The sequence below is a fragment of the Podarcis melisellensis genome, assembly GCF_964234715.1.
Source record: "Podarcis melisellensis genome assembly, chromosome: 14".
Classification (NCBI taxonomy): domain Eukaryota; kingdom Metazoa; phylum Chordata; class Lepidosauria; order Squamata; family Lacertidae; genus Podarcis; species Podarcis melisellensis.
In genome coordinates this window covers 17,383,856-17,454,806 of record NC_138546.1, presented here as the reverse complement: position 1 = coordinate 17,454,806, position 70,951 = coordinate 17,383,856, and the positions used below count along the sequence as shown (strand labels likewise).

The 70,951-nt window shown below is 45.4% G+C and overlaps 3 protein-coding genes across 4 annotated transcripts; all 3 read left to right on the top strand.

Annotated features, from left to right (window-relative positions):
- Nucleotides 1-18,055: 18,055 nt before the first annotated feature.
- Nucleotides 18,056-27,340, top strand: PRR35 (proline rich 35). Its single transcript, XM_081887973.1, has 2 exons — nucleotides 18,056-20,126; nucleotides 22,066-27,340. The coding sequence occupies exons 1-2, from the start codon at nucleotides 18,490-18,492 to the stop codon at nucleotides 22,997-22,999; spliced, it is 2,571 nt and encodes an 856-aa protein (XP_081744099.1). The 5' UTR covers nucleotides 18,056-18,489; the 3' UTR covers nucleotides 23,000-27,340.
- A 6,661-nt stretch (nucleotides 27,341-34,001) lies between these two features.
- Nucleotides 34,002-37,674, top strand: NHLRC4 (NHL repeat containing 4). Its single transcript, XM_081888917.1, has 2 exons — nucleotides 34,002-34,461; nucleotides 35,619-37,674. The coding sequence occupies exon 2, from the start codon at nucleotides 35,628-35,630 to the stop codon at nucleotides 36,726-36,728; it is 1,101 nt and encodes a 366-aa protein (XP_081745043.1). The 5' UTR covers nucleotides 34,002-34,461; nucleotides 35,619-35,627; the 3' UTR covers nucleotides 36,729-37,674.
- A 963-nt stretch (nucleotides 37,675-38,637) lies between these two features.
- On the top strand, nucleotides 38,638-70,125 carry PIGQ (phosphatidylinositol glycan anchor biosynthesis class Q). 2 transcript variants are annotated; one of them, XM_081888013.1, is made up of 11 exons: nucleotides 38,638-38,712; nucleotides 44,953-45,653; nucleotides 50,435-50,566; nucleotides 52,652-52,772; nucleotides 57,510-57,636; nucleotides 58,504-58,657; nucleotides 61,316-61,427; nucleotides 64,105-64,185; nucleotides 64,870-64,984; nucleotides 65,734-65,795; nucleotides 66,491-70,125. In XM_081888013.1, the coding sequence occupies exons 2-11, from the start codon at nucleotides 44,980-44,982 to the stop codon at nucleotides 66,641-66,643; spliced, it is 1,731 nt and encodes a 576-aa protein (XP_081744139.1). In that variant the 5' UTR covers nucleotides 38,638-38,712; nucleotides 44,953-44,979; the 3' UTR covers nucleotides 66,644-70,125. The 2 variants fall into 2 exon arrangements, with proteins under 2 accessions (XP_081744139.1, XP_081744138.1); XM_081888012.1 differs by lacking the exon at nucleotides 38,638-38,712 and adding an exon at nucleotides 39,252-39,376.
- The last annotated feature ends 826 nt before the right edge of the window (nucleotides 70,126-70,951 follow it).

Below are 70,951 nucleotides of genomic sequence, written 5' to 3'. Positions count from 1 at the left end.
TGAGTTTTCATGGGGAAAGTAGCAGCAGGGGGAGGAGCACCTAGACACTTGCCCGGAAAGCCCAGACCTGTGCTTCGAAGTGCAGATGAAAGGTAATTGCAGATGAGCCCTTCCTGAACCAAAAGGCAGGTGCCTTTGGCAATTCTGATGTCTTTGTATTTTAAGAACATGGGAAGTGTCAGCTGGATGAGGCCAGTGGTCCATCTAGTCCCACATCCTGTTCTCACAGTGGCCAACCTGATGCCTGTGGAAATTGGTTGCAAAAATCCATCTATTTGGAGGAATGTATACACAAATGCATATGAATTTCAATGCAAACTTTAAAAAAAAAATACAGTAGTTTTCAAGGTGATGGGGAAATTGGTCAAACTAAAGAATGGGAAGATAAGAAAATGAGAGACCCCAAAACTGGCAGATTTGTCCATCGTTACCATTCAAAACTGACCAGGGCCTACATGTGGCTACAAGGTTATACACAGGAATCTGCCATGTACCAAGTCAGACCATTAGTCCATCTAGCTTAATATTGTGCACACTGACTGGCAGCAGCTGTCCAGGGTTGCGGATGGTAGTTTCTCCCAGTCCCACCTGGAGATGCCAGGGATTGAACCTGTGACCTTCTGCATGCAGAGCAGATGCTCTGCCACTGACAATCTCCCCTCATTATGCAGCTAGATGGTTTTACATTCTGGATTTGGGGGACTTGGACTCTTTAGATGGTAATGTGTACTACTTCACCTACTTAAAAATGTGGCGAGAAGCTTCTGCTATATTTGGGGGATATCCTGTTCATTCTGGTTTCTGGGGCCCTGACATCTGCCCAGAAGTCATACCCTGATGGGACCACACTGACTGCCCCAAAGATAGTCTCTCTGTCATTACCAATCTTTCTCTGAAAGACATGGCTTCAGAAGAGTGTTGGGATATACTAAGCAGTGCATAGGAGCAGGTGGCTTTCCCCATAGGAGCAAATAACTTGTTCCACCTACCCCATGTCCTCTGCACTAGGCATATCTTGTGGAGGTAAGCTCCACAAGTTGATTTTTGCTTTGTGAAGAAGTATTTCCTAGACAGGCTGCTCGTTGTTATCAAGTGGACAGGGATAGGTTGAAGGGTTGTATCCAGTTCTAGTCCTTCTCAGAGCTGACTCATTATGGCCAAGATTAACTCAGGTTCATCCATTTCAATGGGTCTATTCTGAGCAGGACTTAACCTTGAAAAATCTCCTGTTTCACAAGACCTTAAATGGGGGAGAGGGGAACCCTTGAAATTCTGAGATCTGTGATTAAAAATAATAATAGTAAATCACATGTTTCGGCAACAAGATCTCTTGGCACAGGTTCCCACCATGCATAACTTGAGTCTCGGAGGGTTGAGGAATGTAAATACTGATTGTTTCAGAGAGATAAGCACCTTGACCTTGGAGGAAAAGGCTGCCCTGGGGAAGGACAGGAAAAATACTTCTTGAAATGACAGGGAGAATAGCATGGTTTCCCATCAGAAATCAACGAGAAGTAGATGTACCTAATCAAGGAGAAAGGGATGGGGGAAAAAGTGTTTAGTGCTGGCTTGGTACTACAACATCCTGGACACTCACTGCTCTCCTATTGGCAGCATGGAAGAAGGGCCATCGTAGCTCAGTGGTAGAGCACCTGCTTTGCATCCTAAAGGTCCCAGGTTCAATCCCTGGTGTCTCCAGGTAGAGCTGGAGAAAGCAGAGTCGATCTGAAATCCTGGAGAGCTGCTGGTAGTCAGTGTAGACAATACTGAGCTAGTCTTTCCCCCCCAAATAGCAAGCTGCCTTATACCACATCAGACCCTTGGTCCATCTAGCTCAGAACTGTATGACTGGCAGCAGCTGGGGTTTGAACCTGGGACCTTCTGCTTGCAAGACAGATTCTTTGCCACTGAGCTACAGCCATTTACCAGTCCCGGCAGACAATCCAGGGGCAGATGAACAAATACAAGTTGAAGGTCATTTCTAGGAGACAGCTTCCCAGGTGGGGTGATGTGTCCATGGGTCAGATCTACCTGTTTCCCATGAGCTGCCCTTCACAACACCCACTTTTGCTTTTTGTTTTTTACGACCTCTTTGGTCAAGCCCATTTCTGGGCAGGCAGTGAACAATACTTCCGCTTGCGGCGCTTCTAGTCCTGATGGCGTTTCCTGGCTGCTGCCTCGCTTTGTTTCTTCCTTGGGCATCTTTTCACGCAAGCTGTTCCCAGGGAGGTAAGTCTCGGGAAGAGCTCCTTCCCGGACTGCACAGAAGCCACTCACTTTGCCAAGCTGTTGCCATCCGGACAGCCACCTGTGCAGGCTTAAGCCGTGCCATCTGGGAGGATGAAGGTCAGTGGGAAATGCCTTCCCTTCCTTACAATGCAGAGTGAAAGGCCCTTGACAGCTCCTAAGCCCTTGTGGATGGCTTTGGAAAAAACCCCAAAGCAAATTCATAGACTTTTAGAAATCATCCAAGACGGGAGGTCATAGAATCACAGAATTACAGAGTTTTAGAGCTGGAAGGGGACCTCAAAGAGTCATCTAGCCCAACCCCCTGCAATACAGGAATCTCAGCTGAAAGCATCCATGACAAGATGGCCACCCAACCAGCCTTTTTGCTCAGGGTAGGATCACCAGATCCAGTGTAGGATTCCCCAGCGTAGGGTCTCATAATGCCAGGGTGCAAATCTATCGTGTGAATACCACATTCAGTTTTGATCGCCTCACCTCAAAAAGGTTATTGTAGAGTCAGAAAAGGGCTGATCAATGAGGTGGACCAACGTCCCTGTACAGTGGTACCTCAGGTTACAGACGCTTCAGGTTACAGACTCCGCTAACCCAGAAATAGTACCTCGTGTTAAGAACTTTGCTTCAGGATGAGAACAGAAATTGCGCAGCGGTGTGGCGGCAGCGGGAGGCCCCATTAAGCTAAAGTGGTGCTTCAGGTTAAGGACAGTTTCAGGTTAAGAATGGACCTCCAGAACAAATTAAGTTCTTAACCCGAAGTACCACTGTAATGAAAACTTTGCAGCGCTTGGGATTATTTAATTTAGAGAGAGGGAAAGCAGGAGGTGACATGACAGAAGTTCATAAATTGATGCATGGCATGGAGAAATGGATAGAGAAAATTTTTTCTCTGCCTCTCATGGCTCTAGACTTATTCAAACAGAGCATAAACTGTGGAACTCACTTCCCAGTTTCTGTTTTGATGCCGGAATGTCCCACTTTTCCTTAGGACATCCCTATTTTCATCAGAGGAATGTTGGAGGGTATGGAGTTATGCAACCCCCCTAAGCCAAAGAGATAAGTAACTATACAACCTTTTAGAATATATCTAAAGGCAGCACTGAAGGTATAGGGATTTTTTAAAAAAAAGTTTAATGTTTTATTATGTTTTAATGTATGTTGGAAGCCACCCAGAGTGGCTAGGGCAACCCAGTCAGATGGCCAGGGTATAAATGCAGCAGCAGCAGCAGCAGCAGCAGCAGCAGCAGCAGCAACAACAACAACAACAACAACAACAACAACAACAACAACAACAACAACAACACAGCTGAATAGGCTGTCCCTATTTCATTGGAGAAATGTTGGAGGGTATGATCATCGGGGCAAGTGGGGAACCACCAGAAGTGCCTCCATCATAGAATCTCAGCAATTGAGCATAGAGAATCACAAGGTCCTTTGGGCCAAAGTTGCTTAGGGCTTTGTGAATTATCACAAGACCCTTGAACCTGGCCTGGCAGCCAAAGGACATAGGGCAGAGCTATTGATGGGTGAGGCCTGGAGGGGACTTCCAAGAGTCGGGCTGGGAGGGCCACATTTGGCCCTAGGGTTTGAAGTCCTCCACCCACTGCTTTTAGGTATTGTTGGATGCAACAATTTAGATGTTGTCACGGCTGATCTGCAGCCTAAGCTAAGGAGCCCCGTCAACTTCAAACCAGCCTAGCTGGCAGTACTTGCCTACTCTTCCCCTCCCCTTCTGCCAGCTGGGTTTGTGTGCACTGATCCTGCTCGTTCTGTGCCTGTTGAGGTGCTTGGCTGGGTTTGACCTGCTTTCGATGAGCCAGGGTTTGTCTTTGCTGAGACCTCACCCCCTCGCTTCCTGCTGTGTCCTCCTCCTCCTCTTCCCCACTCTAAATCTTGCCAGGGCCACTGCAAATCACAAACAAGCCTGGAGGGCAAATGGGTGGAAATGGGTGCTGGCTGGGGAGGAAGAAGAGGGCAGAGCAGTTGGCTGTGCTCTTTTCCGCAACCTGGGTTTGGATGCCATTCTGCCCACAGCTGTATCAGTGTGACGGAAGGATTGCTCTCCTACCTGGCTCACCTGCTCAGGTGAGTGCGATGGAAAGGGAAAGAGCCGCCAGCCCACCCTGCTCCACCTGCAACTTCTGAAAGTGGGAGCTTACAGCCCAGAGGAGCTGCCAGCAAGTTGGATTTCAGACTAATCCTTAACTGTAAGGCATGACAATTTGCTTTCTTCCCCTCCTTCTGTCCTTCCCTCACCCTCCAGGAGTTGGCAGGTGAAAATGCTGGGTGGGGGGCTATTTGCAAGTACAGTGGTACCTCAGGTTAAGAACTTAATTCATTCTGGAGGTCTGTTCTTAACCTGAAACTGTTCTTAACCTGAAGCACCACTTTAGCTAATGGGGCCTCTTGCTGCTGCTGTGCCGCCGGAGCACAATTTCTGTTCTCATCCTGAAGCAAAGTTCTTAATCAGAATTACTATTTCTGGGTTAGCGGAGTCTGTAACCTGAGGTGTCTGTAATCTGAAGCATCTGTAACCTGAGGTACCACTGTATGTCAGCAGGGCCTTTGTTGCAGAGGCAACAAAACAAAGACCGACCATCCCTTCGTGGTAGAGCATCTGCTTTGCATGCAGAAGGTTCCCAGGTTCGATTCCCTGGTAGAGCAGGGGAAGACCTTGGGTCTGAAACCCTGGAGACCTGCTGCTAGTTTGTGTAGACAATACTGAGCTATATGGGCACCTTCCTGTGCTTATGGCTTCCTTTTGCTTTTTATTTTCGGGTTCAGCTCCTGTGCCCGCAAGAGAGGCTGTGAGATTCATCAGGCAAAGCTCGCCACCATTGGTCACTTGAGCTCCATCCCAGGAAAAAAAGCTGAACCCACTTAAGACCTGCACACCAGAAGACTTTTAAAAGGCACAGGGTTCCCCTAAGCATAGTTTGAGAGCTTGAAGTCACTTGGGCACGGTGGCAACATACAAATGAGAGTCTGGAAGGGGTGTGTGGCTGGGAGAGGGCTTCAATAGACAACAAAGCTCTGGGACCTTCCGTAGCAGAGGAAATGAAGATCAGGAGTGGCTTTTTAAACTCTGATCCACCGTAGTCTCATTCAGGCTGCATTCAGGTGGTAATTTCTTCCGTTTCTCTGACATTATTAATTTCCTGTTTCTATTTGAGCTTTCACACGATGCAGAAGCCACTTCTGGGAAGGTAGTGGAATATAGCTTAGTGCTCCTTTCATGTTAATTGGTTCTATCTGCAACCCCATTAACCCAGAGATTAGGGGAACCAATTGCAAAATTTGGGGCAGTATATTGGCATAAAGTTCTTTCCTGCTATTTTCATGGGGGAATCATGAGAGAACAGCAGCACATGTTGCAGAAAAGGTGGGGGAGAAGCAACATTGTCCAATGACGTTCATTGTTCACAACACACCCATTGGTAGCAATGAAATTTAGCACAACATACAGCTGTATCAAATAATGGGAGCCGACTCTTGTGTGTTCAGTGGTGAGTGCTGAGTTTTGCTGGTTCATGCTCCTCTTATGCTGGTTTATTATATGTTTTGCTCTTTGCTTTTGGATTGGCGACGAGTGCCCAGCACCGCCCAGGAATTTCTAGGAGAAAAAAAAAATGGCGTTTCTCTTAAATGGATAGTGTAATTAGTGAGCCACACCAAGAAATCAGGCAAAGCCATACCAAACTTGGATTTTGGTCTGCCATCTTGATTCAAAATGGTGCCTGGAACATAAATGAAGATGGCTGCCCCCACCTTGGGAATCCTTGTGCAGAGTTTGGTGATGATAGATTGAGAGGCAGGTGAACCTATGACAAAGAATGGGAAAATCCTCCCAAAGTCACGTTTCAGTCCAGCATCTTGCATCAAAATGATGCCTGACATACAAACATTGTTGAAGACCACTGACCCCACCTCAGGAACCCTCATGTTGAGCTTGATGATGATACATTGAGTGGTGTCCTAACTCATACTTAAAAGATCACACCAAAGGTGTGTTTTGGTCTGCCATCTTGATTCAAAATGGCAGCTAGTGTCCAAAAGTTGACAATGACCACTGCCCCAATTTGGGAGCCCTTGTGTCAAATTTTGTGATGGCATCTTGAGAGGCGGTGAAACCTTTAGAGAACAGATGGGCAGGCTGGCAGGCAGGCAGGCTACTTTCCAGAATACAGTGGTTCCTCAGGTTAAGAACTTAATTCGTTCTGTAGGTCTGTTCTTAACCTGAAACTGTTCTTAACCTGAGGTACCACTTTAGCTAATGGGGCCTCCCACTGCCGCTGCGTGATTTCTGTTCTCATCCTGAAGCAAAGTTCTTAACCCGAGGTACTATTTCTGGGTTAGCAAAGTCTACAACCTGAAGCATCTGTAACCTGAAGCATCTGTAACCTGAAGCATCTGTCACCTGAGGTACCACTGTATATAGTTGATTCCTTGGTTCTTATGCTGGTCTCTATGACAGTTTTAATGCATGTGCTGCTATTTATTTATAGATTTTATGATTTTGTAAGCCACCCAGAGGGCTTTTTGTTGAATTGGTATAGAAAAGTTGTTAACAACAAACTGCAGCGGGAATTAAAAAACAGTTGTTTCTGTTTGGGCATTTGGGGACGATCCAGGCTGTATCAACAGGAGCGCCACAAGGATTTCCCCAATTACAATGCCTTGTTCCATACAACTGAATGGAGTGAAGTAACGCACTAGGACAACTGGACCTGGGGTTAGGGTTCGCAGTAGTGGGTGAATGAGGGTGATCCTATTGATTTCACATAGTGCCCTCAGAGTGATGCTGCTTCAGTGTCATTGTGAGAAATCAAAATGGTGGCCAGAGCTAGGCTCCTGGTGCTGCTCAGAGCTGACAATAAGTAAATAAAGGGCCGGTTTAAGCAGTGGGGATCTGGCAGCTTTCCTGGGATCCCAGATGTTGACACCACCCTTTGATTTTATGAATTATCCTGAAGCCCTTGGAAGGGGAAGGTCTGTAGCTGAGGTGCAGCCCACCTGCTTTACATGCAGAAGGTCCCTGGTTCTATCCTTATCATCTCCAGGCTGGGCCGGGAAAAAGCCCCTTCTTGAAACCCTGCAGAGCTGCTGCCAGTCAGTGTAGGTGATACTGAGCTGCGTGCACCAATGGTTAGACTCAGTATAAGGCAGCTTCCTATGGGCTGTATGCAACAGGAGTCCTGCTCAGAGGAGGCCCGTTGAAATGAATGGGCACGGCCAATGTTGCTCCAGTCATTTCAATGGGTCTACTTTGAGTAGGACTTGGTTGGCTACAACCCAATGTTCCTAAGCCACCTGTGGGGTGGACTGGGTTGGTCCTGCTCCAGGTTTGGTGCATCTGAAGGAGCTGTCCTCCCTGACCCAATAGCTGCCAGCCGCTTCCTGGAGATTTTAACTCCTGGCCGTTTAGAGATGCTGGCACACGGGAAGGTCAGCTGTGGTCCTTCTGCTTGAATACACCCCCTAATGAGCTGTCCAATTGTTTTAGCTGATCATTTGCTCCAAGGCGAGCTTTCAACAGAAAGTTCCTTTCCGAGATGCTCCCCCTGCCCCTTCCCGGGTGATTTCCACGAGATGGAGAAAAGAGCAACCTTTTCATTCATCTGGAAGCGGGCGTGTTTATATAATCTCATTTTTCATTTTATTTTATACTGAGTGTGCACCCCCAGAGTCGCTGCAATCAATGGGCCTCGTGCCATTGATTGCAGCCAGAAGCCGGTGGCAGACTTTGACCCAACCGCTTACTCAGGACCATGTGCTGATGTTGCCATGGGGATACAGTTGTAAATGTATATTCCCTGGCGCGGGCGATCCTCATCCATGTCGGACGGGTGGCGCCTGAATGTAGGGATGGAAGGATCTCTCAATTTTGGTCCTCTCAGTTTCTCATTGGTCCAATCTTGAACTCTCTCCAGGCCATACACACCCTCTTTTGGCCACAACCCACCTCCCTAGGCCACACACCTCACAGACCCTCTTTGCCCTTGAACTCCAGGAATGCCTCTCCCTTGTCTGGATGAAGGAGAGTAAGAAGAGTGTGTAGAAATACCCTACTGCACAGAGGAATTATTATTATTATTATTATTATTATTATTATTATTATTATTATTATTATTTCACTAATTATTATTATTTATACCCCAACCATCTGGCTGGGTCCTCCCAGCCACTCTGGGCGGCTTCCAACAAAACACTAAAATACAATAACCTATTAAACATTAAAAGCTTCCCTAAACAGGGCTTCCTTCAGATGTCTTCTAAAAGTCTGGTAGTTGTTGTTCTCTTTGACATCTGGTGAGAGGGCGCTCCATAGGGCAGGCGCCACTACCAAGAAGGCCCTCTGCCTGGTTCCCTGTAACTTGGCTTCTCGCAGCGAGGGAACTGCCAGAAGGCCCTCGGTGCTGCACCAAGGTAACATTTACATTCATTGTTCTATCCAGGTTTTTTGCCTCTGACCCTACTGGCATGTGGCCCTTAAAGGTTGCTGAGAAAGGAATGCAGCCCTCGGGCTGAAAAGCATTCCCACACCTGTTTCAAGGCAAGCGACAATCTCGCAGGCTCAAACGAAAGGAGATCTGTGATCAGATCTCCTGCCTTTCTAAATTAAGTCATTTATAAATACGTTTAAATAATTAAATATTGATAACTAAGGTTCGTTGCTGCAGAATTAAAACTGGAGGCCCACAATGAACTTTGTTCTTATTTATTCATTTGCCTCTGCCGTTGATAGGATTTGGGATGGGTAGATTTACATAAGTTTAATATTTTGATCACACATGACATACTTAAATATGTATCTTATCTCAGTGTGTCTTATTTCACAATGTATTTTTTTATCCCAAAACACACTTTTCCAACATTTTTGGTTGCATTCTTTGGTGCTCAGAACTGTTATCACGAAATTTGGAGAGAAGTGCAAAGTCTGAAAGGCATCTACATTCTGATTCACACATTCATAGAATCATAGAAATGTAGAGTTGGAAGGAACCGAAGAGTCATCTAGCAGCCAAAGGTGGGAGACCATGGAAAGTAGGAGGAGTGCCTATTTTCAGGCCAGCACATTGGCCCTTTAAGAATTTAGATGCTCCACAAGGGGGCGGAGCCTGGGAGAGCTTTAAAAGGCTCAGTCTGCTGTCAGAGCAAGTGGCTTACTTGGAGCTCTCCATGGTTCTGCAAGTCCTGACCAGTCTCACTCGGTGGTCTCCTTCACCAGATCAGAACGCGACACTGCAACTCACGTTGCCCTGATTATTTGCCATGCTGCTGGGAGATATTTTGAGTGAACAACCGTCTCCCAACCTCATTGCTTGATGGGTAGGAATGGGTAAATCTGTTCAATTTGATTTCTTTCCGTTTCTCATTTTCCAGTCTTAAATTCAGTTCTCGATATTTTTCGATATTGTGATTTTTTTTTAAGTCCTCATGAAAATTCATCAGCAAATATACACATTTTAACGCAAATTTTGATGGGTGGCTGCCTGTCACTTTGCATTTTGTTTTTGTAACGTGCAAAACCAGGTAGCCTCGCTTTTAAGTGCAAACTGAATTAAATTTCTCCCCACAAATCTCTGTTTGTGGGTTCATCACCTCTTTCATTTTCATGTTAAAAGCGAAAGGTTCGAGCTGAGGATGGGAACAGCAGGCTGGGTTTTTCCCCAGCTGAAACACCGCAGACATAAACACCGATCAATACCAGCCATTTATCCCAATGACTTGTGGGGTTATTGGCTCCCAGACCTTCCTTAGCTATTAGCAAAAGCTTTGCCCTTGCTGTTTTTTGTAGCCTGGGGTAGAAACAGATCAAGCTTTTAAGTGTTTATTGTGGAAAGCAGTGAAGAGTTAATGGTCTTAACAAAGTGCTGGTTATTAACAAAGCATGGAGATGAGCGGGGAACTGGAGGCATAGCTTGTCCTGTGGTGGGGGCGGTTCAATTAGGGTTTCTTACCTGCCTTTCACCACGAGGTCCCAGGATGGTCGTAAAACCATCACACACACAAACACAGAGTCGGCTAAAACTATTTAATTAACTCTGTATACCGCTCTGTAGCGCTGTGGGTTAAACCACAGAGCCTAGGACTTGCCGATCAGAAGGTAGCAGTTTGAATCCCCGTGGTGGAGTGAGCTCCCGTTGCTCAGTCTCTGCTCCTGCCAACCTAGCAGTTTGAAAGCACCTCAGAGTGCAAGTAGATAAATAGGTACCTCTCCGGCGGGAAGGCAAACGGTGTTTCCGACCACTGCTCTGGTTTGCCAGAAGCAGCTTTGTCATGCTGGCCACATGACCCAGAAGCTGTACGCCTGCTCCCTTGGCCAGTAAAGTGAGATGGGCGCCGCAACCCCAGAGTCAGTCACGACTGGACCTAATGGTCAGGGGTCCCTTTACCTTTACCGCTCTTCATTTGAAGATCACAGGGTGGTTCACAGCATAAAAAATACAGGATAAAAACACAAAATGCATAATCAAACCAAAACAATACCCTACCTCCCGCATCTGTAACCCGAGGTACCACTGTATTGGGGTGTGCTTTTGTGAGGAATAGAATTAGCGTGCCAACTTCTCACTGAGCTTTTTGTACAGCTGTTAGCTAAAGAAGTTTCCTTACTGTGTGTTGATGGCTTAAATCAACACTGGTGTTTGGTAGAGAGTGTTTGGCCTTTGGGAAAGAAGGCCTGTGGAAAGATAAAGTTTGCATCTTTGCAAATGGCTGACGAGAAGGGCCTGGAAGGAGGGAGGGAAGCTTTGGGGTAGCTTTGAGGGGGGACTGACTCGTACTGCCTGCTGAATCCGGCATGCCCCAACCCCATGCTCCTCTTGTATATAAGCAGCTATTACAAAAGCACTCACAAGCTTCTAGTCCTCTTTAAATTTAAAAAAATCTGGAAGGCTTCTAGGGAAACAAATAGCATTAATGATTGGTTTCAGTGGTTGAGGAATAAACCCTTAAATCTTTGGCCCATCTCTGCAGCGCTTCCCATCAATGAGCTGAAGATCCTGCTGGAATTGTAGGTGTTATGAGTTCAGCATCTTTGCTGCCACCACCCCTATCTCCACAGCTGTCTGATCTCATTATTGCACTTTCCCTCTCAGTCCCTGGGGGTGGCCATTTCTGTTTCACAAGAACTAGAACATCCCAAGTGAAGTTGGTCACCTGGAGAAGGATAATGGTAAAAAATACCTGGAACTGACAGCTTCCCTTGTGGGTAGTCTATGAGTCCATTGCACCTCATCCCTTTTCCTGATGCAGAGATAGGGCAATGTGAGCCTGGGTAGTGCTGCGATGCTCAAACATGGCAAACCAGAACACAGACGTGAGAATCTGCTAAACAATCCCGATCTCATGTCATGTTTTCCATCCGAATTTACGAGCTAGAAATAAAGGACACACTTGTAAACCCACCAACCATATTCTCTAGGTCACTGTGCCTCACTTTCAGGTCCCAAACAGATGCAACTATTCATTCTTCAATTTATTATTTTTTAAAATTTAAAAGAGAGTAGCTTTGGGAAATCCTGATCCATTTAGAACTAGGAACGTTTGATGTGCTGCTGGTCTGCAAGGTTAGCTGTCAGAAATGTACTTTGGAATCATCTCTTTGCTCGGTTTGGGGGGGATGAAGGGCATTGGTGATACTTTATTTTTGCTTCTGCGGTTTGTTTTGTTTTCAATTAATAATAACTACATTATTATTATTACTATTATTATTATTATTATTTTATCCTCACAACAACCATGTGAGGTAGGCTAGGCTGAGAGGCAGTGTCTGGCCCAAGGTCACCCAGTGAGTTTCATGGCTAAGTGGGGATTAGAACTCTGGTCTCTTAAGTTCTTGTGATACTGTTTTATTTCCTTTTCTTTTACATTTTTATGATTCATTGTGGTTTTAATGCTGCTGGGTGCTGCCCAGGTATCCTTGAGTGGAAGGTGGATTCCAAATGTCTCTGTTAAACAGGCATCTTCCCAGCAGTTGATTTGGGGTTTCATAAAATGTTACTCAGCTTATTAATCAGATAAGAAACAAGATGGGGAGAAATCCTTGTGGAGTTTTCTGTCCTGGGTGCTGAACTGCTGAAGCTCAGACTTAAAATATGAAATACATATGTGAATTGGTTTTGGGGGGAAGCGCCATTTGCTGCTCTGACCAAGGCAATGTCTGCCCCATTTCCTACAGCTCAGGCTTGATGCCTGCCTTCTGGATTGGCAAAAGTGACTGATCATCTTGGGATGGTGTCGTAACAGCCTCTGCCAGCTTCCAAGTGGGTTGGATTTCAACTCCTATCAGCTGGCCTGGTGAAGAGTGCTTTATAACCAAACATTGTGCAAAAGCTGTGGGGCAGATTCTGAACCTTATAAAGGAAGATAATTTTCACCCCTTGAGAAGCAGCTGCCTCAGCTGAAGCACTAGTGACACCTGGTGGTCAAGTGAGGCTGGACACTACCCAGATTCCTGCAGAACAGGTTTCCCCCAGAGACATACACCCCCTTCAGCTATTTCTGCCAAATAGCTACAGAACCTTCCCTTTTGCATGGGCTGCTGGCGTACCTTGCTGGCTGCCAGGAATATCAACACTCTTGGAACACATTTTCTGCTGTCTAACAACCTTTGCTGGATTAGCAGATTTCAGAGGGGTCGCCATGTCACTGTTGCAGAGAGAACAATAAAAGGGAGGCTGAGGTGAGCACAGGAACATACGGCAGGTGCTGGCCTCTGCTGAGCTAGACCTAGCTCAGTATTGTCCACACTGAATGGCAGCAGCTCTCTGGGGTTTCAGGGAGAGTTCCCTCCCAGGAGAGGCCTGGGATTGAGTCCAGGACCTTCTGCAAGCAAAGCAGGTGTTCTATCACTGAGCCACACCCCTTCCTCCACAGTGCTCCAACTGCACTCCAGTTTCTGAATCTCAACCTCTCCCCCCCCCCCACTGTTTTTGTCAGAGTATACACAAATCCTGATTTCTAAATGTACATTTGAATGAAGTTGTATTTCAAGTTGTATTTCAAGTTCTATTTGAATTTATCATGACTGCTGTCGCCCTCCCCTCCCTCTTTTGCCGCCCCATGTAGAATTTTAGATTGCAGCCCCTTTGGGGCAGGGAATTGTCTTCTTGTGCTGTGGGGAACCTCCAGCCCACAAGCCTTGTTGGGTCTGCCAGACCTCTCTGTTTGGCCCACAAGGAAAAGCTACACCCACCTCCCTCTACAATTGGCATCATGTATGACATCAGGTCTGGGGTAGGTGAAGGCATGGCTTTGTCAAAAGGGGGTTTGCAGGCGCCACTGATCAGGTGGTCAGTGGTGCCTGCAAAGCGCTTTGCAGGCTTCAACAATCCGCTAACAGAGTAGGACTTGCAGGGATGGATTGTCAAACTTTGAAGTACGTGAAGTACCTACAGTGGTACCTCGGGTTAAGAACTTAAATCATTCTGGAGATCCGTTCTAAACCTGAAACTGTTCTTAACCTGAGGTACCACTTTAGCTAATAGGGCCTCCAGCTGCCCCCGCGCAATTTCTGTTCTCATCCTGAAGCAAAGTTCTTAACCTGAGGTACTATTTCTGGGTTAGCGGAGTCTGTAACCTGAAGCGTCTGTAACCTGAAGCGTCTGTAACTCGAGGTACCACTGTAATACATATTATCATCTAAAGCAGACATGGGGAACTGCAGGCCCAGGGTCAAATGCAGCCCTCCAAGCCTCTGCATGTGGCCCTGGGACCTCTCCCCAGGCCCATCTCCCTGGGCCCATAACCTTCACTCGCCCTGTTTCAGACTCCAGCTGTTTTTGCCTGGCTGGGATGTGTCCCTTAAGCTCTGATGGTGCCTCTTGCTTGTCTGGGTGGAGGATAGTGAGGGGTGTGTGACACTATGTGCATAAACCAGCCTACTGTACAGGTAACATTTGCATTGATTTCCCCTCCCACTTTTGCCTCTGGCATGTGGCCCTTGGAAGGGAAGGAGGGAATGAGACCCTTGGGCTGATAAGAGATTCCTCACCCTGTACCCCATGAGACCATTTGAAGTAATAGACATTGCGCTCTCTCTCTCTCTCTCTCTCTCACACACACACACACAGAGAGAGAGAGAGAGAGAGAGAGAGAGAGAGAGAGAGAGAGAGAGAGAGAGAAAGAGAGAGAGGCTATTAAATCCAGAGTTTCAAATTACTTAACTGCACCAGTGTTCTCAGGTGGAGATGGGTGAAACTCACCGTTTCAGTTTCTCTCAGTTTCTCATTTTTCTAATAAAAGTTCGGTTCTTTATATTTCCACATCAGTTTTCAGATTTTTTTTAAAAAAAAATATGAAAATTCATCAGCTTCTTGGCACTAATTAAACAAAAAAAAATTAATGTGGTTTTGCCTAATGTACACTTCCCTCCCCCCAAGTGATTTACCCTAATATCAGGCACATTTGTATGTTATTTTTCCTGCTTGGCAGGGGGTTGGACTCGATGGCCCTTGTGGTCTCTTCCAACTCTATGATTCTATGATTCTATGATTTTTTTACTAACATCTACATTTGAATACACACACTATGTGTATTTTTGTATGCATTACTTGGTTGGAGAACTGCCTTGCAAAATTCAGAGATGTTTGAATTTCCAAGGGTGGCTGCATTCTATTTCATGTACTGAAATAAGTTTGCCTTTAAATGCAAACAGAACCAAATGTCTCCTCCATCCTTATACTCAGACCAGCTGGGCTTGACTTCCAGAAAATACAATCCCTCTTTTGCTGCTTCGTTGCTTATTTCCTTCCTCCTCCCCTTTTGGTTTCTCTGTTCTCGGGTGTTCTTGTTCCTTTGCTTCCACCCTCTATCCCCCCCCAACCCCTCTCTCCCCTTTGCTTGGCCTTCCTCGCTCCCTGCCCTGCATCTGGCTCCTTTTCTCAAGGCTTCTTGCGGCAAAGGGATCCAGCAATTCCCTTGCACAGGTGCAAAATCTCTTGACGTGGCGCTGCCCCCTGGGCAAATCCCCATAATGCTGTGTCTCCTCAGCCCAGCGAAAATAATGTGTTGTGGCAGGTAGAGGAATTCAACAGACCAAGAATATCTGCTAGTGCGGGAAAGGCTCTGCCAAGCAGGCTTCCAAACACCTGTCTCTCAGAGCCCCAGAGCCTTGTTCCCAAAGCTACAGGTAGCAGTAGAAAGACCCCTGCGGACAGCAAACCTGCCCAAATGCCCCTGGACCCTCCCTTGCTCATCTTCATCCAGTGCTCTCCGGTGTATGTGATCAAACTGACACTCTCCGATGTGCAAAGCCTCCAAAATTTTGCCAGTGAAAAATCAAGACACCGGGGGTCAGGATTGGGGCCAGGGGGTCATTCCCCAGAACCTCCCTGTTGCAGCTTGCTAAAATGGTTCTACTTTGTACTATGCATAAATTTACTCTGCAAAACCTTGTCCAGTGCTGAGAGGCCACAGATAGCCTTGAAAAGGGACTGTGAACTGTTACTGAGAGTTCAAAATCAGCCTAGGCAGCACACTACCCCATGAATGTGTAGAAACTAGCCTACTGTATAAAGGTAACATTTATATTGATTTGTATTTGATTTGTGGTCTTTGGGCTGAAAAATCACTCCCATGCCTGTTTTAGGGCAAGCTGTAATCTCTGGCAACCAAACTAGAGGAGATCTATGATCAGATCTCCCCACTTTCTGGTTTTTGGGTTTTGTTTTTTTTTGTAAAAAGCAATTGGGGTGGGTGGATTCAGATTAGGACCACAGCACTGACAGAAGAGGGCATTTAACAATTTCCTCCAGTGCCACTTTCCCAACATAAGTTCCCTTCCCAAACAGCTACTTGCCCATTAGGAAAAATTGTGTTGGTGCCTGCAAGTTTTTCCAAAACAGATTTTTAAAAATCTGAAGCTTTTTAGTCAGAGGTAAAGACAGAAGGGCAAATTTTAGCTCCCCACAAACCCAGAATGGCAGCTCACATTTCTCTAATATACACACCCAAACACACAAATAACTTTATCTGCTATGCGCTAATAACATTGTCCTACTTTTAGAGAGGAGCAGATCTGCCAATTTTGGTCTCTTTCAAGTTCTCCCTCCCTATCCTTCTCTTTCATACATTGTCTAATAAAAACACAATGCTGTCCACATTTTCACATCAGTTTGCATGTTGTTGTTGTTTTTACGGCATGAAAATTCATCAGCATCTGACTCAGATCTCTCATAACATGCATGAGTTTGTATGCAATTCTTCCCAAATATGCACATTCTTGCAAAGTATCCCCCCTCCCATTTTTGCTGGTTATTTTCAATAAGTGCATTTTAATGCATATTTTACCCACGGAAATTTTTGTACCCGCTGTGTGGCTGGAGAACTGCATTGCAAAGTTTAGTAAAGTGTGAATGTCGAAAGGTGGCTGTGCTTTGGTTTTAATATTAATTCAGAAATTATCAATCGGACTTTCGGAGGAGAACTAAATCTAATTTATTCCCCTACCTTACAGGGCTGTTATAAGGCTAACAGGCAGTGAATATGAAGCACTTCAAACATTTCCGTTTAGCACAGAAAGGAGAGGACAGTGGGAGTGTGCCAAAATGGAGCAAGCAGCCCCAGTCAATGCAAACTATGATTCATTAGACGTCTCTCCAGGCGCAGTTCCTCTGTGATAAGGATGGCTCTGCTGGTTGAGACCAAAGGGTGATCTAGTCCAATATTCTGTTCTCTCTATAGTGGTTGTGCTTCAGCACAAATTCCTGCCGCCCCCCCCCCCTTCTTGCCAGGGAGAGTGCACTGGGGGATTTTTCAGTCTAGCACAGAAGGGGAACAGCAGAAGTGTGCCAAAACTGAATAACCAGTCCTGGTCTGCCTGTGAATATTTCTGAGGCTGCCTCAGGCACACGAAGAGCAAATGTTTCTGAGCATCTGACCTGCAAACTGTGTTTGCAGAGGAGAGAGGAGTCCAGTTTCCCAGCTACGATTTCAGGCTGTGCATGAATCAATCTCTGAGGAACTAGGAAATAGGACTGAGTTGGATATGACCATATATATATTCAAAAAGATCGTTTTTAATGAAATAAGTAAGAAAAGTGAGGCGATGCCATCTCCTTACACACAGATGCTGCATCATGCACCTTTTAATGTGACACATTACTAGGGTGTGTGAGATGACGGGAACACAGGAAGGTGTCTTATACAGAGTCAGACCATTGGTCCACCTAGGTCAGTTTTGTCTACACTGACTGGCAGTGGCTCTCTGGGGTTTCATACTGGGAACATTCCCAGCCCTATTGGGAGATGCTGGGGATTGAACCTGGACCTTCTGTGTGCAGTACAAATGTGCCAGTGTGGTGTAGTGGTTAAGAGCGGTAGTCTCTAATCTGGGGAACCGGGTTCGCGTCTCCGCTCCTCCACATGCAGCTGCTGGGTGACCTTGGGCCAGTCACACTTCTGTGAAGTCTCTCAGCCCCACTCACCTCACAGAGTGTTTGTTGTGGGGGAGGAAGGGAAAGGAGAATGTTAGCCGCTTTGAGACTCCTGAAGGGGAGTGAAAGGCGGGATATCAAATCCAAACTCTTCTTCTTCTTCTTCTTCTTCTTCTGCTGAGCTAAAGCCCCTATTTTCCAGTGAATTTATTTTTAATATCCTCTGCATATCCAAATTAACTTAATTTGCTCATTTATTAATCTACTTCAAATATATACTCTTATAAAACTGCAGGTTATTATAACAATCCTGCCAATGATCTTATCCGTTTACAATTTATCTGTAAATTTTCAATAAACCATTTCCATTATTTTATAAAAAGTTTGTTATCTTGATTTCTTATTCTTCCGGTAAATTTCACCATTTCCGTAAGTTTTTGTATCCATTCTTCCTTTGCTGGGACTTCTGCTTCTTTCCATGTTTGGGCGAGTAACATTCTTGCTGCTGTAGTTGCGTACATGAATTTAGGTAGTTCTGTCCCTATAATTACCAAAAGAAAAACTTCTCGGATTTTTTAACAAAGGTTATTTTAAACATCCTTTTCATTTCATTATATATCATTTCCCAGTAAGCTTTAACCTTACTACAAGACCACCACGTATAATAAAAAGAACCTTCTTTCTCTTTACATTTCCAACACTTATTTGATTTAGATTTATACATTTTTGCCCACTGTCTATTAATGCATCTTTGTGCTCTCTCTCTTTCCAGATTGTGCTGTGGTTACAGCAAGGTGAGCCGTCGGGTGTGGATGCCTCGAGCCCCACACCCCATAACTTGAGATCTGGGTTGTTGGGGGCAGCCATGTCGAAGGAAGAAGCGGGCTGTAAGCTGGCCTCGGTCTACAAGCACAAAGAACGCAAGCCCAAGAAGCCCCACTACATCCCCAGGCCATGGGGGAAGCCCTATAACTACAAGTGCTTCCAGTGCCCTTTCACCTGCATGGAGAAATCCCACCTTTACAACCACATGAAGTACAGCCTGTGCAAAAACTCCCTCTCGCTGCTCATTGAGTCGGACTGGCCCTATAAGAAAGGCAACCTCCTCCACCCGGATCTCCGGCTCCTGCATGCCACAGAGGCTTCGCGGACTCGCGGGAGGCCTGATGAGCCTGAAATGCGCACCTCAGGGGCCAGTGGAACCACAAACCACAAGCAGGCAGCGGACAGAGAGAGCGGCAGAGACAAACTTGCAGGGACTGAAGACTTGGCCTCAGAAAGGATGAGTGATGAAACCAACCAGTTCCAAGAGGAGGTGGAGGAGGAAGAGGAGGAGCTGTCTGAGCTGCTGCAGGACATGGACTCCGGGGAGAAGAAGGAGAAGGCGAAAGAGGCCAGCCCTGCTGGTGAGGACTCAGCAGAGCCTGACATGAACACCTTGCTCTTCCAGTTTAAAAATAAGAGGGATAAGCCTTGCAAAGACCCCACACCGGACTTCATCATCACGGATGTCTTCTCCTTGAAGAAGCACGTAGTGAAGGGGAAAGAGCCGCCTTCCCCTCTGGAGTTAGAAGCCAAACCAAAGCACTGCAAAGTGCCCAAAAAGTGTCCCGGGTCTGGTGGGGTCCTGATGGAACAATGGAAGCTAGTAGCCAACGCGCAAAGGAGAGGTGCCAGCGAGGTTCCAACGCTGTCTCCCGATGGCAACATCATCCCCTGTTATCCTCCTCCGGCATACGGTGAATACCATGAACCCCAGAGCCTCAACCTCTCTTTGCTGGGGATCAACTATCCATTGAACCCCAACCTCTTCTCTTATCTCAGCCCTTCTGTGACCAGCAGCACCACGCCACACTCCCACCTGACCCAGCTGCCTTTTCTGGCCTCCACTGCCCAGCTGATGCACCCCCATTCTGCTCATTTCCAGCCCCTGCAGAACCCTGAGAGGTCGGCCTTCCTGCCCCGCTTCTACTACCCGCTCCTCTTCGAGCATTCTTTTGGTTCAGCGGAAAACAAGATGGCTGCCGCCAAGCCTGAGGCCCAGCAACAGCCCGCAGCTGCCGTGCCCGCTCCTCCCCAGGCCAAAACCCCCACAGAGCCCCCCAAAGCTGGCCTGCTGAAGGTGCCAGTGCTGAAGACCGGCTATCCTTGGGTGAAAGGGTTCCGGGAAGAGACGCCTCCTCCAGAAACAAGCCACAAAGCGTTGCTGCTCCAAACGGAAGAGGAGAAATGGCTGCTCCGCGAGAAGGAGAGCGGTTCTTTTCTGGGTGTCAACAGCCTGTGCAGAAAGCCAGTCCCTGATGCCTACCGGAGCATCGTGGGTTTAAAAGATGGAGCCGCCCTTCTCCCCAATAGTGTCAGGAAGGCAGAACTACCCATGGCCACTTGCTTGGATAGTGGAGGGACCAACCACAGCAACTTGAAGAGGAAATTTGCAGGGAACGGCCTTGATTTTGTAGGCTCTGATGTACTGACTCCTGCAAAAGTCACATACCAGGCCAGGTATGATGCGCTACACAGCCTCCATCCCTAATACATGCTTCATAAGATATCCTGTGTGGCAGGAATGGGGAATCTCAGACTCAGGGGCCAAATGCATCCCACCAAGCCTCTCTGTCTGGCTCTTGGGATTCTCCCGTCACACCCCCTCTCTCCAGGCCACACCCCTCAGCAGCCCTACTTCATACCATCCTTGAGCCTTTTTGCCTGGCTGGGATATTTCCTTGAACTCTGATTGCACGGATGGAGGAGAGGCCGGGGTGTATATATGTAAAAGAAGCCCAATGTACAAAGATAACATTCACTTCCATTGCTCCACCCACTTTTGCCTCTGGCCGCAAATGGGCATGTGGCCTCTGGAAAGTTGCTTGGAAGTGAATACGGCCCCTGAGCTGAATTAGGTTCCCACTCCTGCTCTATAGCTTTGCAAGCAATTTTTCTTTTATTTTTTTTAAATGAATTCTCCTCAATATGTATACATACAAATATAAAGTGGGGAATGGGATTAGGGTTACATCCGGGGTTATCAAGCTAGGGACCTCTATTTTAACAGGCTGCTGCAGAGTCCAGGCCTGATGCTGAATGATGGGCACACAGACCAGAGACTTGTTAAAGCAAAGCTTAGAGTTGTTTGGAACACATGATGCAGTCAGGCCGCTTTGGCCATTCAGGCTGTTACTGCCTACTCTGTTTTGCAGCGGGCAACCATGTATCTTTCCGCCCACCAGGCACATTCTGTTCCTTGAGCATTCATCTCGATTTATTTGCACAGGGTCTGATGGGAGGTTAGATGGCATCAACTATTTACTGAGCTTTCATCTCAATTCATTTCTGAGGATGTTAGATGAAGTTGAGCCATTTTTATCTCCCTGCTGTCCGGTACATTTTTCTGTCATTTTCCTTATCACAAAAAGTCTGTGGGCATGTCTTCAAGCTGCTGTGGTATTTGGCTAGGAATCAATCACATACTGGCAAATTAAGGTGATGCTGATTGGGAGTTGCTTGGGAGCTCTTGCAGAACAAACCCACTGCCCCAAAGATTACAATAAGGAAAGTGGCTGGGAAGCTGCACTGGTAGGTGTGGGGTGACACTTGCTTTGATGAAACGTAATCTAATCTCCCTGCACACTAATCAGAAAGATTGCTCATTAAATAGCCAACATCATGTAATGTTATATGATGTTCCTCTTGCTGCCCTTATCAGAAAAGTTCATTGCAATGGTGGTGGTAGGGTTGTTGAAGAATACATGGAAATGAAAGGCTGCAATGCCCTGTGGTTAAGCCACTATACAAAACAACATCTGCTACTAGGGAGCTGTCATTGAATATATTACCAAAGTGGCACCAAGGAAGTTATCCTTGCTAAACCCTAATGTTTCTCCTATATGTTGGAGAGGGTGAAGTTTGGTCAGTACATACCTCCACATGTGGTAGGATTGCCCCAGGTGCAAGAGTTTGGGAAGGTGATATGCCAGGATACCAATGTGATTCCCGGTCAATGGATACATTGACCAATGCTGGTCAACACTGGACCAACATCCATCTCCAACACTGTGTTTCTGAATATAAATTTAAACATTAATCATAAAGAGCTGTTGAGTCCATTTACTCTCAGTTGCAGAAGCAATTGTAGCTCAGAATTAGAAGACACTTCAGAATGTAAATATTGTACAAAAAAGTGGCAATGGTACAAAAAAATGTGCTCTTTCAGAGAAAAACACAAAACAAAGGGTAATGCCAAATCAATTTAAATTTTGCAATCTGAATTTGTTGATGTGACTGATTCCCACCCAAGAATAGTTACAATCTGGAAGTGCCCCTTGCAAACTCATTCAACCAAACCAGAGAGGTCTTATTTTACCTTAGATGTTGTTCTGTTTTTTTGCACTACTTCATTAACAGTTCTCTTCCACCCTGTCTGTTTTTGTCCCTCTACCTTTAGCAGTTTGAGAGCTGCCCCTATGCAACCCTCAAAGTCTCTGGACCATTGGCACGTAGAACTCCATGCCTGCCCACCTGAAGACCAGGAAAAGATTGGCGGCTCTGACATGTTATCCCCCATAATTACACCTTCGGACCACCTACTTCTCAAGCCAAGCAAAGCAGAAGCTGTAACTGTTGACCCGAGAGACCCAGAGGCAACAACAGTGCTCATTGGTGACTTGTCCAAAACTTTAGAGGAGTATCAGGATGTGGAGAAGAAGCTCTCAGACCTGGCCAAAGAGGACAGCCCAGCACAGAAGCAGCTAAGAGACCAGCTAATCAAAATCCGGCAGGAACTGTTCCATATACATCAAGCGCTGGAGAAGGCAGCCAAGCCCAGTGAGGGCCCTTTGGATCTCTCGGTGAAAAGGTCCTCAAAAGGTTTGGAGAAAGGATACCAGGACAAGAAGGAACCCAAGGATGCCCTTGGTGTTGGGAAGGTCTATGACAAAGATCCAGGTTCCATCAATAGATGCTTGGTGGTGGGTGAAGCTAGCGAAGAGGATGAGGCATCTGATCATCTTGTTGAGACAGAGAACAAAACCATTGACCTGTTGATCAAAATGAGTCGTTCAGAGGCTCTCCGGAGAAGCTCCTCTTCAGACACCCACCTGGGAGCTGTCATCAAAGCCGAGGTGCTCCCACTTACTGTCCCACTAGAACTCAGGCATGTGATGGAGCCCTATTACAGCCGTACCACCAAGTGTGAGGCAGACTCCAGTGTCCTGCTGTGCACAGATGGGAGACCCAACCCCAACCCAGGCCCACCACTTCCTGTGACCGAAGACATCCCGACAATGGGGTGTCGAGCCATCCCACGCTCCCTGTCATGTGGTCTGCCAAACGAGACAGACAGGGTGTGCATCCACAGTCCTATAAACACAGACCCGTGATCCTCTCTGTCTGCACTTGCCCAGAGCGCTTCGACATGTCCCCTGCCCACAAAACTCCTTTCCACACTCTTCCCGCCAACTCCAACAAACAGTTGAAAAAGGCTTTGAGGTCTGGAAGGTGCCCTACCCATCACAATGGCCTCTTGAACTTCCTGCCATGGAATCCAGGTGGATCATATAGTGTCCCCTTTTCAGATATTTATGAAATGGAGCTGTATTTGGAAAGTCCCATCCACACCTGTAAGTCCTCCTCTCATTGTGCCCCCAATCTTCAGACCTGGAGATGGTTGGGGAGCAAATGAGATCAACGCCTTTTGCAAGGACATGTGTAAGAAGGGGATCTGCCCCATTTCCTCCCTTATCAGCTAAGCAAGATACATTTTCTGATAAGGCTCGCTTCCAGATTACCTGTTTATTAAGCAGTCATATGGGTTGGGTTCCACAGAGTTTGTAGGGAGCTTACTTAGGAGACCCCTATCCCCCTCACAGAGCTACAACTCCCATAGTTCCTTGGGAAGAGGGACTGACTGTTAAACCACTCTGGGAAATATAACCCTGTGAAGGGAATAGGGATCTCTTAGCAATTCTCAGCACCCTTAACAATTTAAAGTTTCCAGGATCTTTGGGACAAGCTGTGACTGTTTAATGTGGTATGGCACTGTTTTGTGTGTACTTACTTACTGGTTTAGTACTGGAAAATGTTGGGGAAGCTTGTCACCAGCATTGTTAGCAAAACTAAAAAACACAATTCTTTTCTTCATGTGAATTTTAAAAGCTTCCCTTTCCTGACAATATTCAGATAAGTGGTTATCTTTCTACTTCACAGCTTCAATTGTTAAACTGGTTTAAGCATCATTCCCTGTCCTGTCCCTATAATTTTATGAAAGGAGTTACACGGGATTGGGAAATTGGAGTTCCTCCAATGTTGTTGGACACCAGCTCTCATCAACCCCAGCCAGCATGGCCGATGGGTCGGGATGATGGGAACGGTAGCCCAAAAATATCTGGAGGGTTATAGATTCAGCATTCCTGAATTTTAGCTCCAATAGAATTCACAGCAAGCAACACTTTCCATGGATTCTTTGCTGGAAACCAAGCCACTGAAACTGGTATAGAACTGACACAAGCTTGTAGTTTAGACAGGGCGCAAGGAAGCAAAGGGTCCCATAGCAATTCCCCAGCCCTCCCATCTGCTTAAAGAAGTGACAGTGTTCAAAATTACCGCTTGTCTTTATGCAGTCCTATGTCAGGGATGGTGGATGGGGACTTGTAGCCTTCCATTCTTATTAGAATCATAAGAGTTGGAATGGACTTCCAAGGGTCCAACCCCCTGCAATGCATCCGTGACAGATGGCCATCCAACCTCTGCTTAAAAACCTCCAATGAAGGAGAATGCACAACCTCCCGAAGGAGTCCAGGACTCTGATTGTTGGGGGTCCAGCAACATCTGGAAGGTCACAGGTTTTCTATCTCTGCACAGTGCCCTGGGAGATGGCAGCATTTTGAGATTTCGGGAGGGAAGGGAGTTTTCTTGGCCTAGCCCATGGTTCTGAGGAGGCAGTGAACACCATGTGAAGACAGTGAAGGAGGCATCAGCATGGTGTCTTATTCCATAAGGGATATTACACACATTGCAGTTATTCTACACATAGAAGAATATGAATTACAAAATTGTCCAGTATTGTCTTCAGATACTTATCTGAAGAAGTGTGCATGCACACAAAAGCTTATACCCAGAACAAACTTAGTTGGACTCTAAGGTGCTACTGGACAATTTTTTTATTTATTTCGACTGCGTCAGACCAACACGGCTACCTACCTGAATACAGAAGAATATGAGTTTACCATAATGTGTTAGTTTGCCGGAAGTGTTGTTTACATCGCTAGAATGCCAGAAGCTGTTTGCTAGTTTTGCTTTCGTTTCGTTTCTTTAAAACAAAACAAACAAACAAAAACACCATACTTACACAACGCAGGCTAACGATGTGGTTCAATTGTCAGCAGAGACTATTATGGAACAGAACTGTATTCAAGGCTGTATCCACAGTGGGTATTTCCAGATGACCTGTTTATTGAATATTCATCCTGATTTGTTTACAGGGAGGTTAGATGACATTGCAACAAAAGCAAGTATCATTTCATACTTTCTGGTCACTTTCCTTAACACGCATAAGCCTGATTCTTTGAGGAAGCAGGTTTGTTGTGCATGAGCTCCCAATCAGCTATAATGGCACATCCTGACTATGCTGGCATGTGATTGAATCCCACCCTAAAATAGCAACAATCTGGATGCACTCTGCTGGCAACGGCATCCAAGGTAGGCAACTGGGTTGGGTTTTTTGTTCTTTTGTTTCTAGAGAGCTGGAAGCAGCATGAGGGAGATGGCGTTATGCACATCATATCAGGGATACACAAATACACAAAAAGTGGCCTTACATCAAGCTGGACCATTATCCCATCTGACCAAGCACTATCTGGTTTGATTGACAGCAGCTCTCCAAGATCTCAGTCCATTGTCTCTTCAAGACATGTCAAATTAATGAAATTTAATGGATTTTTGTTTCGCTGCCTTCACCATTCAAAGATTCACCAAGCCAGCTTAACATTCATCAGAACCATAAATACACTATGGTAAAGGCAGGCGCTAAAAATAAAAATGCTTTTGCTGTACCATAGAAGCAGGAAGGTCGGGGAAAACTCACAGATAAAACTCAAAAGCCTCATCATCAAATTAACCATGGGAAAAGGTTACTTACTACCTGTGGCTTCCAGGGACTGAACCTGCTGACTTCCATATGCCAAGCAGATGCTTTGCTACAGGGCTGTGGCCTCCACTTCTGGGTATAAAAAAGGAGGTTTGCAAGTTTTGGAGAGTGATAAAAACTTGTGCCCCATGGGCAACCTTCTCAAACAACTTTCAGCTCCTAGCTCCATGGTGGCTACACAGAACCTCTGGACTCTGGAGTCGGTGGTAGTATACCACTGGATGCCCACTGTGAGGGAGCAATAACTACTAAGTCCTGCTTTTAGGTTTTCCAGAGGCATTTGGTTGTCCACTGTAAGACATGGATGCTGGACAATAGGAACCATTCTTCCAATACAGCAGGGCTCTTCGTGTGTGTGTGTGTGTGTGTGTGTGTGTCTCCAACCATTTGTTAGGAATGCCTTTCCAAAGGCAGGACCTGCCATATTCTCTTACCTAAGGCACAGGAATAAGGGATCACAACTGTAGGAAAGGATGTCAAGCTAAGAGCCCAAAAGTAATTTAATGTGTGCTAAATGTTATCACATGGGCCAGGGTTGGGGAACCTGTGGCCAGCTTCCAGCATCCCAGGTGTAATCCAGGAATGAGAAGCTACATTCAGCCTGTGGGCTAGATCCTTAGGTCTACAGACACAGAGGCTAAATTTGACAGGCAGGTAGGACTGCCCATCTGCCAATCACCTGGTATCAAAATGACACCAGGTAACCTATTTTTGATGGTGTGCTTTGCAAAAAAAGCACTCCCTAATCAGATGATAGCTGGTGCTTCAGAAATGCTTGCAAGGGGCTTTGCAGGCCCTTTGCAGGTTCACCTTTACCTGCTTCACACCTGACATAATATGTGACATCAGGTGCAGGGCAGCTGAACATGGCTTGGCCAAAACAGCCTTGCGGGCTACATGGGGAGGCTTGATGATGCTCATAGGCTGGAGGTCCCTCACCCCATTGCCCTCCCAACAAACTCTGGAAGCTGACAGTGGATGACATAGGCCCCATCTGCACTTTACATTTAAAGCAGGACCACTTCCCTCTAATAATCCTGGGAACTGTAGTCTGTTAAAGGTGTTGAGAGCGATTCCCTATCCCCTCAAAGAGCTACAATTCCCACTGTTTACTGGGAAGAGGGATTGATTGTTAAACCACTCTGAGAATTGGAGCTCTTTGAAGGGAACAAGGAATCGCCTAACAACTCTCAGCACACTGCGCAGACTACAGTTCTCAGGATTCTTTGAAGCCATGGCTGTTTTAAGTGGTATAATTACTGTTTTTAAATGTGTGGCGCAGATGAGGCCAGGCTGTCTATCAGCAAAGTGCTCTACTAGCGATGTTAATGTAGGAGGACATTTCCGCGATTTGAAAAGCTAAGCTGTCAACATCCAAACGCTGGGGTGAGAGGAGGCACGTCTAGAGTTTGCCACAACATTGTCTTGTTTGCCCACACTTCCTATCACAGCATCCACCACCACCACAATCACCCATGAAATGCAACAGTCACTCAAACACCAATGCTGGGGCAACACCCCACTGCACTTTGTGCATCAGTCAATGGCAAAACACTGGTGAATAAATGATACATGCTATATTTATTTATTTATAGTGTATGGTGCTGTGGGGAGGGATGTCACTGGGGTGGGGGGGTGGGGGGGGATAAAGAGTATTATGTGTTATTTATTGTCCACAGGTCTAAAGAATGTAAAAAATAAATAAATTAAATTTTAAAAAATGAGTGGAAGTGAATAGCCTGATCTCTTTGCTAGGGTTATTATTGCTATTGTTGCAGAGGCAGCCTCTGCAATGAAGCAACATGGATCATTCCCTCTGCTTCTGGTGTTGTCTTGCTTGGGTTGCCTAAACAGCATCACCCAAGAGAGAGGTATTAGCAGGCCATATATATAATTTATTTAGAGCATTTGTACCCAGCTTGTACCTGAACAGCTTACAACCAGTCAATTAAAACAAGAAGGGCAGTCACTGCCTGCAGGTTTACCACCTGAACAGCATGACACAAATGGGGGGTGGGGGAGCAAACCTGGGTACCAATTCTTAAAAGTTCAATAGTAGTCCTTGTTAAGAGAAGTTCAAGTATGATTGATGGAGCTGGTCTCTGTTACTTAAGGGGGAACCCTGAAAACAGTTGAATGAAGACCAGATGTGACTAGTGGGCACAAAATTGCTAAGTGACTGTTCAGAATGGACAACTGGGGAATGGAATGGAATCTCCCGAAAGAGAATTGGCTGGGTGGAATCCTGAGTGAGAGCACCCTCCAATAGCTCCTACTTGGACTCCCAACACATCAAAATGTTTGGACGTTCCTTCACTATGGTAGCCATTTAGCTGTTAAAGCTTTGGTAGTAGACTTGTCTAATATTTGGCTAAGCCTCATTATTAGAAACACATTCTCACCCTAAGCCCTGCAGAACACTGGCTAAGATTAATTTCACTGTCTTTCCTAAACCGAAACAAGATAAAAAAATTCCTTCCAGTAGCACTTAGAGACCAACTAAGTTTGTTATTGGTATGAGCTTCCGTGAGCTCATACCAGTAACAAACTTAGTTGGTCTCTAAGGTGCTACTGGAAGGAATTTTTTTATTTTGTTTCGACTACGGCAGACCAACACGGCTACCTACCTTTAACTACAGTGGTACCTCGGGTTAAGAACTTAATTTGTTCTGGAGGTCCGTTCTTAACCTGAAACTGTTCTTAACCTGAGGTACCACTTTAGCTAATGGGGCCTCCCGCTACCATTGTGCGGCCACCACGCAATTTCTGTTCTCATCCTGAAACAAAGTTCTTAACCCGAGGTACTATTTCTGGGTTAGTGGAGTCTGTAACCTGAAGTGTCTGTAACCTGAAGTGTCTGTAACCCGAGGTACCACTGTATTTCCTAAACCGGTGATGGCAATCGCCTCTTTTCTCTGAATCATTGGCCTTTTGTTGGTTTACTGCAAAGAGCCTGGATTCACTCCAAGTCCAAACAGCAGCAGCACCTGACTGATCCACTGATCATTGTCTTAAAATCACATGGTGCTTAAAGCTGATAATCGGGCCAGAAGTTCTACCTTGTCCTAACTGCATGTGACCAGTAAGGCTACACATGCTGCATTTGTCGGATCTCATTCTTTTGTTGCTCTTAAAGGGCATAAGTACACATTACATGTGGGATGGAGAACCTCAGGTTTGGGGCCAGCTGGGACCCTCCAGGTCTCTCTATCTGGTCCTCGGGACTCACTGTTCCTGCTTTGAGTACCTTTGCCCAGAAGGTGTCCTTGAACCCTGTTGATGCCTCTTCCTACTGAACAAAAGTAGCAGAGTGGGGGGGCATGGTTCAGCTTTCCCTCCTTGGCCACAATCTTGGCGAAAAAAGTATCCTCCTGCCACAGAAATTAAAATTAGATCTGATGGCAGTTCTCCCCCACAACACTAATTGAAGCACAGGGCAGTGGAGGAAGGAGAAGATTTTTACCAAGATGGTGGTTGGGAAGGCTTAAGCCTCCCCCCTCCCCACCTTGGCCAGAACACTGTGGCATTGATTATAACAAAGTCAGATCCCTGGTGCACCTCAGTACTGTTGACAATGATGGGCAGCAGCTCTCCAAGGTTTCAGAGAAGGAACAATACCAGCCCTACCTGGAGGTGCCTGGGGTTGAACCTGTGAAGTTTTGCATGCAAAGCAGATGTTCTGCTCTATTGTCTCCAGACAATTCGTGGCAGGGCGAATGCCTCCCTTGGCTTTATAAAATAATAATCACTCTATAAGGTGGCCATCAACACATGGTGGAATTGATCACACAATGGCGTTTGCAGAATACACACACAAAAAGAGTCTGGAGGAGAGGCCCACAGGCTCCAACACAAGACAACTTTACCAAGGTCACCAGGTAAATCAGTAAGAAGATGTGGAACAGCAAAGCACCTCCACGCCTGGACTCCTTGCTCTTAACTAGTAGCAATAGTAATACTGATATGAATACTAAAAAAAAGGGTTTCTGAGAACAGCAACAACATAGCTGCTGGGCAAATGAAACAATGGAGAAGGAAGAACCTTTCCTGCTTAGGAACTGGAGGAGAGAGCATGAAGCGAGGCAATCAGAGTTCAAGTTCAAAAAGCAAAGTGTTTACCTTTCTGTTTAGATAATTGGATAGGAGTTGAGCGACTTGCAAGACTTATCGTGGCTCAGATCACGCCCTGAGGACACCCAGCTTGCTCCAGTGCCAGCCACATTACATGGTTATTTGGTCAACCTAAGGAAATCTGATAGTCAGCCATTACTTCTCCTTTATGGTACAGCCCAGCTGATAGGCATCTGAGTTGGTCTCAGGTGAACGAAGAAGGAAGCTTGCCTTGTCCCAGTCTCCCATACTAACAAGAGCACCTGTCTCATGTTTGCATTTGAGTCTCTGGGGTGGACAAATGGGTCAAACGAGAAGGGCAAAGGCAGAAGAAAACCTTGGGCTCCCCCAGACCATTGTTTATTGAGCCTTCATCCTGAACTGCTTGCTCAAAGTTTATGTGGAGGTTATACAATGTCTGTTCTTTATTCAGCATTTGTTCTTATCCATTGGGGGGAGTAGGATTATAAGACAAGGAGTGCGCATCCTGAATTTGTGTAGAGGTTATACATCTTTCCATCAATTTACTTGTTGTTCCACACTTTCTTCAGCACTTTCCTAACCACAAAAAACCTTTAAAAAGTGGTTTTGTTGCAAGAGAGTGCTTTAATCCACTTTAATTGCACAAACCTAAATTTACAGTATGTGACCGAATCCCTCTCACAAAAAACTGATTATCTGGAGGCACCCCAGAGCAGGTACAGGAGGGAGAAAAGACCAAGGCTGGATTAACCTCTCTCCCCCTGGGGTATAGAACTCATTTTTTTACACTTCTCTCCTTCACTTCTTCCAAGGAGCTTAAGGCGCCATACATGGTTCTCACCCCCACCACCCATTTTATCTTCACAACAACCTCATAAGGTAGGTTTAGTCTGTGAGCGAGGTACCGGCCAAAGTCACCTAGGAAGCTTGATGGCTGCATAGGGATATGAACCACCCTGGCTGTTGGGATGAAGGATGTTCTCTAGGCTGTATACAAAGTGCTGTATACCTTTAAAGCACGTTTGAAGCACGTTCTTTGCCTCAAAGAGATGGTGGGCCATTTGCTGGACAGGGGTCCCCAGCCCTGAGTAAACATTACTGAAGACTCATGGCCACAGGGGTGGGACAAAGGTGGATAATATTGTACTATATTACGTGCAGTGCAAAACATCCATATTAGCTCTGCTCCCAGCTGGTTGTGGAAAAGTCATGCCTCAGCAGTGCTAACAGACTCTAGTGTGGAAACAATCCTGTTCCTAAAATGTCAGGATTTTTATTTTTATTTTTAAACCACCACAAAGCCCTATGATGCTCAAATGAGGGAGAACTGAAAAATCAAATTAAAAATGATTTGAGAAAATCTCTCATAAATTTATTCCACTTAAAAAAAAAATCCATTTCTTTCTCCATGGATTACCTTGCGATGACTATTCCAAATACCATTCCTAAGATAGTGATAGGCTTCCTCCTTATCTCCAAATTAAATGCATTAATGCATAACTTAATTTATGTCTACCCTCTTCGTATATCCCCATTTTGCTTTGTGCTGGATTTCTCATTTTAAAATATGCATTGCAATGAAGGTGTGCAAGTTCCCCTCCCAACACCCCCATCCAGCACTCAATACACTCAATAGTTTTTACATTATGTTCTCTCATTTATTAGTTGGACTGATGGATCCTTCTAGTGGTCATCATTGAAACTGCAACAAAACCTTTGGATTTAGAAATTAGGAGGTGCTTCCAGGCCTGTGTTTATAATGGAATGATGTTTCTCAAGCACATCTTCTCTTCTCCTTTCCTTTCTGCATCCACATGACCTCAGTGACATAAAAGTGTCTGCCTTTATTCTCCCCACCCCATTTAATCCAGATTTACCCTCTCCAGGAAAATAAATTTGATTTTCTTAATTAAAAACAACAACACTGTCACCACCCGCCACCTTTCTGTGATACCTGAATGACCCATTTACACTATGAAGCCCTCTTCTGGTAACACCCTATGGTAAGAATGAAAATCTTAAGCATTATGAGGTTTCTTCAGAGTCCTCCTTCTCATTGCGTTTATTTTTAAAACACATTTCTTTAAACAGTTTAAAACATGAACGGTGCATACATAAAATCAATTTAAATCCAATACCTACTGGGATAATTCACATTGCACATTTAAATGCAAATGAGTATTGCTTCAAAATGTGGCAAGCATTTGGGTGCCCTCTTGCTCACTTGCCTGAGAGGGACCCTGAATTTCAGCCCCGTCCTGCCCTGCCCTGAAGGCACCACAGGAGCTTTTCCATACACCTCCTTCATTCTCCATGCCTCAGCTTCTCTACCTGTTCACAGTCCTCAGCCTATACGCCAAGACCATAGCTGTCAACTTTTCCCTTTTCTTGCGAAGAATCCTATTCAGAATAAGGGAATTTTCCTTTTAAAAAGGAAAACATTGACAGTTATGCCCAAGACACTACTTCTGCTCATGGGGACCATGTACAGATCAGCTTTATTAGAGAAAGCCAATGTACAGTAATGTAGCAGGTACAGCAGAAGTGTGCAAACTGTGGCCCTCCAGATGTTTTTGGCCAGAGGTCAGGGCCAATGGGAGTTGTAGCCCAGCGACATCTGGGAGGCCAAAAGTTAGCCACTCCTGCTTTACATAATTTCTAGTGCTTCCTTGTATGTTGTCTCAGCAATTATTTCAACAGCCTTATTGGTAGTGTATAATGAGGGTTCCCATCTTGGATGGCTTTAAAAGCAGATTAGGAAAATTCATGGAGAATAAGGCTATCAGTGGCTACTAGCCCCAATGGCTGTGTCTCCTTAGGCTCTCAAAGGCAATATAGACTAGGGTCCAGATGGCCTGGGTTCAAAGCTCCGACACAGCAACAATAAAGCTCACTGGTTGATTGGATGGCAATCATTGCGTGGCGAGTTCCTGCCCCCCACCAAGGATAAATAAAGAGACCAGACACCAGTATTTAAGGTTAAATGGGCGAATTAGGCCACAACTTTATTGAATTCAGGAATGAGAGGCATTGGCTTAGGCATTGGTCCTATCGACTATCCGGCTCCAGCCCATTTGCTGGAGACACGGGAAGGGTTAAAACCATAGTGGGGGAGTCTCCTGCTGAAACACATCAACTAGGAGCTCCCCCAGGTCACCGCTCGGGGGCGTGCCTTAGGCCCACACCTCTATAGGCTTCGGACAGGGCCACGCCCCCCAGAGTCCTTTACGGACCACCCTTCGTTCTCTGGGGGGAGGTGATGGCGTTCCTCCCCCCCACACACACACACATCCTCTTAACCCCTTCTTACCAATGCCTAACCGCCAATGCCAAGGAGTTGTGACGAGTTGCTACGAGGTAGGCAAAAAACCAAATGGCTGCAAATTGCCAATTGGGATAAATTCCTACCATGCCCCTTGCGGCGACAGACCGAAGTCCATAGCAAAGTCAGAAACCTACCTAAAGGGAGGGAGGGCGGGAAAACGTGGGGGCTAGCCAGCAAAGAGGGCGAGCCCCGGCCCTAAATAGGGCAGGCCACGCCCCCCAGCCACCTGATTGGCTGGCTGGGTGGACGACGCAACCGGGATTCCCCTGCTCCCGCGGGGGCTGAAACCAGCCCCCGCTCACGTGGGGTGGGCGTGAAGCCCGCAACCCCACCTCCTGGGCCAGGTCCGGATGTGGCTTTATTTCTCTCTCAGCCTAAGCAACCTCAGAAGGCTGTTGTGAGTGTGAAGCTGGCACAAAAATATAATTAATAAATGGATTCACACACACCCTGCCTTACAGGCGGTAGATAAGAAATGGAGGTGACAGGGGACCATTTTGTGCTTCCCACTGGAGGCAAGGAGAGCCTAAGCACGAACAAACCCATGGCCGAGGTGACGCTAGAGGCTTGGGGGTGGCTTTCAAACATGCCTTGACAGGCCTTCAGCCTCAGAAAGGTGAATGGGCGCCAGAGGCCTAGTTGGTATGTTTGTTTATCTCAGCGTTTAAAGCAACAACAAAAGGTCAGAGTCCGTTGCCGTGGGAGATGCTTTTTTTTTTTAAGCCTCCCACAGACTTCCCACTGTCCAGCTGAGACAGGCCTATTTACTTGTCAACTTCAATTATTTAATTCATTTCACCACTGTTGAAGAAATAGGCCCAACAACTCGGGGGATGCTGAACTGAGAGGAAAGGAGATGCATTTGCAACTCTTGCTTTTGCAAAATACACTTTGGGTCACGGTGGGTGGCTTCCGGGTTCCTGGACCTCTTGCAAGATCTTACCAGAAGTCAGAAGCCACAGCCCCACAACCGTGATAAGTACGGCTTTGGTTGCAGGGCAGAGGCAGCACCTTCCTGTTTTGCCTTAGGTGGCAAAACAGGATGGGCTGCCCCTGGGCTCTTGTCTATTTTAACTTGAGCGCCTTTATGTTTACCCTGGCAAAACAATCCTATTGACACAAGCATTGGGCAGCAAATTCCTGTCACTAACAACAGAGCCCTGGGAAACTTATCTCAGTGGTATATTTGAAGGGAAACAGGATAATACTCTAGGTCTCTCTATAGAGCAGTTTGCAAACCAGGGGGGGAAAGAGAACAACCTGGGCAACTTTGATCACAGGTAAGTAGTCCTAAACTTTCTTCCCTACTTCAGCTAAGACTATTTACTATTTGAACCTGTAGTCTGGCAGTTTGGGCTAATGGTCTAGGCACCTGAGTGACAGATAATACCCTGCACTGCTTAGCAAGTCCATCACCCCAGGATTGCTCAAAACTGTTTTCCCCAGAGTAGAAGTAAGGTAAAGGTAAAGGGACCCCTGACCATTAGGTCCAGTCATGGACGACTCTGAGGTTGTGGCACTCATCTCGTTTTATTGGCCGAGGGAGCCGGTGTACAGCTTCTGGGTCTTGTGGCCAGCATGACTAAGCTGCTTCTGGCGAACCAGAGCAGCACACGGAAACACCATTTATCTTCCCGCCAGAGCAGTACCTATTTATCTACTTGCACTTCGTGCTTTCAAACTGCTAGGTTGGCAGGAACAGGGACCAAACAACTAGAGCTCACCCCGTCGTGGGGATTCGAACCGCTGACCTTCTGATCGGCAAGCCCTAGGCTCTGTGGTTTAATCTACAGCGCCACCCAAAAGCTTGATCTTAGCTCAAAAGGTGGTATTGGATAGAGTTGGATCCATTGGAAGATGGGTGGTGATTTGCAGTAGATCCAAAAGGGTTTCTTATGTCACCTCCAGTCTATCATTATTCTGTGGGAGGGATTTAATCACATACTGGAAATTTAGGGTTGTGTACACAATATGCTTTTAAAATTCATTCAAAGCCCATTCTTTCCCTCAAATAATTTGGGCACTGTAGTTTGCCCCTTGCAGAGTTGCAATTCCCAGCAAACCCTTAACCAACTATGGTGTCCAAAATTATTTGAGAGAAATAATGAGCTTCAAAGGTGATTTAAGCATGTAGTGTATACAAAAATAAAAAGAATCCTGGACTTTTTGCAGTTTGGGGGAGTGGCAGGGTTAAAAGTATGGAAAGGGTAGGGGCATGGGGGAGAAATATGATTCAGTTCACATTTAAAGGTGAGGCTGCTTAAACAATACACAGATTGAAACAGCACCATCCTTTGAGTTTTGCACTTCTTCAAATTTTTTCAATGCTGTTCTCCAGCCCAAGCACTGTGTGCATATAAATACATATATTCATAATAGCAACATACAAAACTGCATTATATTTTTGAAAACTGCTTGTGGTTTGTCTTTTTGAAAGGGGGAAAGGATGGATTATACCTTGGAAGACACACAACGGAAGGAGAAACTTCTGAGGACTGTTTATGCCCTCCAAGTTAAGTCAGATGCCACATTTCAGAAAGCCAGCCCTCTCCTGAACAGCCACCCTGGTACAGGCATGGTGACAGAACACCAAGTGCACCAGCTGGCCGAGAAAGCCAAGGTCATCTGCCATGACCTGGACAATATCAAAAACTCCCTTTACTACCGGCAAGATGAACTGGTGCAGCAGATCCCAAACCCCAACAGCAACCATTATGGAGGTGTGTGTGGAATTCACTGCTCGCTCGATGGCCTTATCTACATGACTAGTGAAAATGCACCAAGGGTCCACTTCCTCAACCGCTCAGGCCAAACTTTTCAGTCTATACCATGTGTGGAATGGAAGAAGAATGAGACTTTTTTGCCAGAGGACGTGACTGTGACCAGGGCAGGGATGGTGGCAATTACAGACATGCTCAATGGGACTGTCCGCATCTTCAACAACCACTCCAAGTTCTCCAAGGGAGAATGGCTAAGAATTGGGAAGTTTTGTTCCCCCAGGGGAATTGGAGTGGATACATCTGGAAAGATTCTGGTGGCAGACTACACGGAAGGAAAAGTTCATAGCTTTGCCCTTGACCGTGCTTTCAAGGTACAAAGCACCCACTCTGTCTCCAACCTGCATGGGCCACGCTACGTGTGCTTGGCCCCAGAAGGAGGGTTTGTGGTGAGTGAAGAATGTGGTGATGTCAAGCTCTTCAGTAGCAACCACAAACTGGTCTCTTCCATCAGCAGCAAATATGGCCACTGCTTTGGCAATCCCTCCGGGGTCTGCACTGATAGAGAAGGCAACATCATTGTGGCTGATGAACAGCACCAGAAAGTCCACTTGTTTCCCAGGAGTGGGTCTCCCATCTGCCTGGTATCTAAAGGTCTGCAGAGACCAATGGGAATAGCTTGTTCCACCCAGGGGTTGCTGTTAGTTGCCGATAGTGGAGATAACTATGTCAAAGTCTTCAAGTACCGTGTGAGACCCCATTACAACTCTGACAATCTTTGTATACCCAGTGACAGTCCAAATATAACACCTAGAGGGAGAGCAGAGTAGGATTATTCCATCATTCACCTCCAGGCATCTTCTGCATTGACCTCTGCCACACTACCTCATCTGACAGTACAGTCAGTTATCCAAGTTTTTCTAGCATTCAAAAGGACTTGCTGCAGCAAACTACACCTTTGTCACATGGCGGACCCGAGCGAAACAACGTAGATCCTAATATCTGATCCATATCTTGGATGTTATGACTGGCAGAGGGGGCCCTTTTGGTAGTTCCAGTACACTCAGAAGTTCAAGGTGGCCTGGAGAGGGCATTCTCTGTGGCAGCCCCTACATTGTGAAATTTCCTCACCACAGAGATGTGACTGGCACTTTCAGTATGCCAAAGGCATACTGGCCTTCTTCCTGGCCTTTGATGTGTGATATATATAGTTTTAGGGCCCATGCTATTCTCTTGACTGCAATTTGTTTTAAAATGATTTTAAATCACCCACCTGCAATTCCCAACAAGTGGTATTCAGAGGCATACTGCCACTGACAACAGAGGTAAAACATAGCCATTGTGGCTAGCCCTAGCTGGCATGGGAGTTGCAGTCCAAAGCAGCTGGAGGGCACTTGGTGGGTGAAGGCTGTACTACCACATCTGAAGCTAGCTTAGGGGCTACAGGGCAGGCTGTGAAGCCCATATAGTTCTGTCCTCCAACACCAGCCATTGCCCCTGTCACACCCTGCCCAATGGTAGGGCTGGCCCAGTATAGCCCTTGAGGAAGAAACCTGGTTCTTCTAAAGAGCCAGAGCCTTTTAGGAGCCACAGACATGCCATTATTATTAAAGAGAAAGTTTTCTCTAATGTATGTTTTCATGAAAAGTAAGAATACCTGAATTATATTTGTCACTGGTAATGTTAAAAACTAGAGTAAATTATAATAAAATTATCTGAACACAGACCATAGCAAGATATTCAGAAGGTCAAAGTAATAAAAGAGGTCAAAGACTCCCCACTGTTTCTTGTCTTATTTATTTTGTTTTTATTCATAATGTTTAGAAATGGATGCCACATATTGCACCATATTAATTGGGAGGCAATTTGGGGTTTACTTTCAGAGCAAAAATATATGCTGTCTACATTTCATATTTTAAATTGTGACTAACTTCATTTGCGAGGAATGTAAAGGAACACGTTGATAAATGCAATTACGATGAAGCAATAGGGAAATAAGGGCAGAAAATGTTTAAATGATCCATGCATGTGTTGCTTTGTCAGCATTTTGCTTATTACCTCTTCCTCTATTTCAATAGAGAATGCCTGCAAATAGAGGGCTCTAAAGTTGCACACATGACCACCCTATTATTCCTAATGCACTAACCTAAAATCCAGACTTTTCTCCTTAATTTAGTATATTCAGTCGCTGACTGCCAGTTGCTGGGAGAACCCAGCAGAAGAGCTACATGGCCCTTGAGTCCTGCTTGTGAGCTTTCCACAGGCATATGGTTGGCCACTGGACAGGAAAGGCTCAGCCTTTGGACTAATGACCTGGTAGGAATTTGTTTTCAAAAACAGGTAACAAAAACAATACAATGAATGTGATAAACACCCACATCCCTCACTCACATGGGTGAAGTTGCTTATTATGGATGATTGCAAATAAGACATACAGGAAGGCACAGAACAAATTTCTAATGCTATCAGCTTCCAACAGAAGTGTGAAGGCACAAGCTACAGTTCTCAGAATTAATAGAAGAGACGAAGCTTATCAAAAAGAAGGGAGATGCAGACATTGAAGTGGAGGGAAAGAATGGGTTCCACCCAGGGGTGTGGTATACAACGGCTGAATTTTGCATGCCTTCCCCAGTTTTGTAGAGGAAATTACTGTTAGTTACTCTTGGGAGCCTGGCGTGCTCTGGTCCATGGGATCACAAAGAGTCAGACGACTAAACAACAACGACTAAACAACAACAACTCTTGGGAGTGCCAAAGAGTATTCTGTTGTTTAGAAACCTGTTCTACCTTCTGGGATACTTTAGGCTTGATCAGGTCAGTATGACATCACAGGCCAAATACATGTCAGATATAAAATACCTTGTTTTTGCTCTGCTAGCTTGGGGTGTACTGCCTTAGTACAGAATCTGCTTGCATTTTGGCATCACCTGATATCTTTAAGTGGATTTCTTTTATTGTTCTGCTTTTATTGTAAGCAGCTCTGAAAGCGTGTGGCTTATAAATTCTTCAGATTAATTAGTAAATATAAATACAGTAAATCAAAGGTACATTAGCTCTCTCATATTTCTTTTTAAAAACTGTCAGTCTTGGAGAGAGAGCCTTAGAAAAGATTTCCCTCCTCAACAGCTGGGGATACTGAAAATGTTCGTAGAAAAAAAAAAAAGAGTTGGCAAAAAAGAACCAGGCCGCTAAATGGGACGAAAGAAATTGTTTTAAAATGAGTTGGTAGAATTTCTTACCGGAAACCTCAGAAATCTGCTGCCCTTTTTAAAACAATGAACTCAATCAAACAGAACTCCACTTCAGGAGACCGGGGGATCCGTCCGGAACGCAATTAGGCAAGGACTTTACGGAGCGCTCTTAGGAACGGACTGCGTCTCCTAGCAACCGGCCTGTAGCACCCGGAAGTGGCTTGAATGTCAAGAGGAGCGGGCTCTTTCTTTTCTTTTATGACTGCTAGAAGGAGTAGCGGGAGGAAGTAAGTGTCTTCGGCGAGCGGCGGGGAGTTCTGACGGCTTGGGAGAGAAAAGGATGCAAAAAGGGGGAGGGGGGACCGCGGCGTGGCATGGTGGGATGGAATTGGGACCAGGGTCCCAGCTGCTGAACTGACCCAGTGACTGGGTTGCTCTGCGGCCATTAGCGGGTGCTAGTACGTTATCTCCATGCCTCCCCCGAAATTTCACTTGCTCATTCCTGCAGAATAAGCCGCTGTTAAAGGCATAAGAGCCGGGCAGATAGGTTCCCCTCTTCTGGCTAGTTGGTCACCGTAATTGGGCTACTAAGGCTTGTGTGGGTTGTGCGAGGCTAGCTGAGTTATACTGTGCATATTGCTGCGTTTCCCAAACCCGAGGTGACTGAGAATTGTGGCTTTTGTATAGTGGAGTAGTAGTGGAAGGGGGGCGGGAATCCTACAGGCTGGAGAAAGGCACATAGGCTTATTTATTAATTAATTACACGTTTATTGTGCGCTTCTTCCACAAGGTTCAGAGTGGTATCATTCCCTTTCTTCCCCTTATCCTCATGACAGTCTTGTGAGGCAGGCCAGGCGGAGAGAGTGAGTGAGTGGCTCAAGGTCACCCAGTGAGCTTTGTGGCTGAGAGAGTATTGGAACCTGAGTTTCTCTGTTTAATAATACTCATAGTTCCCTGAATTCCATTCATACTGGCTCTAGCATCTGGTTTGAGGCATAAAATGCTTAGCCTTGCTGAGGCTATGTAATTCTGGTATTGATTGGTGTCTGAGTAGGATACTGCCTGAAAACCCTGTGCACCTTAGGTTATCTCTTGGGAGAAAAGGCAAGATTGCACCATGCAAACTCTGTATGCTGGAAAAGTCCTATTTAATAGCAAATCAAGGTGCATATGCTATCCTCTATACTGGGACTACTTAAGCCTTTTTTATTTCAAAAATTATATTTGGGGGGTTTTAGTGTAGGGAAAAGGTGAGTAAGGGGAGACATGATAGAGATGTATAAAATTCTGCATGGTGTAGAGAAAATTGATGGAATGAATATTTTGCTCTCTCTCATAACATTCAGGACAGAAAAAAGGAAGAACTCCACATCACAGTGCATAAACTACAGAATTTGCTCTGACAAGAATTAGTTATGGCCACCAACTTGAGATGCTTTAAAAGAGGGTTAGACAAATTCATGGAGGAGAGGGCTATATCAATGGCAACTAGCCTTGCTGATAATGTTACACCTCCTCTGTCAGAGGCAATATGTCAGTGAAAGCCAGTTGCTGGCAATCATAAATGGGAAGAGTGCTGTTGCCTTCATGTCCTGCTTTTGGGCTTCCTATAAGCATCTGGTTGGCCACTGCGAGAACAGGATGCTGGACTAGATGGGCTTTTGGCCTGATCCATCAGGCTCTTTTATTGTTTTCTGAAACAAGTACACATAAAACCAAATAACACTGAACAAAACTCAAATGTAGAACAGAGTCTTGGAAACACATTTACATCTCTTAAACCTTTTTGCAACTTTGGGATCCCCTCCCCCCCTTCTTTCTAGGTACTGGCAGTTCATTAGGATCTGGTGTTCTTTTCTGGGGATAAACACAACAGGTTTTTTCCTGCTTTGCATCATGCTTCTGATTTTATCTTCCCTTATACTCCAGCAGCTTGAACCTATGAGTGCCAGATTCTGATTTTACCAACTTGATTGTGGCATTACCTGACCCTGCTATGTTTAGACTGCTAGAGTGAGAGAAAGGAAGATACCTGTTTTCTGCCTTTAAGTCAGTGTATATCATTGTCAGGGAGCTTTTTATGTCGTCTGGGTTTCATGTGACAGAAAAGCACTTGGGCCCAATATCATATTACAGTGAAATGTGCCCAGTCCTCCACATCATCTCAGATAGCTGCATACCTTTGCAACACTTGTAAACTGTAACCCTCTCTCATTTGAATTTTGTATCAGTGCAAAGTGAGCTACAAATCTCTGCCACAAACTCACCAAAAAGCCTTATGTGAACCATTCTCTCTTTCAGTCCAAGCAACCCATTGGCAAAAGGATATAGTGATATTGACTTACATTACAGGGTTGCTGTAATAATTACAAGATAATTTATATGAAGTGCCTTGAACACTCTAAAGTGTTCATGATGGGGTAATGCTGCATTTGGATGGCCTCTGTTTCTGTTTGATACTGCTGAGTTATTTAAAGTGACAGTGTCAGTTAGTTCCAGTGGTCCGTTTTGCTCTCTCGGAGATATTCTCAACCCTACCTGCCAAGGGTTGAACCAGGATCTTCTGCCTGTAAAGCAGGTGTTCCACCCCTGAGCCCTTTCCCTAGTGATTAGAATCACTTTGCCTGTGGGGTGATGATGATGATTTATTATTTATACCCTGCCCATCTGGCTGGGCTTCCTCAGAATTATGAAATTCTATCCTGATGAGCACGGGTGGCGCTGTGGCTTAAACCACAGAGCCTAGGACTTGTGAATCGGAAGGTCGGTGGTTCGAATCCCCGCAACGGGGTGAGCTCCCGTTGCTCGGTCCCTGCTCCTGCCAACCTAGCAGTCCGAAAGCACATCAAAGTGCAAGTAGATAAATAGGTACCGCTCTGGCAGGAAGGTAAACAGTGTTTCTGTGCGCTGCTTTGGTTCACCAGAAGTGGCTTCGTCATGCTGTCCACATGACCCAGAAGCTGTACACCGGCTCCCTCGGCCAATAAAGCGAGATGAGCACCGCAACCCCAGAGTCAGTCACAACTGGACCTAAGGGTCAGGGGTCCCTTTACCTTTACCTATCCTGATGAAGGCCCAACAAAACTTGCCCTTCTACTCATGGGGTTCTTTTTTGTATTGTGGGGCATTGATCAACGGTGGGGGGGGGGGACGGACAATCAGGGTCAACACACAAGTAAAAAGCACCTCTCCTGCTTGCAGAGAGCTTTCAAAGTATGGATTGGGCCAGTTGACAGCTAGCTCTATCCACATATTCACTGTTGAAGGCAAGGGCCAGGCTGCCTGAGAAGGAAGAGTTTTAAAGTGTCCCAAGTTGGAACATTTGTAGGACAGGTGACAAATCCTTATCATTCCCTCACCCACTGATTCCCTCCTCCCCACACATAAATTCTCCAAGACCAACAGCTTTTAAGCCCAAGCCCCCTCCCCCCAATTTCTGGATCCTTTTCTGATGGAAAAATATGGGCAGAGAAAGGGCTTTTATAGTGAAGACCTAGTGGTATGGAAAAGATTAAGCCTGCCTTTCTGCCTGCCTTTTATTTTCTACAAATACCCTCTCTGCCCCTGTGATCTACCAAACTTTTGTTTGCCAATATAATGTGTAGTCCCCGTCCCCCCCTCACAAGATCCTGCTTTCTTGGAAGCTCCAGCTTGTCCCTCCAGCCAAAGTATGTGCGTGAACACGCGCACACAAGTATTTCAGAGGCCATTGAATGCTTCTTTTACAGTCCACTGGAGGGGAATTGCAACACTATGCATTTTGTTGTTTATTCTTGTTATAAGGTGCACTCTCTCCCTGCAGCTGTGCACCCAAGATCTTCCTGGCTGCACACATCCTTTAGTGGTTCCTCAACCCTTATATAAGTGAAAGGACTGGAGAGGAATTGGCCCTTAGTACCAGTAACAGTGGTCCTCTCCACATTACAAGTAATGGGACATGTACCAAGCAGACATCCCTTTTCTGCCTCAAGGGGTTGGGAATTCATCCATGAACAGACATTGCCTCCTGCATCATCATTTGACAGGCTGGTAGCGGTGGTGGTGTCTCTGAGTAGATCAGCCAGGGTGAATAGAAGCATTCGGAATGCAAACAAATTGCATTTCTTTTCCAGAGCAAAATGTCAGAATCACAGATATTACCATAGATCAATTGGAAAGTTTTAGCAGGGACATCTATTTTCTGTATCTCTCCCTTTCAGTATACTGTATATTCCATAAACAGACAGTAAGGTTTCCTTTCCAATCACTGGACCCATCACAGAGCATACTGCCCGAGGGCTGGTTGGAGTTTTTTGCTTTGCTGAAGGACAGAGAAGGACAATGTTTTCCGGATGTTGTTAACTCTGGGCTTGCCCCCGCCTTTGCTGCTAATGGTGTTTCTGTTTGATACTGCTGAGTTATTTAAAGCGACAGTGTCAGTTAGTTCCAGGGTCAATTTTTCATTTCTGTGTATAAAACCTGAGACGTTGATGTCACCTTAGATTTCAGAGTGATTTAAAAAAACTAAAGAATGCAATATATGCCTGCCTTAGTGGCTTTCATCTGAGGAGTCTGCACTACTTTATATAGAGTCTCACATAGGATATACATGGACTCATTCCCTTTGTTACTGGGCTGGTTCTTGTGCCTTTAAGGTAGAATTGAACCAATTAGCAGAATGAAACTAAGTGGTAGGAAAACCTTCACGTTTTAAATGCGTAAGCATCAAGCTGCTGTTCAAAGCACAGGCGAAGGGTGAGTGGCAAAACCTATATACAAGGCACAGTTAATAGCTGTGCCTGATAATGCAGAAAGTTAGCAGGTGCAACATTTTCCTGGCATGGATGTAAGCGGTGAGAACAGCTTTACTGGCTAAGTTTTTGCGTTGTGTGGCTGCTAAAGGCATAGCAACCCTGCCCAAGAAAATGCTGACAACCTTAGCCACAAGTTGTCAATAGGTTTGTCAGTACTGACCTAATGAAGTTTAATGACATGAGCATGGACGCATAGGAACATAGGAAAGTGCCTTACACCAAGCCAGATCATTGGGCGACCAAGCTGAGTGTTGTCTACTCTGACCAGCAGCAGCTCTCTGGAGTTACAGCATGGGCGTTCCCAGCTCTACTTGGAGACACCAAGGATTGAATCTGGGACCTTCTGCGTGCAAGGTAGATGCTCTAGCACTGTGTTATGATGAGCATAACTGAGGATGTACATGAGAATATAAATACAGTAGTACCTCTGGTTACAAACTTTGTTCCAGAGGTCCGTTCTTAACCTGAAACCGTTCTTAACCTGAGGTACCACTTTAGCTAATGGGGCCTCCAGCTGCTGCCATACCACTGCCATGTGATTTCTGTTTTCATTCTGGGGCAGAGTTCTTAACCCAAGGTACTACTTCCGGGTTAGTGGAGTCTGTAACCCGAAGTGTTTGTAACCCGAGGTGTTTGTAACCCGAGGTACCACTGTACATACATTTTTGGAGTGAAGCCAGTGTTTGACTAGGCATATCAAATGAAATGTTTTCCTATATGAAAAACACACTTCTTATTTTGAAGTATAACTCACAACTGGATTTCAAATTTGGATGATTAATCTGATACACTGTGGCAGTTCTTATGATGGTTAGCATAAATGTCTGGAGGGAAATTCCTATGCTGGCTATAGAGTTTCATTTGGTTGCTCTGACTACATTTTTAGAGTTGTTTTTAAACCTTTTGGTTTTTACAAAACCCGGCCAGGTACCTGCCATTCTTCTGCCATCTTCAAATGACACTAGCACTGTTTCTCAACTTTAGTTAACATTACCACTCTCTTGGTTTGCCCCTTGTGCTTCTACCCATCAGTATTAAGTATTATTTGCGTGTGTGCTTTTTGTTTCCAGGCTTTCTGATTTCCAAGCTTCCAGATCATGGTGCTAAAGATATTCTTCCCCATTTGCTGCTCGGCAGCTGAAAGTGGCCTGCTGGTTGGACGATGGATCCCAGAACAGAACTCCGCTGTTATCCTGGCTGTGATCCACTTCCCTTTCATTCCTGGTCAGGTAAAGCAGTATCTCTCCGAAATGCAACATGCAACACAAGTCAAGCTGTCTGTGCTGGGCTCATGGACTAAAACCAAGCAAGCAAAGGAAGAGAGTTTGGACAGGTTCCTTGAAGACCTTGGCACCATTTTTTCACACGACCCCTGGATCCAACTCAGCAAGGAGAAAGGAAGCAAGTTTTGGAGCTGTTCCGCCTCTTGGAAAGACTCTAATGGCAATGAGGAAGATGAAAATATATTGGTTTATTATGACCAGCGTAAAGTGATGCTGTCGCAGCTTCACCCTGCACAGGACCAGGTTGTTTCTTCTGATCAGAAGACAGTGGAGGCTTCCAAATTAGTTGCCGTGTTTGACACGGTTGCAAAGAGCAAGTTACTATTCATGAAGGACAGGTATGACGAGGGGCCTGTCAAGCTCACTCACTGGCAGTCAGAAGGAGTAGAAGCCAGTATTATTGTGGAGCTGCTGAAACAGGCCTCTGTTCCTGCATGTATGCTGATAACTTTCCTACTTTCACTTGTGTGTGGAGTCTGCAAAAGCAGGTATGTCATGTGTGATAAATAGGAACAAAATCAAACACATTTTATGCATAGCTTAAATCAGAAAGTTGGGTTTTAAAAAATGTCTGTAATATTTTGACATGCAATATTATGTTTTTCTGGTCAGTTTCCTAGTGCAGTGGTTTTCAGAGACTTCATATTGTCAGAAAAGTCATATGCGCACAAATTAATTAAGGAAAGAAAAAATGGGGGGCATCAATTCACATTAACAATACATTAACAATACAATAAACGTCAATACATCCATCTTAATTTACACGTATAGATCAATACATGCCACCCACACTAAAGGCTCCGCCCCTGGTAAGTACCAACCAAATGTGGGACACAAAAAGTGTCCCATCAGACAAGATGGAGCATAAGGAATCAAGGTGATCAAGATGGAGCATAAGGAATCAGGCTATCCTTAAGGTACTTTGGGCCCAAGTTGTTTAGGAATTACACATGTATATCAGTAAAGTTGTTTATGGTTTAGGAATGTATAGTGGTGAAATTGCTTTACAATGGATTAAAAACCAAAACTAATCTACAACATTTAGTTATTTATTTCAACAATACATTTATTTCAACGCAAAGTGCCAATTCTGCCACTTGAAGCAGTCGAGTGGGCACACATGGGGTAAGGCAATCTCGTAGGTAAACTGGTCCCAAGTTGTTAAGGGCTATATATACTAATAGTAACACCTTGAACTCGTCCCGGTAGCAGATCACCAAGCAGAGCAGACCTCTGAGCACAGATGTCATATGCTGACAAGGCCTCACTCCTATCAGCAATCATGCTGCAGCATTCTGCACTAACTGCAGCTTCCGGATGAAGTGCAAGGGAAACCACACACGGAGCACATTGCAGTAATCTTGAAGTAACCAGTACATGAACAACTGTGGCCGGGCTCTCCTCGTCCACGGATGGCCATAGCTGTCAAACCAGTTGCAGCTGGTAAATGGCATTTCTAGCCACTGAGGCTACCTGAGCCTGCAGTGACAGAGCTGGATCCATGTTTCATGTTTACTGATTCGCTGGCAATAACACCTGCGTTTCATGCCACATGTCAGAACTGTCAATGAAAGAAGTGTGTCCTTAACAGTGTACATTCCCCAGGTAGTCTTGGGCTGGAGCTCCCTGGCTTCTGAACATGGATCACATTTGACATGTTTTCTGTAGATGTCCCTGCTGTGAAAGTGGTTGTTGTGTAAAGTGTAGACTCCAGTGGCAGCTGGTGCCTGTTAGAACTGGAAGATCAGAAGGTAGGGAGGCCAACAGGAGGTGAAGCCACCTGTTCTAACATTTGTCCCTTCTCTTGCTGAGTTCAACAAGGGGCAACACAGAGGCTAAGGAGGGGGAAGATGGCCAGAAGATGGCTGCCCCAATCCCCAGCCCTGTGGAAATGCCATTGATGTTGGATTCTTCCCCTGTTTTCAATGGGAAGGCCTCTGGAGGATGGCCAAGTGTAATTCTGAATGGAAGTGAAGTTTAAAAGCTCTCCCCTGTAAAGCTCAGCAGGCCTTCAAGTGAGATCAGGTTGTGCTGCCAAAACCGGGGGATTGAAGTATTGTTTCCAAGCTGGCAAAGGGCAGCTTTGATTAATTCCATTTGGATACTAGTTACCTAAAGCATTCATGAGCAAACCATTGCAGCAAGCGTTGCCTCAGGCTATAGAGAGTAGAACTCCTCAACAGGTTTCCAACCGACTAATACTGTCATGAAATATTACAGCCAGCTTTTTCATACTTTCTGCCTGATGTGTAAAACTTGTAGCTTTCAGCGTGTCTTCAAATGCCTGGAGGGAACACTGGGGCAGGAATGGAGGTTTTGTGTCAAACTCTTGTGCATGCAGATGAATCTCTGCTACCAGAGGTAATAGGTAGAGCCAGTGCTTTTTTTTTCTGGGGCTACACAGGAATATGCATACCCCTAAACATTTTGTGAATCTTTTAACTTTTGTCCATTTTCATTCATTCCTTCATTCATTTACTGTATTTATTTTCCCCGATTTGAACTATAAAATGGTGATTTTCTTGAGTCAAAATGAGAGTACTCCTAAAAATTTTATTTGTTTTTTTTTTAAGAAAAAAAGCACTGGGTAGAGCTAAAGCAGTTATAGCAGTTCTGGATGTGACCAGTTTCTAGCAGCTCAGTGGAGCATTAGCTGAAGGTCAGATCATGGAGCTGCAGGGAATCAAGTGGTCTGTAATTGGCTGGGCCCCCTTGGATCCTTGCTTACTCTCTGGGGGGCCTCCTGTCTACCTTATTTGGGTGAACGGGAAGACCCTTCCCTACGCAAGAGGTTGGAGAGCAGGCTGCAAGTCACATGAGAGGATATTGGACTGCACACACAATTTTGCTGGCCTATTATTTATTTATTTCATGACCTGCCCTTCATTAGCGTGTCCCAGGGTGGATCACAACCATTAAAAATTAAAAACAGTTTAAGACAGTATAGACACTGAAACAGGGTGTGCCATAAATAGTATAGACACCATTCCTATATGATACTTGTAATGCAGCTTTTCAATTGAAGCGAAAATTTTCAGCTTTTGCTTGGAAAATTAAATGAAACCACACTATAAATGGATGCCAATATAAGTATAGAAATCTATCTCACAGGAGTCGTCCCCCCCCAATACTACATTGAACTATATCCTGCTCTTTAGCACCACCTTGTGGCATACTCTGGGTATGACTGACATCGGATAAAATTCAAAGGACAGATCGATGGGCATTCATTATTTTATAGTGTCAGAGAGAAGGACGAGGGCGTAGCCTTCCACCCCTAAACTGCAAATGTGGTTCTCTATCAATTTCCCACCAAACTGCAAAATCTATGTTGGGGGAATTCCTTTATTAAGTCAACAAAATATAACAAAATAGTGTACTTTTTTTAAAAAAAAAAGTTTTCCAGAACCCCCCTTCAGGCTAGTTATAATGAAGATAGATAGATAAGAGTTCGGGAGAACTGAAATGCTTGCACACTATTTTGTGATACTTTGTGATACAGTGGTACCTTGGGTTAAGAACTTAATTCGTTCTGGAGGTCTGTTCTTAACCTGAAACTGTTCTTAACCTGAAGCACCACTTTAGCTAATGGGGCCTCCTGCTGCTGCTGCACCACCGCTGCATGATTTCTGTTCTCATCCTGAAACAAAGTTCTTAACCCAAGGTAATATTTCTGGGTTAGCGGAGTCTGTAACCTGAAGCGCCTGTAACCCGAGGTACCAGTGTATTGCTGTCATACAGAATTTACTCCTCTTTTTCTTTTTTAATTTTTGTATTACCAGAAAATTGTATGAATTTTCTGGAATAATATCCAGGTCAAATAAGCCTTTTTTGGTCACTGAAACATAAAGGAGAATTCCACGAGCTATCATATTTATTTAATGTGTTGCAGGATGTGAATTGGTTTTATATAAATGTTGCAGAAACTAATGCGGATAAGGAATGAAACAGAAGAAATATATTATCACAAGCCTTAAATGGGAAGCTGTTTGATAAGGAGATATGTTTTTTACAAATGTAATCACATTCTCCATTAAAAGCAACATGAGTTGAAGAGTTTCTAGGTAAATTCTGCTGGTCTTTCTGCTCTGCATTTAAAATATTGAACAGAAATCTTAATCCTGGATTAAATAATTCAGAAGGCCTAGTTGTGTTCTCAGGTGGAAATGGGTTAGTTCCCCCCTTCCAAAAAGAGACACTTATGGTTTTTCTACAGTGCAGCATGCCACTAGCAAAAACATTATCTGAAAAGCTTTTTAGAGCTCCTCGTAGTCAGTTTAGGATTATATCATCCTGAATAATCTGGTGTCATATTCAAATGGTTGCTAGTTCCAGATTATTCATCATTAAGTTTAACAGTGTCCTATATAATCAATTAAACTGATTGAAGGTTGCAACCCTAGATATTAGATTTAAAAATGTAAAACCCAAAAAAAGCCCACGCACAACATTTTCCATACTTCTGTTTCTACTTTGTGCTTTGGAATTCTCTTGTGGTAAAATAACGTCCTGCAGACTGTAATTCTGAAATAAAAGGAAATATTAAAAGGAAATTATGTTTTCCAACATGACTTTGTATGTCTCCCTATTTATGTCGCCAAGAAGAGCAGTTAGCCTTAGGCTGCCGCCACCCATTGGGTCTTTTAGAGCAATCAACAAGCGACACTTTCTTTCCTCTGTCACTTCAGATGTTGATATCAGGCAGGCCAATTGAACGGATGTGCGTTCATTTCGCTCCAAGGTGGTGGGCTGCAGCAAAGTGCAGAATAATTCGGGGAATGTGAGCGGGGAATTGCCCTGCGCTGCATTTACTGGGGATGCACCTCAGCTGTCCAGGGTGGGGCAGACAGGGATGAGCTCCGAGGCTTTGAACCTGACAAACCTTTTGTGAAGGGTAGCTGAAAAGGCCTCAAGGGCTGCCCACCGTGAATTTGCTGGGCTTTTACCAGCTTAATGGTTATTACTGATGCCTTTGAGCAGATACACTTGTGTGACAACCAACCAGGTAACAATGGGAATGTGTAACGGTGCAAATCCAATCTGGTGGCATGTGAACTTTTTCATTCATGAGAGATCTCCTTCCATGGAGGCCCAAATGGCTGGTTGAGGGGTGTGGAGAAGACATGGGTTCTGGATGTAAAGGCATTACAATGTGATCACTGCAGCATTTCAGAATTTTCAAGCGTTTTCATCTGAAGAAGCATGAGGAGTCCTGGGAATCTTGCACAATCATTTTCATTGACTGACTTTTTTTTGTTTTCAAATCTAGAGTGTTGACGTTTTGGCCCTTGTCTTTCATCTGGAGCAAGCTGTCAACTTGTGAGCAGCTGGGGCACCGGCTGCAGCACCTCCAAATTATCAGTAGCAGGCGGAAGGCTCCAAATCAGACTCAGCTAATGAGGTAAGGCCTGGAGGTGGGAATTCTCCTGGTAGATGTGAACAGGTCTGTGTCCAAATACATCGAAACAAGCTATGCGATTCACAAAAAAACTCTCACAGTTCCTATTAGTGGTATTGCCCAGGAATCAAAGAACTACTCCAAACATGCCCAAGCACCCTGGCACAGCCCAGAAGGATATTCTTTCTCTCTTTCCTTCTTGTATATGCTGATCTGTGACAAGCTGGTAGGCAGATCCAACTTCACAAATCGAGCCTGTTCCCAGCCCTTACAGCATTCAAGAAAGATGTGGACATTTGTAAGCAATAACTACTGAAATCTTAAAAGCCAGGAGCACTGTGTCATCTGGTGGCCATTGGGAGTGGTAGGATGGAAGGCTGTGTGGCCAACAGGAGACAGAGGCAGAGCCAATGGCAGATAAAACCAGCTAATTCTAGTTTTGTCCCCATCCTCCCCCCTGCAGAGTTCTGCAATGGCAGTGCTGAGGTTAAGAAGGAAGAAGCAGTGCCACCCTCTGGGCCTGTTCAAAGTAAAGGCAGGCAGGTAGAGGCTGGCTAAAGACAGAGTGAGGGTGTACCATGTACCCTGATGGACCAGCCACCACTCTTTGTCATGGCCTTGCTCAACTTGGAAAGACCTCCCTGAAACTAAAAACTGTGGGATATGTTGATTAACTATAGCACAGAAACGCTTAGGGCTGACTTTGTGGGTTTTTTATGAGTGAGGTGGAAGACTACTATCCCGTTGCCCAAAATATAATTGCTGTCTGTTTGCTTTGCTCTTTTTCCGGAAATGCGTTTCTGTTCCATGATGCTTATGGTCCGTACAGCTGCACCTGAGAGTTTTAGATTAGAACATATTTTTATGTGTGCCCCCATATTCCCACCCACACAACTTCCATTCCTGTCTAGCAAAAAAAGAGGTTGCCCAGGAAACAAGCCTGGCAAGCATTGACGCAGCTGTTGGGAATATTTGTACCAGCGCCTACCTTCTGCTCCTTCCCCAGCTGCAGTGACCTCAGATACCCCCTTGAGAACATCCAGCATTTCATGACCCAACGACTGCATTGTATGCCTTATATTTTTATTTGACTTTTCTTGTTATTGTTGATTTTGGTTGAATCACTTTGGGGGTTTTTTTTAGTTTTGAATCTTCTTAGCTCCAAAAAGCCAATCCAAAAATTATATTTTTACCTTTACTGAATGAACTGATCCAGTCCCGTGGACCACTCTACCAGATGCATACAGGCTCTGCTGGCATAATGCAGCTGTTGGAACATCTGATACCTTGTACTAAGTCAAACCCATTATGTCCATGTAGCTTAGTATTATGTACACTGACTGACAGCATCTCTCCAGGGTTTCGGGCAGAAATCTCTTTCAGCCCTCTTTGGAGATGCTGGGGATTAAACCTGGGACCTTCCGCACGCAAGGTGAATACTCTACCAGTGAGCTGCAGTCTTTCCTCATAATGGTGGTGTGCAAATAGGTTTATCAGAATTGACCCCTGTGCCTGTCTCAGTGCTGAGTGATGCTGGGCTGTCAGAGCTTGAGTCAATACAGCCTTTGCCAACTTGGTGCCCTCTATACATGTTAGACTACGGTTCCCATCAGCCCCAGCCAGCACAGCCATAGGAAGCTGATGGGCATTGTACTCCAAAACATCATGAAATCGCCAGGTTGGCAGAGGCTGAATTAGGGTAAAGTCTGAACTGGCAAACCATCATTTCAAACCCACTTCAAACCATGGTTAGTGCTGTGGCTTGGTATAATGTCTGAATTGACAAGCATTGTTGCTTTTGTTGTTTAACGTCCAGAAGCACCTGGAGGTGTAAGTAAAGAAGCAGCTCTAAGCCATGGTTTTACCTGCCTGTTTGGAAATTTTAAACTATAGTTTGTGTTCTATAGGCAATTATTTAATTAAAAGCATTTATACACAGCCTTTCAGTAGGAACTAATTCCAATTTGGTTTAGAATAACAGCATTAAGTACAATAACAATATTAAGAGAAAAAGTATGGATTGCTAAAAATCTAGCCATTCCTCTCTTGCCTTGAACCTGAATTTATTTATTTCTACCCTGGTTTCAGAAAAGCCAACATATTTCTTTCTCTTCTGATTGACATGACTCTTGGGATACTACTGATGTCCTGGCTGTACCAGAAGAATCGAATTGGTCATCTTGCCAATGCCCTTGTTCCAATGGCTGATGTAAGTTTTTTGGCTGAGCCTCATACCCCTGCGGCCAGCACTGTAAGGATTAACTAAAAATGACATCAGCTCCAATATGGTGATGGGTCACTTGCCAAGGTGTGTCTGGCACTTTCATTATACGGTTTTCGTTGTATACTGCAGACACACCTCTTCATCTCTTTACCCTGGTCTTTGACACCTGAGATCTGTACTTTTAGGACACCCTACCCCCACCCCCACTCTTCCTGTGGCTGTAATTTGTTTTTAACTGTTTTTAGTGTTGTATTTTAAATTGTATTGACCTGGCCTTAGGGTGAAGACTGGGTAATAAATCCATAAATCATAAACACTAGCAGTGCAGTGAGGATGTGCAGAATCATAGAATTGTAGAGTTCAAAGGGATACAAAGAATCATCTAGTCCTGCCCTCTGCAATGCAGGAATCACAGCGGTGCGGTTTGGGGAGAGCTCCAGGGCCCAGATGCAGAGGTTTGGAGGGCCACGTTTGGCACTTGGGCCTCATGTTCCCCACCCCTGGTTTAAATAAATAAATATTTCTTCTACCTTCTATAATTTCTAGAGAAGACAGTTGTCCATGTCTATTTTATAGCAACCCTACATAGCACAAGACACACACTTGAGTATTAGTCACCTTGCTGAGAGACCCTTCTGCCTCTCTCCTCCTTTTCCAATGATGCCACACATGGAGGCAATCAACTGCCTGCACTGCAGGATCAACCTGGCATCTGAAAATCAAGATGTGCTTTTCCTGGCATCAGTTTCCTCCAGCAGAAGCAGTTCTAGAATGAGTCCTGAGCATTTGATTGCGCATTGGGAACTCCTGCTCTCTCACTCTCTCTTTATGGTGCAAGTTTGCTTTCAGCCACTGAATGGAGCAAAGTTGCCTAGGAAATAAGGTTCATGTGACAACAAGGACCTAATTTAAGTGTTCCTTTCCCTGAAATTCAGTGAAAGAAATGACTAGCGCTCTTTTGCTTTTCTGTCTCCCCTCATTTTCTCTTAATGAACCGTTCAGCCCAGACTGGAATAGAGTCCTACAGAATCTGGCAGTATAGCTGCTTTACAAAGAAATTACTAGGCAATGGCCCATTTTTGTGCGGCAAAAGCAAGGGTGGGAAATCTTCTTTTTCTTTTTGGTCATTGAGAGATGCAGTCTCTTGGTGGTGATTTCTCAAGGCTGCCTACTAGAGGTGGGTGGAACCGGAGTGTAAAATGGGCAGGAACAGAGCCCAAAATGGGCTGTGCCAGAACTGAAGGATGGGCAGGTCCCATCCCCCCACTTCTCTCTCTGCCTCCCCCACCCAATGCTTTTCCTCAATACCAGCATGAAAGTAGGCCAAGGATCACATGAGGGCTGAGGGTCAGACATTTAACGAGGCTTCTCCTACATCTCTTTTTTGAAGAGCTGTCCAAAAGCTGGCAACTTGCAAAGGCAAGTTTCCCTCTGATTAGACTTTGGGTTGACTGAATGTGATTTGCATTGCCTGCCTCCAAAAGAAGTACAGCCCCCATGTACACTCAATGGAGCTTGTGCGGGCAGACCTTCTAGTGCAGGTGTGGGGGACCTTTGGCCCTCCAGATGTTGCTGAACTACAACCCCCATCATTCCTTGCCATTGGCCATACTTGCTGGGTCTGGTGGGAGTTGTGCCCCTTATTAGCCCCTGGGTAAGAAGATACTTTTGAGATATTCCAACAACCCAGGCCCCAGCATTTTTCAGACCAGCCCTGAATCCTTTCATGGTCAGGCATGCTTAATATGAATGACTGCAGCTAAAGACACAATCTATTTCAGGCTGTGGGTTCCCCACCTCTGATCCTTTCCAAAATGGTTAAGCACTGTGGGTTTCATACTAGGCTAAGCTGAAAACCACAGTTTTATGGATCTTCAATCCTGTGGACAGACATGCAAAGCTTCAGGCAACAAGAGATTAAAACACGTGCCATGCCACAAAATAGCTTTCCTCTATCTTGGATGTTTAAATCTTTAATTCCGGTGGATGCTCTAAATATTATATGAGATCTGTTTCTAAAGTGTCTTGCGCTTCCTTTTGGAACAGCAAGTCAGTGGAAGTCAGCGGTGGCACAGATCAGTCCTGGATCCTAGCCAGCCAGGCCTCAGATGGGAGCGAAACCGAGGGAGATGGCACAGTCAGTTTGGTTATTAATGAAAACTGCTCTAGCCTGTGGCTGAATCTTGAATGCCAAATGCTGTGTGGCAAACATGGAGATAACCTCAAGTTCATAAATCATAGAAACTAGAGATCTGAAGCCAAATGCTCGGTTCATTTATTTTGAATCAGAACACGAAATCCAGCCCTCCCAGGCTCCTTGGCCTTCAGTCATTCCCACTGGCAGCATTCAGTCTCTCCTGTCACTAGACCCTATACCAGGCTCTCCTCCACCAGTGCCATCAGCCTTCTGCTGCCTTCACAACAGCTGTGCCACTTGACAGCATCAGCACAGGAATGCTTCCCTTGTTGAATTTTGCAGTAGGTAATAGCAGGGTGGCACTCGAATATTGTGGACGGTGTTTGGAAGGATAGTGTGCTACCAAGGCTGCATGTTTGAGGAGTGGGATGGAGAATCTGCATAGCAGATCCAATGTCACTTCAACGTGGTAGTGCAATGTGGGGATAGCAGGAGGCATGGGTGTGATTTTCTTTCCCCAAGAAGCATTATGAGGCTGGATCAGGCCAGCAGCCATCTAGTTTAGCATCCTGTTCTCATGGTGGCAAACCAGAAATCCATTATGGGAAGCTCACAAGAGCCACTCTCTCCACCTGAAATTTCTAGCAACTGGTAGTCCAAGTCTATGGCCATCACGACTTCTTGTAATAGTGAATGCCACAATTTAACTTAGTGTTGTGTGGAGGTTATAAGTTGTAAAGAAGACATGGGTGCTGTATACCTAACTCCATCCCAGGCACCTCAGATGTGATGGTCCACTCTAATAAAGTATTGCCAGCTAGCTCCACTCAAGCAGCATCAAAACCCAGAGGTGCTGAGCAGTCGAAGGGCTAATGGCAACGACATGTCAGCCACTTCTGGAAACACAAAGGGTAGTGTAGCAAGTGGCCTTCAGTGTAGACATAAAACTTGGCTGCTAAGCCCATCCCAAGATAATTCTTCTTGCTACTTAAACAAAAATCCATCTTAGCTGTATCCATCACTGATGCTTCAGATGAAGGTTTAAAGACAATGAAATATTTAACGGAGGAAAGAATCCTTAACTGCCACTATTGAGGCTCCAGATTAATTGCAGAATACCCTTCATAAATGTCTCTAGGTCAGCTGATAAGTAGAGCAGAACTACTTATCTTGGGAGTATGTCTTTAGGGATGAGCTGTACTTTACTGTAAATAGAACACTTGCTGTAAGTAAAACAATGTGCTAAAGGGTAGCAGATTTCTAAAGGTTGGTCTCTGGGATTCCCAGTAGAGTCTTCCATGCATTTTCAAAGAATCTTAAGAGACTCTGTCTTATCAGGTACACTTGAGAAAAGGCAAATATATATACGAGAGACATGTTCAATATATTATCTTATTTATTAGCCTTGAAAATAAGCGCAAAATAAGTATTTATTCCTCATACATTACTACACTTCCTCGTGTTAGTTATTATGGGAATGAAAATAGAAAACCAAGTACTGGGGGTGGGGGGAATCCTGCCCGGTTTGGAGGTCATTTTAATCAACTATAGGCAACCAGGCATGTGGCTTTTGCAAGACTGAGGATGAAAGAAATATGATACCTCAAAGGTCAGATAGCATGCAGGATTGTCTGTTCTCTTCTTGAATTTCATTCAGAAGTCAGCTAAAAGAAAAAGAAATCCTTCTTCACCCCATGCATAGTTAAATTATGAAATTTGCTATGTGGGGATGTAGTGATGGCGGCCAACATGGAAAGGTTTAAAAGAGGATTCAACAAATTCACTAAAGAGAAGGTTCTCAATGGCTCCTAATCATTATGGCTATATTAACTCCATTATGGGAGGCCATATGCCAGTTGCTTGGGATCACAAGCAGGAGAGATCTATTGCACATGTGTCCTGCTTATGGGCTTCCCATAGGCATCTGGTTGGCCACTGTGAGAACAGAATGTTGGCCTAGGTTGGCCTTTGGTCTAATATAGCAGGGCTCTTCTTCTGTTCTCTTGTAAGACTCCTACCATTTGAAACGTGTCAGGCCCTGATAAATTATTTCTAATGCCCCTTTCATGTCCCCTCTGGCATTCATTCCCATGATGGTAATTTTCCTGTTTCCCTCTCTTTTGCAAGTCTACTGAATGGTGTGTTCTTAAGCCCACTGATGTTGATGGACTTTACCCAAGTATCCATACTGCTTGCCTTAATTTGCACACATAGCTCTTCCTAAGATGTTCTTTACTGTGCAATGTTCTTTTTCTGAAGACCAGATGCTCTCCTCTGCTGCTGAATGTTTTGCTGACTCGCCAACTGGTGATCCAGTTTCTGGAAATGTGGTCTTCATTTTAAACTATCAAACAACTTTTTCCTCTACAACATGGAAAAATTAAATCCATTCCCACCAACAAATCTCACTGTGTACTCCAAACAAGCTGAATGTTTCCAGTACAACCATGAAAATATTATTTTTCCTTCCACAAAGGAAAGAGTAACAGAATCTTTCAGATGATCTCATCTTTTTGCGGGGAGCACGTTGCACACACAACAGAACAGCTTTCTGCTAACCCCAGCTGTTTTATCCTTTATGGTAGCATGTGGCCCAGCAGCTCCAGGACCTTCTGCAGTGGCTGATGGGTGTGCCAGCTGGTTTGAAAATGAACAGAGCTCTGGACCAAGTGTTGGGGCGATTCTTCCTTTATCACATTCACCTTTGGATTAGTAAGTGCACCTACTTTTACCTGTGATTTAAAATGAGAGAAAGAATTTTGTGAACTTTTCCAAATGCAAAGGATTTTACTTTCACTTTTAAAGTAAGGTCATATCCAGCGTTCTTCCTGATTTGTTTGCAAATGACTTTGCATCAGAGCAAGTGCTGTCAGACCGTTTCCATTGCATTTCCTCATCACTTTCCTTATTGCAGAAAGATTGATCTTTTGGAGAAGTAGATTTCCCCAAATTAACTAGCGATGCCAGCAAAATTGCCACGTTCTGGTAGCATTTGAAGAACCCAAGATACAAGGCAAATCATGCAGAAGTTGTAGTCCAATGTATCAGGAAGGCACTGGAATGGCAAAGACTAAATCTGTTTCATCCTTGTCCTGTGCTTAACTAAATCAGTTGCAGGGATGCTGTTCATCAGCTATGCACCACTCTACTTCCTTTATGTTGACAGGCTGAAATGCACCTGCCATGCGAGTCAGGCAAAAGGTATTGTGTGCTTACTGGGATTTGTGCTCTGAATGAACATATTAAGACCCATGCAAATCTCCATGGCAATCTTTCACAACCCAGTGTCCTCCAGATGTTTTGGACCAATAGCCCAGCCATCATGGCTATTGGTCAGGATTGACAGGAGTTGTAGCCCACAAACATCTGGAGAGCACTTGGTTGGTGAAGACTGCCTTAGGGGGTCACCCCTTGGAGAAGAGAGTATATGAGACGTTTGGGTTTTGCCCTTAGCCTTTTGAGGAAGGTGGTGGTAGTGGGGATATTTTGATGTTACATTGGTTTCCTTCTGTGTCTCAGAAGCCTCTCAATGAACAGGAGTGATATTCTTTTCAATGTTGCTCTTTCCTTTTCTTTCAGGTTATATCCATCTGATGTCTCCTTTCATTGAGATGATCCTCTGGCATGTTGGCTTATCAGCCTGTCTAGGCCTGACAGTGGCCCTTTCCATCGTCTCTGATATCATTGCACTCATGACCTTTCACATCTACTGTTTTTATGTCTATGGAGCCAGGTGGGTGTGGTTTATCTGCTGCAGCTAGGCATATGCCCATGTGCTAAGAACCACTGTGAACTCATTACTCACCAGCATGTAAGGCCTGAGATTATATCTCACCATTCAAGAGATAATTGAGAGGCCTTTGGGCAGGTAGCTTCTCCAACTTTACAATGTGGAGACTGATTATCACTCTGAACTGTGAAAAATATGAACCAGATATTGGCCTGATTCAGACATAATGGCCCCATCCAACAAAACATGGTTTGTCAGATCAGGAATGAGCATGTGTCCATGCATCTTCTCCCTTCTATCACTAATCTTAATTCAGTACTTGCTGGGTTGTTAAATCACAGTTTACATGTACATGCAAGCCAGGAAAATGAGGTTCCTCAAAACCAGATTATCAGACCATAGTTTGGTTTCCTAGTTTGTAAGGATCACTCAAGCCGCAGTTTCCTAATACAAAGGTCACAGAAAAGTGTGTTTTTAGAAAACGGAGTAATGTTGGATGAAGGCACGCAAGAGAGTGTGTGGGCACAAGGCTCGTTCTTAGTCCCACAAATCATGGCTCATTGAATCAGGATTGTTGTGTTATCTGAACTAGGCCAAATATTGTAAAACATCTTGTACAATGTATCAGGTGTTGGTGTAATGTGAACTCTGAAGAGTGTGAGCTATGAAGTCTCAATGATACCCAAGTAATTTAGTTATTATAAAGCAGGGTTGGGGGACTCTGTGCTTCTCCAGAAGTTGCTGAACTAGTTTCCATCATCCTGGCTGGGGCTAATGGGAGCTGGAGTCTAACAGCATCTGGGGGGCCACTGGTAACCCACTGGTTAAGAACTATGCACCAAAGAATATCTGTGGGATAGTCAGCATGCTGTGTCACCTTTCACAGTGGTGGGCTGGAAGAGAACATACGAAGCGAACTTTTTCAGAGTCCATCTAGGCAAGTAGTGTCTCCTCTGACTGGTAGCATCTTTCCAGCGTCCCAGGTAAAATACGTTTTTTCCTAGCCTTCTGCACTTGTCTGGCCCACCAGAGGGTGCTGCACTCTTTACTGTCGCAAACAGGAAAAAAACGGGGAGAATGTGTATGCACAGCGCATATCACATTTCATACCCAATACGTCAGGGTTACTTTCACCATAGCCTTTCCAAACAAAATGTTCTCTGCTGCATCTTTTGTATCCAAAGACAAGGAGGACAATTGGAGAAAAGAAGCCCAGGGAAACAAAGCAAGTTCTCATAAGGATACCATGCTGGGGAATAAAAGGGCAGCGTTTTCTTGGGCTGCGGGAGACTGGGAGTATAAGGTTGTCAGAGCTGCAGAGAGCATTTGGTGCAGGAGGAGCCTTGCAAAACTTGCAGGAGTTTTCCTTGCAAAACTGATTCCACCAAGGAGGAGGCTTTTAGGTGGTTCGTTCCCAGAACCCAATTAGCAACTCTTCAGGTGAACTTGGATGCCAGAGATCCATCCTGATGGCTTATAAGGAGTGGGAAGTGGCTGCTTTAAAAACAGTTATGCACAGGAGGCCTGGGCCTCGTATACAGCAAAAGACTTCAATTGGGTGAGCCGGGCCTATAAGGTGCTCATGTCCTGGCTTAAAATGGGTGGTACCAGTAGCATAATCACCATCTTTACTCCTTTCCTTTCCTTTCTTCATTTCCTTCCTTCCTTCCTTCTTTTTTAGAAAATCAGAGGCAGGAGAGAGAGAAGTAAATTGTAGGGCAAAGAAAGATCTACTTCGCCTGCAGAAAGTTCCAGGTTCTGTTGCTGGCAGCACCTTCCCGCAGAGCTGGGAAAAGCTTCTGTTTTGAAAACCCCGGGAGATGATGGCAGTCATTATAGACAGTGATCTTGATGGATCAGTGCTTTGACTCAGTGTGAAGCAGCTTCCTGTGTTCCTGTTCTGAAGCCTACTAAGTTTTCAAACCTCAGTCTTCAGAAAATCTTTTCCACAGGGACTACTGGCCTATTGAAACACCCCCTCAACTCCTGAGCATTCCAAGATAGGTTCTGGGGTACATGTTTGATAGACGCAGAATACTCGTTTACTGCAAGAGCCGAGATCCTTTTCCAGAATTCACTTGTAGGCAACCTTCCAGGGGCTGAATTTCATAAGGGAGACAGGGCATGTCATGCAGTGGGCAATGTTTCCAGCCACACCAAAGTCAGAGGTTTGCACACATGCTCAGCTCTCCCTCCAGGCGAGCAAAAAGCATTTTCACACTCATTCCAGCCAGGTAGAAGCATTCAAGGAAGGCGTAGAACGTGGTTGGTGAGGGCTGGATAGCAAGGCCTGAAAGGCTGTGTTTGGTCCCCTGCCTCAGCCTCTCTGTCTTTGGGCCTCACTATCACCTTAAAAGAGCTGATGGAGAAAGAGACCTGGCTTTCTCCAGTACACATCCTGCCTTGCCAGATGTGCAGTGGAGTGCCCAGCCAGGAACAAAGAAAGCTGCCATTTGAATTTTATGTATTTATTTATTTAATTCATATACTGCCCTTCATCCAAAGATCTCAGGGTGGTTCACAAGAAGGAATGAACCTCATGGTTAGACAGCTGGCCGAGGAGATCCCTATTGAAACAAGAGCCCCTAAAGTTACTTTGGGGGTAGACGGAGGTATTTTCTGTCAGTCACGATTTTGTGCTTTCCCCCTCTCTGGACTCAGGCTCTACTGCCTCAAAATCTATGGATTGTCATCACTGTGGCGCTTGTTCCGTGGGAAGAAGTGGAACGTCTTGAGGCAACGCGTGGACTCCTGCTCCTACGACTTGGACCAGGTGAGGGTTTCCAGGGTGTCTGGGAGGGAGATAGTTCTGTGTTTCCATGTGGATTTGCATGTGCACACTCACCCCTTCCCCTCCCCCGTGGTGCATATGCAAAGGGCTTAATTTGGCATTATTTCCAATGGTTTGCTGTTTGTCACCGGCTGTGCATCTGTAGGTGTATTGGCAGAAAGAGCTGCAATTCAACCTTTTGTGCATGTTTCTGAACACCGTGGATGCTGGTGCATATCAGGAACATTCAGTCCCAACCTTCCTCTTTGCCCATACAATGGCCAGGCACGGCCTCCCTGTGTATCACTCAACCCTGAATCTCACTGTTCTCCGCTGGCCAATTTTCTGCCTGGCTCTCAGGCAATTATAGCCGAAGGGGGCCTAATCCCTGAGAGACTCCTTTGGCAGATGCCTGGTGCCATACAAGTCAGAGCGCTGGAGTGATAAGGGCGAGTGGGGAGGGGGGGAAGCAATTTGAGTAAAAGACACCAAATAATTACAACCATACCCCACAGTGTTGCCATAGTTACCTGCTGCTTTGTGTTTCTATTAAAAGGCTCCATTTAATTCACATCAGATGGAGTTGGGCCCACACATTCCCATCAGGATGTGGATAATGTTTTGAAGTAGGGTGGGCGGGTGGCTCTATCTGCTTCTTACCTTTTAGAAAATGTCAAGGTAACAGCATGACCAATGTGGAGGTTGGGTCCCCTCAATCCCCAACCCTGCTTTCAAACAAAGCGGGAAAAGTGAGGAAGCTAGGGCTAAACTTCCTTACCACTGTTTTATTCCTTTGTCTGCCAGGAGACAAGAGATTGCTGGGGGTGGGGGTGGGGGTTGCGAGATGCAAATATTCCCTCCAGCTTCTGCTGCTGTCTCTCTGAGCTTTGGAGAGCTGCTTAAGCAGAGCGTGCTGCTGAATTTTGTCTGAGGGCTGTCAGGTTCTTCTCAGTCTAGAGTTGGCCAAGGAGGCCAGTGCTGTTCAGTCCTTCCTGGGGGGGGGGTGGCAAGGGAAGTGCTTTAAACCAAGTTGTTTCTTGTTCTTGTCAACTGATGATCTTTTATATCAGAGTTCAGGAACCTCAGGTTCAGGGGCTGAATGTGCCCTTCCAAGCCTCTCTGTCTGACCCCGGGACCACACATTCCCTGCCCAGCCCTACTGGCCCTGCTTCACACCCTCCAGGTGTTAGTTATCATTATCGTTATCATTAACATTATCATTATTTATTAAATTTTTCTACCACCCTTCATCCATAGATCTCAGGACGGTTCACAACATAAGATTACAATATAAAAAACACAAAATATATAATAAAAGTAAGTCCAAAAGCAAACCAGTATTTTGCCCTCTCACAACATATTTAAAAGGGCATTGGATGTCAATCAGCCCAAGGCCTGGTTGAAGAGGAATGTTTTTGCCTGGCAACTAAAGGTGTACAATGAAGGTGCCAGCTGAACATCCCTGGAGAGAGCATAACACAAATGGGGCGTCAGATTATGATTGCAGGCTCCAGATAGGTTCATATTGATGTATTGCAGCCCTGAGCTCTTTAAGGCTTTAAAGGTCAAAACCAGCAGTTTGAAGTGGGCCTGGAAACTAATTGGCAGTCAGTGCATTTGGGCCAGGATTCATGTAATATGGTCAAACCATCTTGCCCCAGTGAGGAACCTGGCTGCCAGATTCTGCACTAGCTGAAGTTTCTGAACCATCTTCAGAGGCAGCCCTACATATAATGCATTGCAGTCATCTAACCTAGAGGTTACTAAAGCATGAGCAACAGTACAGTGGTACCTTGGGTTACAGACGCTTCAGGTTACCGACACCGCTAACCCAGAAATAGTACCTCGGGTAAGAACTTTGCTTCAGGATGAGAACAGAAATTGTCTGGCGGCAGCGTAGCAGCAGCAGGGGGCCCCATTACCTAAAGTGGTACCTCAGGTTAAGAAGAGTTTCAGGTTAAGAACGGACCTCCAGAACAAATTAAGTTCTTAACCCGAGGTACCACTGTAGTTAGGCTATGCCTATCCAGATAGGGGCACAGGTGAGCCACCAGCCAAAACTGATGGAAGGCACTCCATGCCACCAAGGCCACCTGAGCCTCAAGCAACAGCAAAGAATATAGAAGAATCCCCAAACTGCATACCTTCAGAAGAAATGTAACCCTGTCAAGAGCAGGCAACCTCCTAGCCATCTGGTCTAGGGAACCACCCACTAACAGTACCTCAGACTTATCTGGATTGAGCTTCAGTTTATTGGCTCTCATCCAGTCCATTACGAAGGTAAGACAACAGTCCAGCACATCTACTGCCTCACCTGCAGATATTGCTGACATCATACGCCAAACCTGTAAACATTTTCACTGGCTGAAATGTGTCTTTGAGTTCTGATAATGCCTCTCAGTTCCCTGGATGGTGTATGAATGTGTATAGAAGATCGCTTGCTGTACAAAGGTATAATTTACTTTCCCCACTGCCTGCTTTTGCCTATAGCCCTGCCCTCCACTGGCATGTGGCCCCAGAAGGTTGCCCAGAATGAAATGTATCTGAAAACAGGAAGGATAAGGCTTCTTTGCTCTCAGAGTATTTCAGCCTTGTATTGCTACTGACTCATAACTTAGATTTCTTTTTATAGCTAGCTTCAGCTACTATAGGATTGATTTGTGTCCTTTTCCTCCTCCAGCTATTCATCGGCACTTTGCTGTTTACCATCTTGCTGTTTCTTCTGCCCACAACCGCACTGTACTATTTGGTCTTTACCTTGGTAAGTTTGCTGCCGATTTCGTTGCTCCTTATAAATGTATTGGTTGCTTTTCTGTAAGAATGCACTCAAAAGGATATACAAAAGTTATGAAGGGCGGCTGAACAGTTCCTGGCCGAAGTGGAATGGAGTTGGGTTTGTATGGTCCAAACAGCACTTGGCTGGATGACAGGATGCAAGACTGGGAGGGGAAAGAGGACTTTCCTTCCCCTTCTCTTGGGAGCCAGAAAAGAGTCTGGGATGATTGGTCAATTGATACGCTGGTCCGCCTCAAAATGTGTCTGAGTAGCACTCAATTAAAACAGTTGTGTCAATTGTTGCAATCAGTTGTTGCTGTCTTCAGCCAGCTTCCACCTGCTTGCCTTCTTAGATGTCTGCTTGCTGCCAGTCTAGGAACTAGCAGTTCCTCCTTCTCCTCCTTAGTCTCAGCGTTGCCCTTGTGAGAACTCTGCAGGGAGGAGCGGGAGGGGGACAAATATACCATTAATTGTCCTTGGCTTTGGCTCCGCCTGCTGTTTGTCTCCCTGCCTTCTGCTCCAGAAGTCCCAAAGAGTATAAATGGCCTCTGCTTGCAGCTTCTTCTTTCAGAATGAACAATTAGAGTATTTGACAAACCTAAGTTTGGCAAATTTGTCCAGTGATGGTACTGCTGTAGATTGAATTTTTAAAAATCCTTTTTCCTCCTAGCTCCGTCTACTGGTGGTGATTGTACAAGGCTTGATCCATCTGCTAGTGGACCTCATCAACTCGCTGCCCTTTTATTCAGTCATTCTCCGGCTCTGCCGATCCTACAGACTTGCATGTAAGCTCCTTACTGTAGTCAAGGCAAGACTTCAGAAGTTGCATATTAGCGGGGACAGAGGTTGGAAATTTTTGCTTAGAAGCAAGTGACAGGCATCTGAAGACTGGTCATGTGCACTTTAAAGCAGGGTTCAATTTCATAGAAACACTCACCACTGCTGCAATAACAATGGTTTGCATAAGGCTTGCATGGTACTGGGAAGGCTATATGTTTAATTGGTTGCTGGTGGGGAGTTCAGGCAAATTATCACCTGTCATTATGCTTCGCGAACAAGATGCTATCACCTCCAACAGCTAAGAAACCTTTGGCTGTTCAGTGGTTTTCTGGTGTTCCTGCCACATACATCAGTAGGGTCACACTGACAAACAGGTCAGAAGGGAGATCACCAAAACCCAGTGGACTGTTTCTTGGGAACCTGCCTTCTACCAGGTTAGACTCTTTGCCCATCTAACTCAGCATTGTCTGCTTAGACTGGCAACAGCTTTCCAGAGTCTCAGATGAAGGGGGGGGCTTTCACATCACCTGCTTCCTGATCCTGTTAGCTGGGGATGCCAAGAGTGGATTGAACTTGGGACCTTCCAGATGCAAAGTTGGTGCTCTGCCATTGAGCTATGGTGCCAACTTGGCCAATAATCAGGGGTGATGGGCGCTGAAGTCCCAACAAGATCAGGAGGGCACCATGTTGACTACTGAACCAATTGGCCAATACAGACTGTATCTTTCCATTACCTACTCTTGTGTATTTTCAGCTGGTGTGAAGTTCAGAGTCCTGGAGCAGGAAGCTGGGAAACCTCTTCGACTTCTAATGCAGGTAAATCATTTCATTGCTTGATGGCCTGTGCTTAGGACTTTTCCTGCTTTTTAGAACAACATTTTGCTCTTCCATATTGATCTGCTCCCCAAATTTCCCTTCTGTGAGAGTGCACAGGACTCCTCTTCAGTTTTCTGTAAAACATTTAGCCCAGCAAGGAAGGTGTCAGTTGTAGCACTCTGGATCCTGTCCAATCTGAACAGGCTTCAGTCCCCTAAGATGCTGAGCTAAGCTTGTGTTTAAGTGTCTTGCTGGATCAGGGCCAGAGCCCTTACTATAACATGTAGTGTGAGACTTGCAGTGAATATAGAATAGCCTTGTGCTGTCAACTCAAATTATGAATCCTCTAGCCATTTCCAGTGGCTTAGAGATTGTTAAGAACTCCACTCTCCTAATTCTGTCTTCCAACAACAGCCATGTCAGAAAAAACACTTAGAGTGCCATTTCTTTGGTATTCTCATGTCAGTTGTGATCTCACATTATGCTGAGCTTCTGCGCTCCTGTTTCCAAGAGTGTGAAATAGATCACCAAACGGTCAGGCGTGAAGCTTTAATTTGAGAGGAGCAACTCTTTATGTAGGAAAGGAGTTGCACGCACACATCCACACATGCACACCACTCACCCTGTGCGCATGACTCAGCCTTGTCCAGGTACAGCCGCTGCAACTGTCCCTCTCGCTCCTTCTCTCTTGGCAGATAAACCCTCTGACCTACGGCCGCGTGGTGCAGCTGTACAAGCTCCCAACATACAGCTGCTACCCCAAGGACTCCTGGGGCTCTTTGTGCAAGAAGCTGCTTATTGGGGAGCTGATCTACCCTTGGAAGCATAAAGGAGAGAAGCAGGACTGATTCGCAGCAGCTGAGGTGGACTGCAAATGCTTGAGCCGGAAAGGAACATTGGAGAGGCAGGGCTGTTACTCCTGGCGAAAGACACCTTGGAAACAGCAGCTGCCGAGTGGTACCCGATGGATGCTTCATTTTACCAGGAATGTGTTGGGCGGTCAGTTTCCAAGGAGGGAGGGAGGGATTCGTTTCAGGAATGGGCTCCCCTTTTCCTCTGGATTGAGGGAAATCCTTCTACCCACCATCACTCAATGAAACATTATCTAATCCCGAGTTAGAAATTGCCAACCTGGAAGTATCAGGTGGCCAAATTAACGTGACAGCCGAGAGGAAATCTGTTTTCGTTTGTTTTCTTATGGTAAGCTGCCATTTCTGCCGGAGCCCAGTGTGTGGTATCTGACACACAATTCCACTTCTTGATCATTTCAGCTTCACTCCCCCCCCCCCCACTCTTGACATACAAGTGTCTAGCCCATGTGATTGTGATGATGTTGGTAAAGATGTATGGGCAACATCTGTCACAAGCTTGGGAGCCAAAGGGGTGGCCCAATAAGACCTCCAGTGGTCTGGAGAGTCTGCCCAGCTCCAAACAATTCCTGTTGGGGGACAAGCACCTGGGGAGAGCCAATGTTTTTATACCCTGCTTGCAGGGTTCCCAAAAGTATTTGGCCAGCCACTGTCAGAGACAGGAGGATGCTGGTCTGGTTGAAGCCATGTCCTCATCCAGGAGGACTTTGTTCTTAAAGTATTATGAATTAATGGGCAAGCTAGCTCTGAAATGTATCATGTAGCTTATGTGATTGATTTCTCTTTGACAAATACCTGCCATGGTGGGATGTGAGAGATGGACAAGCTGAATCAGGACCATGGCATCTTTAACCCTCTGCCATCCTGATTAGAATGGAGCCCATGTACATCTGCTATTTGCAACAGGAAGAAAGTTCTCATGGGTGCTAATAGGGCTTTATTCCCATTGAAGATAGCAGGTGGGGGGAATTCTGTGGGCAAGGGGTTACATGCTCTCCATTTCCCAGCCACACCAGCTCTTTGTTGAAAAGGAATCAGCTATACAATGTCAAACTACATGACAAACATTGTGTCTAGTCTGGCCCATAGTTAATTACAGAGTTCCTTGCCTCCCCTGCCCCTGGCAAGTGACTAGAAACCCATAGCAGATTATGCAAAATTGGAAAAAAAATGCATTGGAAATTATGTAAATATGCTCCCAGGTCACGACATTTAGTTTTACTCATCCCAGACTTTTGCTTTCTTTTATAGATTATATGACATGGTTGTTGTTTTCAAAAGTAGCCCCACTCAGCTTGTCACAGCACTTCTACAAGCGTATTGTGATATGTCCATTAAAGGGGGGGGATCATTACAGGCCATTTTGTGCAAGGGTTCCGTTCCCTGCCTCCGCACATGTCGGCGGAACACGTATAAGCCCGTCCCACCCTGTTCCACCCTGCCCCCATTCTGCCTTCTTCTGGGTCCAAGGACCTGTGCATAGGCGATCGTTCATCAGTTGGACATGTCTAAAATGGTCACCGCCTGTATTACACCGCCTGTAGGATAATTCTAGGACAAATGTAGACTGCCCCAAAACTTTGATATATAAATATTTAGTAGAGAATACACACTTGCGATGCTTTTTTATACCAGAAACCGCAGAAGATCTTTATTATCTAGTATTTGATCATTCTGAGCTCCCTATTACATAATTTGGCCCTAGTGAGGCTTAGAACAATTAGTAAGCAGATGATGGATCCATGTACTTGGTGATTTTTAAAAATGTTTTAAGCCAGTTTATTGGACGTTGAATTCTATATTGGAGGCAAATCTGCTTTGAGCACCCTAATAGAAGCTGGTGGTGGGGCAGGCAGGATAGCCTCTTATCTGTTGCTTAATTTGGGAGCAGGACTTTATTGTATTTCAGGCAACTTGACGTGAGAGAAATGATTCCTAGACAAGGAACTGGAGGCATACTTCACTTTTCAAGTCAGCTCCATTGAAAGTCCTTGGGGCAGATTCTTTCTGAACAGTTTTAGGTCAGCGTGTTTCTGTAAGATGAAGGCCCAAAGTACTCACTGCCTTGCCATTAAGTTTCAACTGAAGAGCCATTTCTAAGTGCCACAGTACAAAGCAATAATTGGTGTACCTCTCAAGGCTCCATGATGGCCAAGAACATTCCTGGATTTTTTAACCTTTTTTAAGTCAAAGCTTTAATGTTCATTTCACCACCAGTCCTTGATTTCCAACATGTCTTCCTCCTACCCATTGGCGTTTCTGTTTCCACCATGCCTCATAGCAGGTGGTACCTGCCAATCTTAATAGCACAACCACTAGCCTCCAGCTGTGTGACACACACACACACACACACACACACACACACTCTTTAGCATTAACATTACTCTCTACTCAGGACAGACAGTGACAACATACCCAGGGCACGATTCATGCCGGTGCTTCCATACTTCATCCTCAGGCAAACAGCAATGCCCTAAGTGGGGAATTAAGGTGGTTTTGGCAAGGCCAGTGGAGCAGGCCCTGGCCTCGAGACACTGCCCAGGATGGGGCACTAGGGGACCACTTCAAACATGGAGCTGGCTGGCCCTTGCTTAGCTGTGGATCCGGACTCATTTGGTGTGCTGCCAGCCTCATGTAGCAACAGCCAAATACACAGTGTTGCCTTTCTTTGTGATTTGATGTGACGTGATTGAGGCCCATTTAGTAGCATGGATGCACCTTGCAGCACCTCCATGTCTCTCTTTCACCATATGGACTCCCATCGGAGAGAGGCCGTTGTTTGTATTTCCCTGCTTTACGTTGACAGACATGCATTGATTTGATGTTGCCACATAGCCACTGTGTATATTCTTAAGCCATAACAGAGACAACCTTTAGCCGTGACACTTGTACAGAGCCCTGTTCTGTATGCATGTGGTCTTGTGTATGCACATTGGGCCTTGGAAACACACTCGTAAAATCACACACTCCATGTTTCTGAACAAGACTCCAATACTTCACAGAAGAACCATCCCGATGGAAATGAAATCTCTTTGTATGTGCATCTCGCCATGCTCATTGCAGGATGGAGATCATAAATCGTTCTAATTTCTCTCACACTTTTACTTAATTTGCTGAGAGTCGCATGAATGTCCTCTTTCTTGTGTCTGCTTTTCCCTGGGTCTTCCTCTGGTGTGAGCATTGTTGTTGGCCTGAGGGGGGCAGTTTGCCAATTCCACTCCGGTCACAGGCAGAATGGAGCAAGCACTCAGCTTGCTGCACTCATCTTGCTGATGCCAGCACTCTAGAACTCTTAAGGGGGAGAAGACGTGATCTTCTCTGTCTGCACAGTGTCCCTGCCTGTGTTGTCTTCTGCCAAGCATTGGAGAACGCCCGGGAACTCTTGCCCTGCCCTCGCATTGCCAAAACAGGACTTTACTTTTCTGTTAGGATACTGCTGCCAATAAAAATGATTTATCTGAGCCTTTCTTGCAAAACTATGTTAGTGCTTCACTTAAAAGCAACAAAACCGCATCTTAAGCAATGATTATGGTCTAGAATCCCTACCGTAAGTAGAAATACACCACTACTACTACTCTTGCTCAAGCGCCATGTGATGTTGTCAGCAGGAAATTTCTCCCTCCTTAAGTTACATAGAAAGACTCTGCTTGTGGTTTCTGGGGTTTGCCTTCTAATGCAGTCCAACTGTTTGACTCAGTCCTCCAACCAAAGGCATGAGCCTTGATATAGTGTCACCCATGTGTGCTCACTTCTATTCTGCTAGCATAAACAGGGGCCCCTGACCACCATCCTTTGCTGCCCCAGTTGATGCTGCTCTGGATTCCCAACGGATGGGCTTGTTCTCTAAGATTGCAGTTCCAAAGTGACAGTGGTAAAAAGGTAAAGGTAAAGTGGTAAAGCATCTGTTTTGCATGCAGAAGGCTCCAGGCTCAATCCTGTGCATCTCTGCTGCCAGTTAATGTAAATCAGTGGTTTTCAACCAGTGTGCCAGGAATGATTGTCAGGGGTACCACGGGCAACGCTGGCCTCTGCCCTTCTTTCCTTCCCTCCCTCCTCTGATGCCCTCTTGCATCTCTGCCTCCCAAAGGCTTGTGCAACTGTTTGTTGCAGAAGCTCTGGGGCTGGCCAGGGGGAGCTTCCCAGGCCCCTGTGGGGCAGTGTGAGGAGGCACCTCTTTTGGGGGCAGGGGGGAAGCTCAGAGACCAGGAGCAGCAGCTACAGCTGCCCAGAGGACTTCCAAGGAGAGGGGAGAGGAGACTGAGGGAACACTCCACAAGGGAGGATGTT

What these genes read in the sequence shown, in the direction of transcription:
- PRR35 (XM_081887973.1), top strand. Translation starts at nt 18,490, where the DNA reads ATGTCGAAGGAAGAAGCGGGCTGTAAGCTGGCCTCGGTCTACAAGCAC. An exon ending in AAAGTCACATACCAGGCCAG is followed by an intron (nt 20,127 to 22,065) that starts GTATGATGCGCT and finishes CTCTACCTTTAG; the next exon opens with CAGTTTGAGAGCTGCCCCTA.
- NHLRC4 (XM_081888917.1), top strand. Translation starts at nt 35,628, where the DNA reads ATGGATTATACCTTGGAAGACACACAACGGAAGGAGAAACTTCTGAGG.
- PIGQ (XM_081888013.1), top strand. Translation starts at nt 44,980, where the DNA reads ATGGTGCTAAAGATATTCTTCCCCATTTGCTGCTCGGCAGCTGAAAGT. An exon ending in TGTGGAGTCTGCAAAAGCAG is followed by an intron (nt 45,654 to 50,434) that starts GTATGTCATGTG and finishes TTTCAAATCTAG; the next exon opens with AGTGTTGACGTTTTGGCCCT. An exon ending in CTCTTCGACTTCTAATGCAG is followed by an intron (nt 65,796 to 66,490) that starts GTAAATCATTTC and finishes CTCTCTTGGCAG; the next exon opens with ATAAACCCTCTGACCTACGG.